The following is a 70849-nucleotide window of genomic DNA, read 5'->3' on the forward strand; positions in this document are numbered from 1 at the left end:
GATGTGCTTCGGGAGATATTGATGATCGTTTTCTTGTATTGGACTTTGCTGATATTTCACAGACATGAAGCTAAGTTGGTAAAGATAATTGTCAGGAAGGTTTTGGGCGATTTAAAGGAAGCTTTTGAGTTGGACGTCACAGAGAACTTGGTCGGGACTAGTGCTCATGTAGAGGAAATTATGAGAATTTTAAGTACTGATAACAGAGATACTCGAATTGTTGAAATCCATGGAATGGTGGTGTTGGTAAGACAACTCTGGCCAAGTTCATCGCAATAAACTCTCCAGTCAATTCGATCACTTTGTAGCTTCTTGGCGGATGTGCGAGAAACAGCAAAAGACAAGGGTGCCCACCATTTGCAGAATGAACTAATCTCCGATATTCTAAAAGGAAAACACAATGACGTCTCCAATGTTGATGAAAGACTTAGAATAATCAAAACTAGATTTAGGCATAAGAAAGTCCTCATTCTTCTTGATGATGTGGATGATGTTTCTCAATTGAACTGTTTGGCTGGAAAACGAGACTGGTTTCGCAAGAAAAGTGAGTTCTTTTTATGAGGCTCGGGTGGACAACTTGTATGCAATTAGTGGATTGGATCCTGACAACTCTTTGCTTCTTTTTAGTAGATGTGTATTTAGAAGGGACTTCCCTTTGCCTGAATTTGGGGATCTGTCGCGCGATATTGTGTTCACTACAGGAGGGCTTCCTTTAGCACTCGAGGTTATAGGTTCATTCTTGTGCGGAAAACGCCTAGTAGTGTGGAAAGATACGCTGAAGAAGTTAAGGCAAATACCAGATAAGGAAATGCAAGAGACTTTTAGGCGTAAGTTATGAAGCATTAGAATATGAGATAAACATATATTTTTGGATATTACCCGTTTTTTCGCTGGAACTGATGGAAGAATTGCATCCTATATGTCAGATGACTCTGAATTTTTCCCAGGGATGGGAATTGAAGCATTGAGTGTGATGCCCTTGATAAAAGTGGGAAATGACCATAGGTTTTTAATGCATGACCAATTGAGAGATTTTGGTAGGGAATTTGTCCAGCAGGAAAACTACATGGAGCCTTGGAAACATAGTCGATTAAGGATTCACAAGGAGGCCTTACGTGTTCTAGAGGAGAATAAGGTGAGAGTTTTCTTTGATTTACTTTTACACACTTAGTAAATGTTTTGTTACCTACCATGAAGAGGAAAAAGAAGTTAGTACATTGAATTAGTCTGGCCCTAGTTGAAGAAGGCCTTTTCATGATATTTTCAACATTTTGGTAGTCATTGCATGATGCAAGTTGGTAATTCATAGGAGTAATATCCTTAGAGGTTGCTCATCTTTGATAATCAGAGGTTCTCAGCTATCTTATGGAGTTTAACTCAATTTAAATTGAAAAGTCAGCAACCTTAGGACATGTTAGCAAACTTAATTGTAGCAGTGTTGAGCATTTTATATATTAGCTTTCTGGTGAATTGTGTATGATAAAATTGTTGAAAGATACCATCCAATGAGTTTAGCAGCAACCATGTTGTAAACTTTTAGTTCAAAGAAGCAGAGCACAGGAATTATTATGAAACAACATTATGAAACAACATATCATAGTTTAGTTTTCATGATTCTTTATTTCTGATCCTTGGCATTCTTACTTTCAGGGAACTAAAAAGATAGAGGTCCTCTGTCTTAACAAGAGTGGCTTAGGCAGGGTGTACAGCAATGTACCATTTGAAAAACTACCAAACTTAAGGTTCCTTGAGATGAATAATTTCATCCTCTCTGGAGATTTTAAGTATGTTCTTTCTGAATTACAATGGCTTTACTGAAAAAATTGTCCATCAAATTTTGTAGCAACTAATTTTCACGTGAAGAAATTAGTCATACTTGACTTATCAAGGAGCAAAGTCACAGTAAGTCACAGAACATTGGGAAGGATGGAAACATATGGATGTAAGATGAAAAGAGTACATTTTCCTTTCGGAAAATGATCACTTACTCTCAGTGGCTCATGTCTCCCAGTTTTCTTTCTTACAGGTGGCAAATAATCTGAAAGTTCTCAACACTACTAATTACTGTGACTTGAAGCCATCTCCTGATCTCACAGCATTTCAAAATCTAGAGATTTTAATTTTTGGAAAATGTGAACATCTAAAAAATTGCACCCTTCTATCGGAAGCATCAGCATCCTAATTTCCTTGGATGTGAGAGATTGTTTCAGACTCAAGGAACTACCAATAGAAGTGGGTCAGCTACAAGAATTAGAGGAGCTTTTTATAGATAGAACTCGGATGGAAGAAATTCCCATATCTAAAGGTTCAATGAAGAAGCTTAGGACTCTTAGTGCCCAGTATTGTGAATCATTGGCTTGAATACCCAGCTCGTGAAGCCATCTAGCGTCTTTGTCAAGCCTTGATTTTACGGGATGCAACAAGCTTGCTGAACTTCCAGAATCCCTAGGGTGCCTTCAGAAACTGCAGTGCTTATCATTAAAGGAATGTAACTCGTTGAGAGGGATCCCCAACTCAATTGGCAAGTTGGAATGTTTAACTGAACTGGACATATCTTGCACAGGATTTACGGAGTTACCCAAATCCATTGGAGACTTGCGTAATTTTGAAGTTCTGCAAATGGTGCGGTCATATGTAACAAGGTTACCCAGGGGTATTGGAATGTTGGAGAAGCTCACCATATTAGATGCCACAAATTGCGAAATCCTGGCAGAAGTTTGTAGTGATATTGGGGAATTGTCTTCATTGAAGGCCCTCCGATTGTTGGGGACAGATTTGTGGCTTGCCAGAAAGCATTTGTAAGCTTTCTTGTCTGCAAGACCTCAATTTACAAGGGTGCAACAAGCTTCAATTGCTGCCAAACCTACCCTCTGGCTTGAGAACTCTAGGTCTCACTTGTCAGAGTCCTACATTGCCAATCCTTTCCAACCTGACACATCCAAAGGAACTCACTGTCCTGAAATGCACTACACTTGAATGCCTCCCAGAGCTTCCCTCCAAACTGTCAAAGCTTTCCTTTATAGGATGCCAAATGTTGAGAAAGTTGTCAGATTTGTCAACCTTGAAGCATCTTTCAGAATTGAGTCTGACGGTTTGCTCTGAACTGAGAGAAGTTAAAGGTCTGGAAGGATTAGTATCACTCACAATGTTGGATGTGTTGAAGTGCCCAAAGTTATCTAGGCTTGGTAAGGTAGAATGTTTGATGTCTCTGAGGTGCTTAAAGATGGGACCGTCGGAAGCATTAGAGAGGTTGATGGATCGTTCGGAACTGAGTAATTTAAAGGTGCTTCCAAGTTGCAAGAATCAAGTTGGAATTGAAGTTCTTAATAGCTTCATTTGCTTGGAAGTTTTGGATCTCACTGATTGCATGTCTATGGAAAGACTGGACCTTTCAACTTTGAAGCTTTTAAGGAAAGCAAGTGTTAGGAAATGCAAGAATCTAGTCGAAATTAGAGGCCTTGACAGCTTGGTATACTTGGAAAGGTTGGATATCTGTGAGTGCACATCCATTAAGAAGCACGTTGTCCATTGGATCCTCGGCGAGTCTTCAAGAACACTTCCTCTTGCAGTAGCAATAATTTATCAATCTGGGCTACAGATGATATAAACTTAACGAAATCTGCTCATTTCTGGCCAATAGGCCAAAATTATATTGACCAGATGATAAAAAAATTCATGGAATTCGTAACTGAGATTTTACATTTTAGAAGGGTTACACAGATAAAGCTTTGGGAAACTACGTTGCACTTTAGTACTGCGCTTAGACCTCTGGAAGATGGTCAATTAGAAAGCACAATCCAAACATTCTAAAGTGATGTTGAATAGCATGAGCGATTGACACGGGTGGACACGGGCCGATATAATTTTCAATTTTAAGCTAAAAAGGCATCTATTCTAATTCAACTTGTAAATTGTGGCCAAAAAATCGTCTGACACATCTGATTTAAAATGTTGCCCTCAACAGAACTAATCTAAATTTTATTAAAATAAATTGCATTTGCCCCCATTAATGTATCTAACTATTAAAAGAAAATTAATCCAAATTAAATATTGTGGAAATATCACAATACATTATTTATAAAATAAAAGATGGTTTAAAATAAAGATGATTATATTAAATCTTAGTAAAACACTACAAACGGCCTCCCTTTTCCTTACGTTTTACTGCTCCAGTTTATTTCATTTTCGCTTAAAAAGAAAAAAAGAAAAGAAAAACTTTCGGCCAATATAATTGTGAAGCATGTTACTCTTATCACGATAATCTTATGCATCAGATTACCTTTGGGGCCAATATTATTTCATATGTTGGATGCATAAAGTCATGGAATTACAATTTATATCTATTGTTAGAGAAAATTTCAAATAAAGGCCAAAGTACCCTCATTTTCTTAAACAAGAAATTGAAGTAGACATTATTTCAAATAGAGGCCTGAAATTGACGTTGTTTCAAATAACGGCCTAAAATGCTTATATCAATCTCAAATAAGGGTCTGAATTCATCAGATGTAAAAGACAATTTTTTAAAAGTTTTTAATTTTTAATTTTTAATTTTCTTCTTTCTTCTTTCTGTTTGTTTCTTTTATTAAAAAAAAAAAAAACACACATACACACAAGTGATAGGGAGTGGCTGTTGCCCCCATGACCAGTGGGGCAGTGGTGATAGGTGAGGGCTGATGACTCTTGTCGGCAAGAGGTGAGGGCCAGCAAGCCCTTGCCTGAAGTGGCAGAGGGCGACAACCATTTTCTAGATCTGGGCACGGGTCACCAAGCCTACACGAGGACCGATGACCCTCACCTAGGATGATGCGAGGGTAGGTAAGGTGACCCTCGCACAAATCTAGGAGGGTGTCAACATCCTCTCTTGCTTTGGGGGGGGGGGCTGCTGGCCCTCACCTGTGACATCCCGATTTTCCAATTCTATTTTCAATAAATTGAGACGGGCATTTCGTTGGCACGCATATAGTTCTTTTCCTTAAGTTGGCCACTCATGTGAAAACTAGTCTATCAGGTGAAGTCGTTAAGAGATTCTAATGCATCAAACTCAAGAATTTGATCAGGAAACGACCTTTCGACCAAGCTAATCTGTAAGGGTCATTACGGCACAATTAAAAATCGATTAGAAACAGGAGATAGGTTGACTCGATTGAGGCATGTGATCAAGTGTGGGTGATTCCACCAAATCGCACATTCTTGTCGATCAGCACTAGACCGACTTTTCTGTCGATTGGGTACCCTGTGTTCATATTTAAAACCTTGAGGTTACTCTGACAACCGAAAGTTGCCAATGTTTCAAAGATGTACATTGTGGCTTGAATTGATCAACTACAGGTCAAATGTATGAAAATTTCTAAAAGCTACCCAGTAGATCATGACGCACTAATATCCTATGTAGCACCGACACGCGACACGCGACACGCGACACGACACGACACGACACGCGACACGACACGACACGACACGCGACACGTCATTTCTCAAAAAGTAGAGAATTTCGACACGTTCCGACACATTAAATATTAAATAAATAAATAAATAAATAAATAAATAAATATATATATATATATATATATATATATAAATGCATAAATAAGTAGGTCTCGTATAATTCAGAATAGGACTATAAATTCTGTTGCTTGCAAGTTTTGAAACTGACTTTGATGGGAAACTTTGAATGGCGTTACTCTTTGATAGAAAACTTAAAATCAATGAGTCAATATAGAGAAAGGACAAAATAAAAGTCTAACAATACTATAAAATAGAGAGAGCTATTTCGAAATCTCACTGCTCATCAAGACATTGACAAATAGCCTAGGTTTGAGAGACTTGTGGGAATTTCAAAAGATGTATGAAAAATAATAAGTCTTGTTTAAATCAATGCAAGGAAAAACTAATATTCATAAGCCCGTATGAATGAAGATTTTAAGTTCTTATGACAAGATTTACCACATACGATCGATAGCATCACCGTCACGCAACAACACCCATTCACACAAGCCACAGAGAAAAAAATTCAAGAAATTTACTAATCCACCTCAAACTCAAGCAAGCCCTCACATGTCCGTGATCAGCCTCCCCTTCGCCACTGCCCCAGGCGACCCAGTCTCTAAGCCGCGACCAAGTCCCACTCCTCTCTCTCTCTCTACCCTGACATTGGGGCGTCTGATTGCAGATCATCAGCCCACTCTACCCACCAGATAGCACTCAAAACATAAATCCTCTGGGTGACGTCACGCCAATTGCACCAAACGCAGTACCCAAAACCCAGAAATCTCCACTCTTGAAGAGCTCTCGAGTAGCCCAATTAAAACAAAATCCCTCTTTCCCAACAAGACGATCACCGCACGAGCCGCATCTCAAGAATTCTACCACAAGATTTCGGATCTCCAAAGAAATCCCCCTTTCCCTGATCTAACTCTAGGATTTGCCGAAAAATCCCAAATCGGATTATAAAGAAATCCAAAATACTAACCTGAGATGAGCAAAAGAATGAAATTGCAAGATGAAGAAGAGCAACAAGGTAACGCTTGTGAGAGGTAGAAGCGAGGCTCAATGCTTGCGAGAGACGAAGGCGGGGTCGGAGGCGACTGTGGCGATGGGTGGGGCTGAGGCGCGGGGGCTACGGTGAGTCGGCGACTAGTGAGCTGGGTTGCGCGGCCGGCAAAGCAACTCCGGCGACACTCACGGCGAAAGAACCGAGTGCTCGCTCGGCGTGTGCGGCGAAGTGAAAACAAGAGAAGAGTCTGAAATCGCGCGCGTGCAAAGTCTAAGTTTCAACTTTTAATTCTTTTAATTTTTTAATTTTTTAATATATTTATATTTAGTCCCCAAAGTTTTGGAAATTTATAAAAATAACCCTGTGCATGTCGGAGTCACGTGTCGGAAATTCCGACTCTCGTGTCGGAGCGTGTCGGAGAGAGTTGACCGCGTGTCGGTTTTCCCGACACGCGTTGACCGCGTGTCGGAGCGTGTCGAAGCGTGTCGGACACAACACGAAGGGTCCCGGAGAGTGTCTGTGCTTCATAGCTAATATCATGCCAGAGTGAAATTAATCCTGAATTGAGATCGAATTCAGAAATTAGAAGTCTGGGTATGTCACAAATCATTTTAAGAACATTGACTCATCTTCGGAAGATTTTTCGTGCAAGTCGAGTTTTTCAGCAAATCAATCAAAGTATGGTTAATTTGGATCGGAAAATTAGTAGGCCCGTTTTTGGTGGTATTTATGAGATCAAGATGGTTCTATGGTCAAGTAAATATGTGAATTGAAGTGTGGTGACATTGGATTAATTTTACGGACTTCAGTTTGGCTCAATTGGAAGTGGATCGAATGGAATTGAAGAATGTGATGTACAAAGTTTAAAAATTGGTATGCCACGGCGGAAATTGAAATTGAACCCATTGGAAGAGGTTGTGGAGGATTGGGTGAGTGGAAAGTGATGTCATCTTAGGTCATGGTGGGCCATTTTTGTTAGATTAAAGAAAGAAAAAGAAAACAAAAATGGTCCCTTCCTCCTTCTCTCTCCTCCTCCCTCTCTCTCGTCGCCTCTTTCCTCCATCCCTGCTGTGCAAAGACCTCTAGAAGAACCAGAGAAGAGCTGCACGTCGCCAGCAAGCTGCCCGGAGTAGCCATCGCTGCCTCAAGCCGCCGTTTGCGCCACCGGGCCGCTCACTGTCCGCTCGCGCTACGACCCGTGCCACCGCCTCCCTCTCTCCTCCATCTCCAGCTGCTGCTCGACGTCCTAGCAGATCTGAGGAGACGTCAGAGCAGCCAACAGCACCGTTGAAGTAGCTGCACGCCTCCGCCCGTCGTCGCTCGCCGTCTCGCACTTTGCCGCTGCTCGTGCTCGCCCGCGCTTGGCCGACGCCCAACTGCGTCTCAGCCTCGGTTCGTGCATTCCAAGAGCCACCGGAGCTCGTCTCCACCGCTGTGAGCCGCCATGCACCCCCGCCTCAGCCCGCCGAGACTCCTTCAGCCCCTCTCGACCCTTACTCGCCCCAACCGACCCCGGATCCGCCCTCTTTCAGCAGCAACCAGCAGTTAATTTTGTGGGTATTCCAACTCGATTTGGCCCGTTTTGGTCGGCTTCCCGATCTCGGATGCTCGACCCACCTTTTTTTGAGAAAAGTCGATCCTCTCGACGTCCTCGTCATTTTGATTCACACAGCACACTAATTTGTTGAGTTTAGCTCACTAAATCTTGATTATAGGGTTAATGATGCTTTAGGTATGCTTAGTTTATGTTAAGTGTTATTAGGTGGTTAGTTTAATTTATTTAAGTGTAGATTATATTAAGGTGCTTAATTAACTTAAAGTGTGTTTAATTTAAGGTTAAGTGAATGTTTATATTAATACAAACCTTGATGTGACTTAAAGGAATTTATTTTTTGATTTATTTAAGTATTCCGAAATTATTAAATAATTTAATAATAAATATTTATTCGAAATTATTAAATAATTTAATAATATATATTTATTCGAAATTATTAAATAATTTAATAATATATATTTATTCGAAATTATTAAAATATTATTGTTTAATTAATTTCGGAATAAATTTAATTATTTATTAAATTCCAAAAATTTCGTTGGGATCTTATTTTCTCAGAATTTCGTGCTTTGATCGTTCTTGTGTATTCGGATTTTGAAATTGATGGTTGGATATTATAAATTGAGAGTGGATTTTGAAAAATATGAATATTATTATTTAATTAATTTTCGGAATAAATTTAATTATTTAATAATTTCCGAAATTTATTTCGGACCTTAAATTCTCATAATTTATTGACATTTGCCGTGTATTCAGATTATGAATTTGATTATTAGATATTGCAAATTAAGTGATGATTTGTGCAATTGATTGTTGAATTGTGAAACCGAATGGTGATTGTGAAAAGTATATAATTTCTTTAGAAAATCCCGAGTGTCGAGTTTGACACCGAAAATTGATTTTAAGTATTATATCAAACAGTGGGGTTTTGAAAAAGGAAGGTATTGGTTTTTTTGGTTTGAAGTGATGTGTGCCCACGCACGACTACTTTCTCAAATGTTTTAATATGAAAGAAAGATGCCAGGACTACTATTTTAATCGAGCATTGAGTGAAATGCAAAGTGTCTCGGGGCCAATATTGAATTTCCGTGTGATGGTTAAAAGACTCGGTCGCAATAATGGGCCAACAGGACCTTTATTCCTTTATAAACGTCGTAAACAAAGTCACATGGCTCGGGTCGCGGTAGAGGCTAGGCCAACTGGACCCATGCTCCTTTGGGAATGCCGTGGATGTAATGACAAAGTTGCGCTCCATGGGGGGGGAGGCGATGCCTGGCATTAATGTCAGTAGATAGCCAAACTGTGAGTAGGCTATGCCCTTGTGTGGCAATGAATAATAATTGAAATGCGTGTTAAGTGCGATTGTAATTTATATAAAAATGATGGCATTCCAATTGTTTGAATTATTATTACTACCTGAGATTGTGTAATACAAATTGTGCTAATCTGCATAAAAGAATTAAGACGAGGTAAGTCTTCTATGTGGTGTGGCTAGGCCACCCTTGGGCGTATTTTCTTTCTAATAAAGGTTTAGGGGGTTGAACTTGCTGAGACAATGTCTCACTCCGTTGTGGGCCAAAATTTCAGGACCGTAGATGGTGGAACCCCCGGAGACTGATCAATCAGAAGTGGGATTGAAGATCGAGTCCGGCTAGTGGTCATAGGACTGATTCCTTTTTGTAGACTGCCCATTTTTGGTATATGTGTAAACCCTAGTGTGGTTACCTTTGAAAGCATGTTTGTTTATGAACGAGTTAGTTTCTTACTTTCTTATCTCGTGAGTTTTTGTTAGGGGTTTTATAATACGTTTCGCTTGCGCAATAATAAATGAATGGGGTCGGCAGCACTACCTGGAAATATTGCATTTGCATGACCATGGCGGGATGTTGACGCACTTGAGGTTCGGGGCATGACATCACCTCTAACCAACGAGGGTTGCTGGCCTTCGCCCAGGCGTCAACCACCCTCTGGCCTTCACCAACTAACGATAGGGTGATGCCCCTCCAGCTTGTTTTTTTTTCCTTCTTTCTTTTATTTTTTTAAAGCTAATTTAATTTTAGTTTAACTTGTGTTTTGACGAAAACATCCTCAATTGGTTGGAATGTTTTGTTAACTAGCAAGATTATGCGCTTATTTGAAATAACCATAACCATTCCAAGCCCTTCTTTGAGACTAATATAGCCACTTCAAGTTTTTATTTAAAACAAGGTTTACTTCAGATTCTTAGTTGAAAAAAGAAGAAGAGAGTATTTCAAACCCTTATTTAGAATTTTCTCTTATTGTTATAACAAGAAATTGTAGCTATCTAATATTTGTTTGAATAACATTAGGCATTAGGACCCCTTTTCAACTAGCAATTTACTTTGACCTAACAATTTTAGCTTGCACTTTACTTTATTCCTCATCGCATCGAAAATTGTTGTCTTTAGATGGTGTGAAATTTTGTGAGACCACTAATAACTATTCTTAAAATGTAAGTTGTTAGATGAAGGTGTGGTTTAATATTTAATTATTCTATCACTCGCCTTCATGTTTAGTATGGTTTTTTGGCCTAGTACTAAGCATATACATAGTTAATTAGGAAGGCAAATGATGTCTCGGGAGATTTGAATTCAAGACCTCTACACGCTTGGTCTAGTTTTTTTTGGCCTAGTACTTTCCATCACTCCCCCTCACGTTAGTATAGTTTTTTTACCTAATACTAAGCGTAGACATATTTAATTAGGAAGAAAAATGAGGCCTCGAGAGATTTGAACTCAAGACCTCCACACACTTACTTTGGTCTTTTTGCATAGTACTAAGAGTAGATATATTTAATTGGAGAGGCAAATACGAATTGGAGAGATTTGAAGTCAGGACATACAGCTCTGATGTCATGTGAGAATTTGGTAGGACTACTGCCAACCGTTCTAAAAACTTAAGATGTTAAATAATAGCATGATTTATTAATTAATTATTCCAACATGAACCCCCTGTGTTTAGTCTAGTCATTTTGATTGGGGAGGCAAATAAAGCCTAGAAGGATTTGAACTCAGGACCTCCAACTTTGATACCATGTGAAATTTTTGTTAGATTACTGCCAACTGTTTTAAAAGGTTAGGCTATTAAACAAATGTAGGATTTAATATTTAATTATATGAACACTCCATCTCATGCTTAATCTGATTTCATATTTAATTGAAGAGGCAAATGGAACTTGGAGAGATTCGAACTTGGGACCTTCACACACTTAGTTTGGTCTTTTTGTCTAGTGCTAAGTATGGACATATTTAATTGAAGGAGGCAAATGGGACCTAGAGAGATTAAAACTTAGGATCTCTAGCTCTAATACCATGTGAAAATTTGGTGGGACCATTGTCAACTATTTTAAAATATTAAGTTGTTATATGATGGCACGGTTTAATAATTAATTACTCAAACATGACCCTCCTCACACTTAATATGGTCCTTTTGTCTAGTACTAAGCATGGAAATTCAATTGGGGAGGCAAATGGGGCCTAAAAGGATTCAAATTTAGGATTTCCAACTTTGATATCATGTAAGATTTTTGTGAGACCATTGCTAATTATTCTAAAAGTTTAAACTATCAAACCAAGATGTGATTTGATATTTAATTATTCCAACAGATAGTTCTACAAAACTACAAAGTGACGTTTCCTCACATGTTTGCATATAAAGAATACAGTAGGCATATATATCACATCCAAAAGTTCAATGTTGAGATCGAAGTCTGCGTGCCTAGAATTGCCGAGGACATCAGTACAGGTGTCCTTTTGAGGATTTACTTAGAGAAATGGAAAAGGGAAAGGACAAGGAGCAGGGAAAGGGTAAGACAACGGGGAGGAAATGGTGGAGAGATTTTGGCTACTTCTTGAAACATGCTTGGGGAGCCTTCAGCATAATTTTTGTAGCGCCCCTCCCTCATGAAAGCAACAAGCTGTGAATTGTGAGAATCACCCATCATTTGCTTCTCCAGGATCTGCACATACTCCCTCCACCATTGCATATAGCTGCTTTTCTCCAAAAATATGTCAGGCGAAACCTTGTACTCCTTGATCAGACCCATAACATATTCCTCAAACTCCATTAGATTCGCTATTTTGGACCTATTTGACGTTCCTCCGCTTTCCAGCAATCTGCTCAACCGGATGGCCTCCTCCACGCGTGCCCAAAAGCACGAATCCTTCGTCACAATTGACTCAATGTTTTTCAATTTCGAATCCGAAAGACCAGCCTCGTCCTTGGGATTATTTTTCAGACTATTTTTCAGATGATCGCCCAGCCAATCCTCTAGCAGCTTGTAGTGTTTTGATCTTCCTCGATTAATGTAATCCTTTCGGCCCCTTTTGTAATATTCCCCTATGTCCAGTGGTTCCACTATCCTGCAGTAATTTGTCCCTCCAAAGAGGTAACGGCGCCGCAGGGGCTTGCCCCATATTTGAGGCTTCTTCTCCGCTTCTTTGACCACACGCTCCCAGTAATCCGAGAGGATTGTCTTGTACTTATCAACTCCATTGTCACGCCTTTCTCGTGCACTTTTAAAGCTGTCATAGTAACCAGGACCCTGGCCGTTTGCTTTGCATACCTTCATGTACCACTCCAAGAGAGTCAGGTACACTTTCATTTGGCCCAACTGCTTGGCAGGATCAAATGCCTCTCTTCGTTGTCTTATGATGTCTCGTTCACACTCTATTATTTCATCTATCAGAGGACCGCCCTCATTCAGCTGCTGTCATTGCAATGAGAATCCGCTCAGTCAAAATTTATAAACATTCATAACATTTAGAAGCTTCCACCTTCAGCAAGTTTTCCTTTTATCCCGCTAAAATTCTGAATTAGTCGATCCGCGTTTTATTTTGGAAAAACGTGGTCAACATGGCAAAAGTGGGATATCTGTGTGGTTCCAAGCAACACAACTACGTGAAATATCTGTGTTGTTCCAAGCAACACAACTATCTGCTAAAAGGCAAACTTGCCCTTGATGGAATGTAACCATGAGAAGAAGGTCAAGTTCAGATACCTGTCTTGCCTCGAGGCTGACTGCTATGACTTGAGTAGTAACCCCAGCTTTATACGAATCTTCTTCTCCATTCAACCATGACCAATCATTGCGAATTAATCTTTGCTCTAGCCGCTGGATGACAGTCTTATAATTGACACTCTGGGACTCTTGGTTTCCAAAAGCAATTTCCGACATGAGCAGCTCCATGATGGACTTAGGGGCTTCAAAACAGGCACCACCTGATTCGGAACACAAAAGGAAGGTACCAAAAGGTTTGTATTGACTTGGGTTAGTGGTGGAAGGGTGAAGGAATAGTCTAGGAAAACAATCATCCTTATGAACTACATGCAAAAAGCAAGAATTCCATTTTAAATATTGCGATACGGCTTGTTGGAAGGCATTGTCCCCGAGGAGTGGTGAACCGAAAGTGATACAGAGGGGGAGTGTTCCCTTTGTTGTGTTGAGTCCCTTTGTTGTATCGAGTGTGTTTAGAAGCCATAACATGAAAAGGGAGGCGATGGATCCACCCAAACAGTGTCCTGTAATAATATAGGGAACAGAGTCCTCAGACTTGGCTGAAGCTACAACCTGCATTGAAGCAGAATAAGCATCAATTTATATTCTCAACTTATAGATGCCATATACCATCTTTCGGATGAGATAAATATGCACAGTTTATAAATGAAATGAAACTCTACGCAATCATATGACTAAGGTCAATGAAAGATTCAATTTAAAGGGATTTTCGCAACTATGCTCAAAACAATGAGAAAAAAATCATTTCCATAGCGGAACAGTGCTTCACTTCTCATCTAATAGGCTTAATGATAAGTGGTAAACAACTTGAAATTCCTCAATTGGAGCAATAATTAGCATGTCTACTTCAGCAACGATTTCTGTAAGCAGCAATTCCTAGATACATGCGTACTTATTATCTCACAGCTGATAATAGTGATAACTAGAATGGATAACTTGAGAGAATATATAAAATTGCCACCTTTTCTATGAGTTGAGAGAGCTCATCTCGATGAGAGTTAAACAGAGAAATTGCAGCTTTGTTTATATTAAAAGTTGGACTGCTTTCGGAGCATAGGAACTTAAAGTTGGGGATCTTGAATGAAGGAACCAAATCTCTTTCCTCTCCAAGACGGCCTGTAGTAACTGGTGAGGTGACAAAGGCAATGATATTGTAGTTCAAGTGGCAAACTTCTTTGATTTTTACACGGTCTTGAAACACACTCTTTACACAACGCAAGGGGCAGTGTTCTTTGATTTTTACACGGTCTTCAAACACACTCTTTACACAACGCAAGGGGCAGTGTTCATTGATTCGCTGCTCAAGTTTGGGTATGGCATCCCATGAATCCTGAAGAAGATTTGATGACACAGCCAAGTTTGCCAGATACAGTCCATTGCTAAATCTGCAAGAACGTGGATTAGCAGTAAAGTCTATGCAAAATGCAATGTCTCTTCACCGATTGCCGAACCTAGAATTCTGTTTCAGAAACAAAAGGCAAAAGAAAGAGAATTTCTTTACGCACAGCGAATCTTTATCTCGGTCCATTCTCAGAGCTTCGTTGGGTCTGCACAGACACGGCAATTTACCATCGTGCCTCCATTTTTAATCTCATTCCAGAGACAAATAATGCGAGTGCCCGTTTGCTTGATAAATCTCCCAAATCACCCTGCTGGCTTGGCTGAGATTTAGATGTGATGAAAACTTCCTGTAAGAATCATATGTTCCTTTATTTAGTGATCATCCATTGGGGAAAAACCAAAATGAAAAGTCATTTATTTTCCATTTCTTCTCTAGGGCCCTAACCCCTAGATACGAAGGACCAACAGGCAATAAACAATTAGAGCGGGCCTATGGATGAGCATAGTTTGGGTGAGGGGGTTCACACTTTAGAACTAGGAACTGCCCACTAAGGATTAGTTCTGAAAAATTGGAATCAGGAATCGCTTATTGTTTCCATGGATCCACCCAAAAATCGGACCAAACTAGCGGTCTAGTGGGTCCATTGAATTGGTTCCCAATTCCTTCAAATTGCATTCATCAATTTATATTCTGGCGCACCTAGTTTCTATTTATGCTCTTAAAATGAGCCGCTGGCTCTTAATCTTATACATGACAACAAAGCGTTGCAATATTTATGGACATGTCTAATTGGTCCTCTTTTTCCTCCACATTCGTTTATTTTGTTGTGGTTGAAAAAGCAAGTACATGGTTATTAGAATGGAAAAAAAAAGTAGAGGGTTAATCCTATTAACAAGAGATGAAATTAGTTAATAATATCCAATAACTAGAAAATAATTAAGTAATTGAGATGAAATTTATATATATATATATATCAGTCAAGGCTGAGTGGGTGAGTGGACGGTTCCACGCCTATAATTGGGAACTAGACCGAGCACCATGGGAATCGCCGGTTCTAGTCTAGTCCAATCTAGTCCTATTCCAGCTGATCTGGGTGGTTCCTCATTAATTTGCATACCCCTAGCGAGAACACATAATGTTTTAAAAGTTAATATCACGGAAAACTCCAAACTATAGATAAATTTACTCCAAACTAATTTTTTGACCACTAAAAACTCTAAACTTGATACATTTGTGATAAATTTATCCCAAATGACCACAAAAAATCATAAGCTAGTATACATGTGACAAATTTACAACTGACTAATTTTTTTACCCTAAAACACCTCGAATTGTACATTTGTAACAAATATACTTTTTGTTAAATTGGATTAATAATACAAAAAATTACAAAACTAGTACAACTGTGACAAACGAAGAATGAATCTCAAACTAGTATACTAGTCAATTGTTACATATCATCCAATTTAGTAATTTGACACTCAAATTTAACGGAAACTAAAATAGGGTAAATTAGTTACGAGTATATCAATTTATGAAAAATTTGTCAAAGGTGTACTAATTTGGAGTTTTTTGTGATTAGTTTTAGGTAAATTTATCACAAGTTAACTAGTTTTGGGTTTTTTCGTGATATTAATACATATTATAAATGTAGCAGATGCCAAAAATAAACTATTCTTTGCATTTCCCCTTGGCATTTTATAGGGGATACAACAAGGCAACCTGAACTACACATGCTTCGACCCAACCCGGCCAATACGAACCATAATGAAATCACCTTAAATTTATTGGTGTAGATCAATTTGATCACTCCAACTAGATCTCTGATTGATGGCTACCTAGGCAAAATTCTAATGTTCGTTTGCCAAAATCTGCACTTGGTCCATTATACAATAAATTCTAATTAGGGAAAAAGCCATGGAAAACCCTGAACTTTGCCCAAAGTGACACATTTATCACAAACTTTTTTTGTGAAGTGCAAAACCCTGAATTTTGTCAACCATGACACATTTACCCCCAAACTTTTTTTTTTGACACAAAAAATCCTGAACTTTTGTTGTGTAACACATTTACCTCAAAATTATAAGGCATTTTGGTCTTTTCATTTTTTAAAATTTATTTCTTTTTTTTTTTCTTCTCTCTAGCCAGCAGAGGGAAGCCGGCGTCCGGTGAAGGCCGCCCTTGCCGGCCGGCGAGGGGCCCTCGGCTAGGTCGGGCAAGGGCCTCCCTTGCGCCCTCGCCGGCGACAGGCGAGGGTGTCCCTGCCCTCGCTAGATCTGGCGAGGGCCGCCCTTGCCTACGTCAGGCGAGGGTGTCCTTGCCCTCGTGTGGCACCCCTCGACAGCCCCCGAACCGTTATGATCGCCACAGTTCGCTTACCTTTCACTTTCCCTAATAACATGTCACTCTGATACCATTTCAATTGCAGCAGGTCCATACAACCTGGGGGTTTACATCTTTTAGATAGGTCTCTTACGTAGTTCATATAACGGAAGTGTATCCAACAACTCCCTTCCCTATATTCAGAAAACGATGCACACCTACTAAACATTTTTAGGTAAAAGCCGAACACTTTTATTTGCTTAAACCAGATGGACATCATTCATCAGTACATCAAACTGCGGTAGTCTTCCATACTCGATTATACTTCAAAAGATGACCGACATCTCCTCCAACAGTCGTATACTTAAAGTCCATTAATCAGTGTCAGCGTCCAAAAGTTCCTTCCTTTGATATCCTCCTCCTCGCGGTCATATCCAACCACTTGATCCATCTACCGGTGGCAATGGCAGCAGAGGTATCTTATCTAATCTAAAATGTTAATCCCCAAACGGGATGAATACAACCACTCAGCAGTAAAAATCCATCAAACTACACAATACAACAAGCAAGACAATCAAGATATCACGAATAAAGCACATATCATCTATGCATTCGAACATACTTCACCATACATCCATGCATATATCACTATACAACGTGCATATACCAGCATGCACTTGTACATATACCATCAAGCAGCCATGCATATATCACAATGCACTTGTACATATATCATTAGGCAGCTATGCATATATCACCATGCAATGTGCATATACCACCATGCACTTCATGCTTGCATTTCCATGAGGTTCATCCCATGCCATATGCACACATCCATGCGCATGATTCAATTCTTAATTTTATCTTTTAATTGGATCACTTCATTTTTCTTTTCATGGACCAATGTTTGCATCCCTCAATTTATCGCTCACACCCAATCTGGCATCGCGAAGAGCCTCCAGCACACACCTCTAGGTATCCAGCACACACCTCTGGGTATCCGGCACACACCTCCGGGCATCTCACATCCTATCTCGGCATCACAAGGAATCTTCGGGGCTCGCCATGAAAATGGTTACCCCTACCTTCCAGGAATGCATCATAATACAACCGGGCATCCCGACACTCTCGGAGAAAACCTCCAGGCATGTATTCATAATACAACCAGGCATCCAAAGGGCATCGCGAAGAGCCTCCAGCACACACCTCTAGGTATCCAGCACACACCTCTGGGTATCCGGCACACACCTCCGGGCATCTCACATCCTATCTGGCATCACAAGGAATCTTCGGGGCTCGCCATGAAAATGGTTACCCCTACCTTCCAGGAATGCATCATAATACAACCGGGCATCCCGACACTCTCGGAGAAAACCTCCAGGCATGTATTCATAATACAACCAGGCATCCAAAGGGTATCGACTCATTCGAACCTCTGGGCATCCCAACTCCTAGGGCATCGTCGGCTCACACCTCCGACGGTATCATCATTATCTCAATTTATATTCACACGTGTATCTCAATTTCAACATGACATTTGATGCATCAATATCAAGAGTCTCAACCAGCTTTTAATGTCATGTAACATTCCATATGTCACCACATATGTAGCATAATCAACCACTCAAGACATTATATTATATGGAGCAATTTCATTTATTTTTGAAAATATAACAAAATTTCGGATAAAAACATATTGCGCTCCCTTTACCCAAAAAAAAAACAAAAAAATAGATTGCGCTCCTTTGGTCATAATTCTTGAAAAATTAGTAAACAGCCTTATTAAATTCTAAAAATTTAACATGTTATATAAAAGATATGGAGGAAAATATTTCGTGAAGAACACCAAATCAAAAGAGCATCACACCAATCAGTACAATTCACGCACCACAGTCCTTAAAATTTCAGAATATTGCCATACACAGTTTTATTCACAAATTCGGTAAAAATCCTAAATCAGCTCCAAAAATTCTGAAATTTTTATATGTTATAGACAAGGTCCGAAGTAAATATTTCATGAAGAACTAGAAATCATATTTGTGATAGATTAAAAACTATAATCACCGTAGTCGTCTCTAACCCTCGGCAAAAATTTCCAGATCTAACCATTTTAAATAAAATCATTTCACCAACCTAAAATCATCCATTTCCTCTAAAATTTTAGTATGTTACTCATTAACATGTCATCACCAACTTTCATTCAGAACACAAGATAAAATTTCAACCGGAGAATTTTATAAAATTCGCAGAATCATACTAGGTCAACATTTCGATTCCAGATCTGACTTCTCCAAAGAAAAATAGTTTCACCGGTCTATACTTGTTCATTTCTTCTGAAATTTTGATATGTTACTCAATAAGAAGTTTTCTACAACTTTCATCAAGAAGTAGAAATGAAATTCCAACTAAAAGTTGCTTTACAATTCACGAAATTACCAACGATCAGCACAACAAATTCCAGATCTAGTTTCTCTAAAGAAAAATCATTTCACTAACCAATACTTGTTCGTTTTACCTAAAATTTTAGTATGTTATTCCTCAAGATGTTCCCTACAACTTTAATTAAGAGATCGAAGCGAGATTCCAACTGGAAAGTCGCATGCAGCTCACAAACTCATGAAGGGTTGGACTGATTTTTCCAAAAAACAGCATGCTAGGCCAACAAATTTCTCCCCAAAGCTTCGAAATTTCATCACTTCCACCACAACCAAAGTTTATCATCCCTTACAACACATATCACAGCAAGCAAAGGGTAGATTTTAGGACTCTACTTGTCTCAAATCCGAGCACAAACACAGCGACGAACGGCGGGCAAGGCAGGACTCGGCAGCTCGGTGGCGACGGCGAACCTCCTCTTCTTCTCTCGCATGCTCGGATGGTCACTCTCTCTCTCTCTCTCTCTCTCTCTCTCTCTCTCTCTCTCTCGACACCTAGTTCCAACCGCCCCCTTCCCCTTTTCCTTTTGGTTGAATAAAGTCCTTGCATGCTTCCATTTTTGCATGGAGGGACACTTGTCCCCAAGAAGGAGACAAGTGTTTTCTTGTTGAAGACACATGGAGAAGGCCCATCCGGCTCCACTCTCCCCCCCTTCGGTCGACAGCCCATGGGGCTTCTTGGGCCGAGCCTCTTGGCCCACTCTAGGCCCAACACTCTTGGGCCAAAAATCCAACTTTTTAAATGGCCCAAAAATAATACTAAATAAGCCCATAGTTGCTCTTAACAATTTACTTTAATCCCCACTTAATTCCATAATCTCAATTACTCACATTGCCATATAAAATTGCAACTATAATCAATGAAAATCCAACTTATAGAGTACACGGCCAATGATAGAAAATTCTCTTGTCAATTTATCCTTTAATATAATCCTTGATCATACTTAGTTATAGGATACATTTTCAAATCAAAACAATAGTCCATTAAATGTCCAGCCTTGATTAATTGAAATCTATTAGTCTAATGGCCATAATAAAATCCGATGGCGCTTCCATCACCTATTCATAGTTCATGGTATATCTAGGGGTTGTCATAAAATTTTGGGATGCCACACCTCGCCAGATTTGGTGACTGGCGAAGGAGGCCCTAGTTGGCGAGGGAGGCCCTCGCCCAACGCCAATGAGGGCCACCCTCGCCTAATGCCGGCGAGGGCGACCCTCACCGGATGCGGGCTTCCCTCCACCATGGCCGGCGGAGGGAAGAAGAAAAAAAAAAAAAGAAAAAGGAAAAAACATAATAAAAAGACAAAAATGCCCTTGATGGGGGTAAATGTGTCACGGTTTGAAAAGTTTTGGGTTTTTCACGTCACAATTTTTTTTGGGTAAATGAGTCACTTTGAGCAAAGTTCAGGGTTTCCGTGGTTTTTTCCCTTCTAATTAATACAGTTAAAATCATGTAACTGGCAACCCGTTGTTCAAGTATGGTGATGGTAATTTACAAACAATGTCATAATTTACAAAATTTAAATGCTGTTAGTAAATTATCAACATCTTAAAAATTTACCTCTAAAACAAGAAATTAGCAATGAAGATAGCAAGTTACAAGTGAAATTAATGTTTTACCAGCAAAGATCCAATTTTATTGTAGTAAGCAAAGCAAGAAAATTGATCAATTCTATGTAAAATATAAGGGAAAAGTACCAACAAAGTAGTAAACCTATTGCATTAATATCAACTCAGTCATGAACATTTTAATTAGACTAAATTAGTCCTAAACATTTTCATGTTTTACCAATTAAGTTCATTTGAGTTGATGTGGATGCATCCAACTTGTGAAAATTTTTAATGATCTTTTTTTAATAAATTTTCTCTTTTCCCTTTTTCCTCGCTTTTTTTTTTCTCTTTTATTTTTGCTAGTGGCTAGTCGCTGGCCACCAGCCACAAGCCATGGCTGGCTCATTGGCGCTTGTCGTCGTAGGCCATAGCCTATGGCTGGTAATTGGCCAATGGCAAAAAGAAAAGGAATTTTAAAAAAAAAGAAAGGAAAAAATAAAAAATTTAAAAAAAATTTCACATAGTGCCGATCACACCATGTAAGATGATTAGCGTTCATGTCAGCAATTTCCAATCTAAATTGATTGAATAACCTTAATTAGTAAAACGTGAATAGATTTAGGGCTAAATTAACCCAATTTAAAAGTATAAGACTGAATTGATATCAATGCAATAGTTTTCAAAAAAATTTGGTACTTTTCCCTTAAAATGTAAGTTATCTATTTAGGAAGAAATTTATCACTCAAAACAAAACGAAATTAATAATTTACCGACAAAGTTATTGACAAAGTATGGAACTTAACAACTTCAATTAGAATGTAAATTGCCAGTTACGTAGAAATTTACCACTCAAAAGAAAACTCGGCAGTGGAATTAGTAGCTTTCCTGCATAGGTCCGCTTACAAGGAATTACCAGTAAAGTAAGTAATTTCCCATTATAAACAAACTGGAATTTATAATTTAAATACCAACATAGTTCCACTACCATCGTAGTAAATATCCAACAACTTGGGACTTTACTCATGTCTAATTCAATAGTACGTTTTTAAGTTGTTCACAAATTAGCCATTAAAAACACATTTTGAACATTAAAGCTAGTATTTGCTCAAAAAAATTAAAAATAAGAACATTAAAGCTAGTAACGAAATAGGGAAAGTAGTAACTTATCTGGGCAAAAGGAATATTGACTAGTCCAGATATTTAGAGAGACATCAGCCCACGTCTAAACTTATCCATGAAAAATTCTGGTGATGTCCATCTAGGTAACCCATTAATCAGAAGACTGACGAGAGAAATCATGGCCCTTCTTAATACACAAGCCATATTTCTCCGTCTGCCATCTTATTCAAATTGAAAAGTTCTAGCACAAAAAGTGAGAGGAAATAACACAACGGCAAGAATTAATATCAGCCCAAACGATATAGACAACAGGTGTTATGCCCTTTCCTTTTATTTTTCACTCACAGAATGCTTTGCTGTAGAATTAGAATGTCGTCTTGCTATACTCGTTTTTGAGAACGTTGACTTGGTGTCTTCCAATTCAAGCGACGCGTCTCTGTCAGTCTTGCAACGAAGCAACGGCTAAGTAGGCCCTCTCTCCTTAAATAAGAAATCATCGATATTTCTTGGCTGTAACTAACGAATGAGTATTTTACTTGTGCCAAGCATCATCTTCATATACATAGACAAGACATGGTATTTTAAAATGTTATAGCACTCAAGTAAGGGAGGCAAGACATAGGTTTAGGAGTATTATCTAAAATGTGGGCCTATTGCTCTTGTTTAGGTGCAGACTCTCCATAGCTTGCATGACATTAGGTATTCAAATTGGAGAAAATATTAGGTGCGCCGGGCGCTCCACGTCACCGTGCGCCCCGCCCAATCAGGATACGACACGTGTCGACACGTGGATCTGGGTCCCACTTTTATTTTTAGTCGAATTTTTGCCGCGTCCTTCTCTCTCTTCATTAATGGCCGCGTCCTTCTCCCGCCTTTCGCATTTGAAGTGCCCTTTCTCTTCTGTCTTCTCCCGCACGAAGTCTCTCTCACAAAAATCTTCCTCTGCCTCCTTCGACACCGACGATCAGCACCGGCCGAGCGCCCTCCTCGTCCGGCGGTACTCGATCTCCGCCGCCGCCACCGCCACCGCCACCGCCGCCTCCTCGCCGCCCTCGCAGCTCCCGCTGGCCTCCAAGATCCAGAGCGGCTTCGAGCCGCGGAAGTCGTTGCCGACCTCCGCCTCCTTCGACGCCAACGACCAGCACCGGCCGAGCGCCCCCTCATCCGGCGTTACTCGATCTCCGCCCCCGCCGCCGCCACCGCCGCCGCCTCCTCGCTGCCCTTGCAGCTCTCGCTGGCCTCCAAGGTCCAGAGCGGCTTCAAGCCGCGTAAGTCGTCGTCGACCTCTGCCTCCTTCGACGCCGACGACCAGCACCGGCCAAGGGCCCCCTCGTCCGGCGGTACTCGATCTCCGCCGCCGCCGCCGCCGCCTCCTCGCCGCCCTTGCAGCTCCCGCTGGCCTCCAAGGTCCAGAGCGGCTTCGAGCCGCGGAAGTCGTCGTCGACCTCCGCCTCCTTCGACGCCGACGACCAGCACCGGCCGAGCGCCCCCTCGTGCGGCAGTACTCGATCTCCGCCGCCGCTGCCTCCTTGCCGCCCTCGCAGCTCCGCTGGCCTCCAAGGTCCAGCGGCTCGCGGACAATGTCCAGGTTTTTCCAAAACGCTCCGATCGTCTCGCGCTCTGTTTTGGCTCCCGATTGAGTTGGGGGATTTGGCTGTTTCGAATTTTTGCTTCTTGCTTCTTGCTTCGGTCCATTCCTTCTCTGTTGTCGAGCTCTGAGAAGAGCGATTTCCGGATGCAGCTTGCGAGGCAGGATTTCTTGGAGCTGAGACAAGAGGCGAGCGAACTGCAGGAGTATTCCAACGCGAAGCTCGATCGAGTCACGCACTACCTCGGCGTTCTCGCCGACAAGACGCGGAAACTAGGTGAGGCGGTGCGGCATCTGTTGTGCGGGCGGTGCGGCGTCAGTTGTGCGTTTGACTATCTTTACCTGGGACTATTTTCTTGGGTTTTGGTAGTTTGTGATGGACTCATGATCATCATCAACATAATTTCCGTGTTTGCCTCTTTCATTAGTTTGATGGGAAGGATTGATAATTGCTGTTTCCTTTTGATAACAGTTGTTTTTCTAAAGTTAAGTTTTGCTTACTAGGAGGTCTTTCCATATTACAGAAATGTCCCTAATTGCCTTCTTGTGCAATATGCAGAGTAATTATGATAGAAAAGAATCACCTTTTCTGGCGAAAGAATTACTTAGAATTTATACAAAGGAGAAAAGTTGGAGGGAGCGACTCTTGAAAAATGGCATTGTAAAATCATCTCCAATGCCACCACGGACACGTCCTGAATGCGTGGGGACTGAGGAGGTACTTGACCTTTCATGTTTAACTCTTGCTTTCTGATGACTTTGTCAATACGATGCTAGTTGATGAATTGGTTTTTTTGTAGGATCCTAAGTGCATTATATGTCAGCAATATCAGTTTTATGTGATTGTAGGCCATCTGCTTTTGTTTGTCTTGAGGTATGTGGAAACTGTGTTCTGGTTTATTATCCTGTCAAATTAGTTGATTTGTAGTGCAAATACAAGCCTAGTACATGTGCCATGCAATGTCAAAACATTTGCCCCTGAAGGGGGATCTTGAACTCATGGAACTTGGATTATTCCACCTAGCCGGGCACAATGAGTGAAAGCATTCATGACAAGGGCCTCTGTCTTAATGAAATACATCCTTAAAGTCATAATGTTAAAAAGCATATGATACGATTGAATTTGCAAGGAAAAATCTGATTACTGGTTCTAATTTTGATTTGTCACATTATTGCTGGTGACATATACTTTCCTGTCTTTGATCCAACATGGCACTGTAAATAACATCTTCTTTGGTTGGGTTCATATTCAAAGAAATGGATCACCCAATCATATGAAGTGTTTCTTCTTCATCATCATTTTTGGGCTTAAAGCCAGAATTGGTAATTCTCGATCTCATCATCAGACCCCTTTTGTGCAGCATTGGCAACACATCTGTGAATGCAAACCCAGCAAACATTGCCTCCTTGACCGTCATACATTAGCAGAGTTAAGTGACTTGCTGCTCACTGTCGATAAATACAATGGTGAGGAGACTCAAAGGAGTAAGGTGCTCCAGCAAAGATCTTTCCCCAGCAAAACAAGTTCTTCAGCGAAAAAGGTATTGTCAGATACAAGACTTGCTTAGTCAATTAACAAAGAGACTGGATGAGGTATCAAATAAAGCATGTAGAAAACAAATTGCAGCAATTAAAACAACTTCAGCCTTGGTGTTCATTCTATAAATTTATGACTGGATGAGGTGTCAATCTTAAGCAAGGTGGATTGTCTCATTTTTATACTTACTAGGTATTATATGATCTTTGTTGTATGGAAGAGTCTAGCTGAAGTTGGTTTTATTGCTTTGGTCTTAGTTGCCAATGTTTTTTACTGGTTGACTGGCAAACTATGTACATTCTAGGAAATTCTTTTCTACCAAGGTCACTGCATAATTGTTTGGTGTTGGAATAAATGTCAATGAAGAACAAAGTGAAATTTAGTGGTGTTTAGTGAGGTTTGGAATCTGTGCTAATCTCCTCTTGTTCTTTAATATTGTGCTGGAGTTGATTGTCCTTGTCAAGATTGTTATTTTAGTTTGCCTTTTGTTCTTCAGTAAGAGAGAATGTTCTTCTGGATTATATGTTCTTGTAGGTAAAAGGTGGCCATGCTACTTTGGCTCATCTTGCAGATCAATGGCTGTTGCAGTCAACCGATGCTCTTAAAAATCCTTTCTCTAAGGATATTTATCAAAAACTGTTGAAAGAAGGTGAACAATTTCTTTGGGCTGGTTTTGACATGGATCCTGTTAGTTCAAAGCCTTTTAGCTACATGAAATTCTTCTCAGATTATGTGCATATGATTCGACTATGTATGAATGTGTACTTCAATCACATGCAGGTACGTACCATGGCAAAGAAGTTAGTCGACGTGCAGAGGTGGGCAGAAGGTGTAAGAAGTTGCCTCACAAAAATTGAAAATCATTCTCTGGGCTCTACTAATGCTTTGGAGAGGGCAGATTTAGAATATGTCACTGAATTGTTGAGTTTTGATACCATGCCGTGTAACGAGCCTGGACATCTTAAATTGAAGGTTCTGAAGAAGATTGTGAAGTTGTGGCATTTGATATACCTGCACTCTGTCTAGTCGAGTGACTTACAGTAATTTGCTTAAAATCTGTACAGGAGTATGCTGAAGAGGCAAAGAAGTTGGCCCGAGAGATTGAATCAACTCTTTCGTCATCTTCAAAGGTATATACCGTGAATTTATTTGACCTTTTGATTAAGATAAGAGTTCATTTTGTCCACTTCTCTTTGCATAATTTATATTGTCATTATTAATGTACTTTTGTTCCAGTTATTGGAGTTGGAAAACCTTTACGATAGAAGCCGTCGCTTAGGAATCCTTGTCAAAGGAAGCGAGAAACTGGCACAGAAAATTTCTTCAATGGAGGTATTCTTTATCAGGATTGATTTTGTGGGTCAAGATACATTAAGCCATATCCCTACAGTTACCTAAATTGTCTCTTTTACGTGGTGAGAAAAATGTCATAGGTTTGGTCTCTACTCATCTAGAAGACCTATTTGCTTCTTGTTCTACAGTTTAGTGTTACCCTTGCTGGTTTGTCTAGATTAAAAAGCCATTTCTCTTAATCTGGTTTCTGCATGGTTCTCCGATTAACAACTGTTAAATTTTGTTCTCTTTTTTCCACCCAAGTGGTTGAAGTTGAATTGGGTTTTGTCCATGTTTGTGAGTGTGCACTCTGCAGTGTGATAATGGTGAACTTCTTAAAATATATCATAGTTTCTGTAGATAATGGTGAACTTCTTAAAATATATCATAGTTAATTGCCAATATTATGGTAGTGCAGGTTTTGGCTGCTGTCATCAAGGCAAGTGCTTCCAGAGAGCATGAGATTCTTGCGGAAATTAGAGATGCTGTTTTTACGTTTATTCGTAAAATGGAATCGAAGAGAGTTATGGATACCATGCTCGTCTCACGTGTCAAGATATTGTATATTCGGTCTTTGCTCGCTAGATCACCAGAGCTGTAGTTTATCAATGTAACAATTTTGGATATCTCCTCTAGGCTTCAAAATTTGCAAGAGCTAGCTTATGGGGCAAATGAACCGCACACTAAAGAACAAGATTGATGTTTTCGTAGGTTATTTGAGTTTTACCATTTTTAGTTCAGGGGTTGTTCAATTTGAGGTCACTTTAGGGACCATTATCAAAGAAGTTTTGACAATTTGAATGAGAGAATTCAAAGGTGAGGATTTGAATATTGATGCTTGTGAGATTTCTTGGCCATCTCCAAGAGCTACTTCTCTCTTTTAAATTCTCTTGAATTGAATAAGTTCCTCTTTTTTGACATCCAACATGAAAGTTGTGGAAGATGACTTGGCCAAAGGTTTGTGTAGTTCGGAATGAGCTTTTGCACCAGAAGACTGCCCAACTTGTTCCATACGATTTATAACGGTTTCGACCACGTCCTAACGAACGGTCCTCACACCAAAAACAATCACAAAGGTTAGAGTCGGTGAAGGGCTAGTTTGTTTGCAAATCGCAAGCTCCTCCTATCATAGAGGAACAATTGCCTATTCACATGCATCCGAAGCAGAAAATATTGTATAGACCATTTTTATACATGAGCCACAGATAAACCACATATAAACATCTTGTTTTAAAGCACCACATAGATAAAGAAAATGGTTGGCTGATGATTTTACAAAACTCTCTAGCCTTTGAACATGAAGGGGGGAAGAGAACTTAGTGGACACTGCAACATCATTGCTAAGAGGAGTCACCTTCATTACTCATAATGACCTTGTGTATATGTACAACAAGATAATAGTGAGCACACAACCATCTAACATCAAATTTGTGCCCATCAAATTTGAGCACACAACCATCTAACAATCTCTAAAGCTACATGCATGTGTCACAGGCCGATCGATTGGGATCGTGATCGCATAGCGACTCAGGCTATTTTGATTCACCCAAGCCAAGCCTTGCTCGATCAAACGCTCACTCGCTCGCACACTCGAATCATAGAAAGAGAAAGCTTCTAGAGAGAGGAGCTCTGAAAAGAAATGAGCTTTTATAAACTGAAATAGCTGGATGGATACAAATGAGGGAAAATGCACCATTCTTATACTTGAGGTCCTCTAATTACATCCATTGATATAGATTTGATCTAGTAAACGAGATCATACCGCCTCAACTACCAACACTAATGGCGGCTACTCACCACCGACATAAATGATAGCCATCAACTACTGACATAAATGCTAACTACCGTCTTCCAACATAAATAACAGAAGAGACTTTTAGAATCAAGCGTAATGACGGTGTCGCTTGCCCTTAGAAACTTCGGGGAGAAGACTTGGTGGGAATCCGAGTGGAAGTAGGAGATCCAAGGGTGAGTCGCGATCGTCCTCCAAGAACCTCTGGGATGGGCTCACTTTCGACCCGTGACACATGTACACACTATTAGGGTCTAGTCTACAGATATGCACCTATGTCGAAGAGATTCCTGCACCATTTCCAAGCAGCCATCGATCCGGAGTTCAATTGGCGAACTTCAGATCACCTAATTACCAACTGTCATCTTGCAAACGGTTCAGATCAGTTATACAAAAAAATACTTGAAGTGGTTTTAAACCAATATGCCACTCTTAGGGAAATCAATGAAAATTCAACTCCAGCAGGTGACCTTAGCTTCTTTATGTATATGCTCCCGTGACAAGACACCTGAGAAATCCAAAAATGTGCAAGAAATCAACAGAAGGTGTCCGAAGAAAATCCCTTTGGTTTCACATGAGATATATCAGCGAATTTCAATTGCATCTATCAAAAGGAAATCCAACTGCTCTAAAAGCAAGAGAATCAAGAAATGTGTAGCTAAGGAGAGGCCAGAGAAAACTCACTCTTGTTAAAGAATTCGAAAGTTCACCGGTAAGGCTGCCAAAGTGCCTAAACAACCAAGACTTCTGCCCACCAAAACAATTAGCCATCTATGGTGGCCTCTCTACAAGTTTCGATTCAGTGATGACCAGGAAAAGGAGCGAAACTTCTCTAAAAAGTTGTTCCGCTTCAAAGGGCTTTGAAACATATCCATCCATTCCATACTTTGTGCATTCTTCATGAGTAGCGTGAATCACATCTGCAGTCATGGCCAAGATCAGTAGGTGGAAATTCGAGATATTTTCACGTGGCTCTGAGGATGACTGTCCCGGTAGGAATTCCTTGCTCGGACTTTGTTCCATCTGTCATTCTTTTTGTAGCTTCAAATATGATCAAAGGAATTATAGAACCATTAGATGCACGTATCCATTATCACCACCTAGTTGACATAGAAAAGTTTATCAAAATCCATTACATAAGACACATACAAACCTCTGAAAAAATACACTTTCTATACAACATTTGATGAAAAAAATAAGTGCCTGAGCAGGAAAACGCCATACCCATCCATTCCTGGCATCCGGATATCCATGAAGCAGGCATCAAAATCATGCAGTGGTCTGAGCAAAGCAATTGCTTTTTCCCCACTGTCCGTACAAACCACATCAGCTCCATATTTCCTCAAAGCTCCCTCGGCCACTCTGAGATTTACTTTGTTGTCATCCACGACTAGGATTTTTCTGCCACAGAGAAGGTTGCGGAGAGACAGACTCGGAGACTCCCCATTGGAGCAACTTATTCGGTTTCCAGCTCCCATGACGCGCTGTAAAGACACCACCAGCATACTAGCCCTTAGAGGCTTCATGATCACAGATGGACCAGTAGCATCTGTAGTCGCACCACTCATCCCACTAGAGCTGATAGAATTAGATAGAAGAAACAACCGTGGAGACACCCGTGGCTTCATGTCCCTCAATTTATCCAGAAAGATTGCTGACAAACCAGAGTCCTTGTCCCAAATTTCCCATTCCAAGAGCACCATATCTATTCTGCAATTCCCACTTTGTATGGTGTGGAAGCACTGGTTCAAGTCTGCAACTACCTCAACATGAATACCAAGCCTCTGGATATGATACTTTCATACATTGGCACGGACAGGTCTTGTGTCAACTACCACTGCTTTCATACCATGAAATTCTGAGGTGCCAGAGTCACCTTGTCCTTTCACTTGCTGGCCCTTGCACTCTTTTGAGGTAGAACAGGCATCATTGAAAACTGCAGTAAAGGTAAACGTGGATCCCACCTGGGGTATGCTTACAAATCAATCTCCCCATTCATGAGGCCAACCAGACATTTGCTTATGCTTAGCCCAATACCTGTGCCCCCATGTGTTCGAAAAATTGATGGGCGCACTTGCATGAAAGGAGTGAAAACACGGGATTGCGCCTCTGGAGGAATACCTATCCCTGTATCCTCCACTGAAATAATGAGATTGATTGGATTAGAGAAGAGCTGTTGAAACAAATTATTATAGTAAGAGAAGAGAGCACACAAAGAACAGAGGAATTCCCTATCTTGATCGATTTCTGTGCTTCCATTAGAGAGTAACCAATCGAACTATAGTCCCTCAGCAACTAACTAACAAATAGCCCAACTTCTAAACCAAACAGTTAATTAACATAAAACATGTATGGATGTGAGACTAGAGATTTAGGTGTTAGCAATAACCTTCAATTTATCGACTTCAAGCAACAAACTTGGTGATCCCCTGTTCATGTGAGCAGACCCCAAAAATGGTTCCGAATTCTTCAACCAAGACTTAGACATTGTAATTGTCGAGATGATATGAGGTAAAGAAGGCAAGATCACATGAATGTCCTCCGAACTCCTGGCATATAAGAAGTCAAAAATCACTTTCAACAAAAATTATTGCTAGCACCTTATATGCATTTATATTAATATTTAATAGCCTGCATCCATTCCCACCACCTGGTCTCACAAACGGGTCCACATGATGCACACGCATAACAGCGAGCGAGCGAGCGAGAGAGAGAGAGAGAGAGAGAGAGAGAGAGAGAGAGAGAAGAGAGACCTCAGAACTTCCTCATATTCAGGCAGCTGAGCCTCCAGAGCTAGAATCTGCACTGCTCTTTCTTCCTAACGTGTAGCAGCATCAACAAGCCCAGAAATATAGACAAACAAGTTTTCGCCTTCAATCTGTAGTCTGGCAACATAGAGTCCAACTGAACTTTAAAAGAGGTAGAAGTAGTGTATATCAAGTAGTTTTGACAATAAAATTTGAGAACCACAACCGAGAATACATTTACCCGACAGCTTCAATCAATAGTTGCTGAAGGAAGTTCAAGGTCCTTTAATCTTAACGGGCCTGAAATATATTCAGGATTAAGGGCATTCAGCATTCAAAGAATTGATAAAGCACAAACCTAAAAAAAGCCTCATTGAGGATTAAATACTATCAGCTATAGTAAAAAATACTGGAGGATAGAACAGAAGAACACAGAGAAGCACGACATTTGGCGAACCAGCAGAGTTCATTACATCACCTGTAGAGCCTTTGCCCTGCAACAAGCCTTCTTCAGCTCAAGCTCAACAAGAGGCAATTCTCTAACTGGAAATGAAAACAAACACTAAGGAACATGATGTATTAAGCATATTGCCATCACAACAGCAGTAATGATAACTTTCCCCTCCCCCCAAACAAGCAAAACTGCAAGGAAATTCAGACCTTGAATTTTCAGAGACACTGCATCTTTTAGTATGTTGGTCAACTCCTCTACGACATTGTCTTGATCAACTCTTTCGCCAATGTTCACCCACAAACGGTTGAAGGGGATATCCAAGAACTAGCTTGCATATGATATTCCCTCAGAAGTTTGAACTCTGGGAAAATGATAGTGAAACTGTCCATTTCTTGAAGAACCATCTCAATACTCTGTTGGGGTCAGGATTTTCCAAAATTAAGAGATCCAGATAAATAGATAGTCCCATTCATTCAGCACAGGAAAACAGAAGACAATTAAATATTAGACAACTGCTGAGCTAACCTCTAAACATATGGGACCTTTCAGAATTTCAGCACATTGATCTCGGTACGTTTCAGTTTTTCCTAGTAGCTCCAGTAGCATTTCAGTCCCCACGCCATCAGAGAAAAATGCATTGCAAGGTTTTGTTTAACTGTTTATCCCCACACCCAAGATGTGAAAGTGTCATGACACATCAGTGATGTACAAGATTTTGCCCTAGCTATCTAACATGTCTTGGCTCTTGAGGTGCAGATGTGATCAAGCTAAAAATGCATTGCAATACATGATAGAAAATGTTGCAAGCTTCTTCTTTTTTTCTTTTTTTTTTTTTTTTTATAAATGAACCACACGCACAATTGTGTAAACTCGCCTACCTGCCTTGTAGCTCGGAGGCCACTGGACTGGTGGGCTTTCGGGTGTCTGCACTTGCTGAAGAAGGCAAGGCGAAGACGATTACAGCTTGGGACCTAGCCAAGACCCGCGGGGCTCTTGGGAGAAAGTGGCAACGGCGCGGCCGAGCTCGGACGCGCCCGGTGAGCTTTTGGGTGTCCGCGATCACCGAGGAGGCACAGGCGGAGAAGGTCAGAACTTGGGATGCAGCCACGACCGGCGGGGCTCTTCGGAGCGAGTAGCTCCTGGCGGTGACAGCGGAGGCGATCGAGCTTGGAGGCAAGCAGCGGGCTTTTTGGTGTCCACGCTCGATGAAAAGGCCAAGGCGGACATGGTCGGGACCCAACCACGACCGGCGGGGTTCTTGGGAGCGAGTGGCTCTTGACGGCAACGGCAGAGGTGGCCAAGCTTCGAGGCGACCGGCAGAGGTGGCCAAGCTCGAAGGCGACCGGCTGGATTTTGAGCGTACGCGATCGTCGAAGAGGCCGAGGCAGAAATGGTCAAAGCTTGGGACCAACCACGACCGGCGAGGCTCTTCGGAGCGAGTGGCTCCTGGCGACGACGGCGGAGGCGGCCGAGCTCGGAGGCGACCAGCGGGCTTTTTTTGTGTCCGCGCTCACCTTAGAGGCCGAGGCGAAGATGGTTAGAGTTCGTGACCCAGTCACGACCGGAAGGGTTCTTCAGAGCGAGTGGCTCCCGACGGCGACGGTAGAGGCAGCCAAGCTTGGAGGCAACCGGCGAGCGTTTGGTTGAGAGAGATGGCGTTGCAGCTCTCACGGAGAAAATGCAGAGACAAAAAATTTTGAAAGAGAAACGGGAGGGGAAGGGACGCACGCTTGCGTGCAAATGGGAGAAAAGGACGCGGCCATTAATGAAGAGAGAGAAGGACGCGGCAAAAATTTGGCTAAAAACAAAAGCGGGACCCGGCTCCAGGTGGAGCCACGTGGCGACACGTGTCGCATCCTGATTGGGCGGGCGCACGGTGACGTGGTGCGCCGGGCGCACCTAATATTTTCTCATTCAAATTGACACTATAAGAATTTTTTTAATGAGGAGTCGCCATTAACTTATTTGAGTCACTTAGAAATCAAGTGAGGCATGTGAGTATATTTTAGTTCCCACACAACTAGAGAATCTATCGAGCACTTGGTTATACTAATTAGTGTTCTTTTAGTACTTAATCCTGTTCATTTAAAAAAAATCAAACAATCCCGATTAATTTTAAATTTATCTACTAACATGTGAGGTAATTATACAGGTGCATAATTGGTAACCAATGAAAGCTTTAAAAACGTTGCGAGGCAAAGCGAGGTCTAACGCTAAGAAAAATACCCATTCTAACTAGGCTGATGGGAAAATATAATTGATATAATAAAAGTGCTCAACCAATTGATAGTTCGTCTAACCATTGGGATTCGCCCTAGCAGCCACCCTTCCAACATGAAAGGGGAAGGGTGAGGGGTTCAAATCCCTACCTTCTCAGAGGGAGATGAGGTGGGAACGCGTAAGTTTCAGGAGTGGGTTTCAACTTCCACGCCCTGTAGAAGCGGGATAAAAGTCCTGAGAGTGTAAAGTAGGAATGAGAGTAAGATTGACAAAAAAAAAATAATTTGATAGTTCGTCTTAAAAGAGGAAGCATTAGAACCTTATGGCAAAACTCTAAGAATTTGTTCAATTTTTTTAGCATGATTTTTTAACAAAGATTTTCACATATTCTAAGAGAGAACTACTTTAAAAAATTAATTTTTAATATTTTTTAATAGATTTCTGATTTTTCTGAATTTTTGCTGAATTTTCCATTTTTTTGAAAATTTTCTATTTTTATAATTTTTCATAAGTTTTCTGAATTTTCAAAACATTTTAATGTTCTAATGCCCTTAATAGTCGGGAAAAGGGGTTCGGACCGAGCCCGATCCGACCTGCTAATCCGGATCCGACCCGCTTCAGATTAAAACCTAATTTTTAAAATCTTTTTCTTTTTTTCTTCTTTTTTTTTTTAAAAAAATTTCTTTTATTTCTTCTTCTCTGCGACACCCCTCCTTCCCCTCCCAGCAACTCCCTCACCGAAACAGCAATCCCCTTTTTAGACGAGCCTTCGCCGGCGCTCAGGCCACCACCGAGTCACCAACCGGCGTCGTCCACTCCGAACACCACTCGTAGGCCGACCTCCCCGCCGCCGGCCGAGAGCCATACCACGGCCAAACACCGAACAAACTACGGTGATGATGGGAACGTGGCGAACGGCTACACGGCCGACGCCTAAGGTCGCCCAACCCCACTGGAACATCCCAATAGAACACGACGCGCACGGACGACTCGATTTCGGTGAAAAGTGGGAGGACGAAAACCAGATCTCACTTAAGCATTCTATCGAACAGGTGGAATACGCTAGAGGAACGAGAGATTTCGGCTCGACCGAGACTCAAATCCGGACCGGAACTTTCGACAAGCAAACCACAGCACATAGCAGCTCAACGTAGAACCGGCGGGGCCGGACTCGCGGCGTGCCCAAGACAGGGTCCGAACAGGGCAGACAAAGGGGCTTACCGGTTCAGCCTGAGGACTTCGACCGGAAGAGCTCGTCGGACTGGGGTTCACGCGTGGCCAAGGCTCCTCTCTCTCTCTCGGCGAGTCCGTCTTCAGTCTCTCTCTGGATTCCCAATTTTCTTGCGGTTAAGGCCTAAATAAATAGGCAAAATTTCCTTACCAAAAAAAAAAAAAAAATGACAAAATTTAGGTGTCGGTCGACTCTCGGCAACAAAATAAGAGTGCCACCATTACAAATGTCTCAAGTAGCGGTTGACTGTCAACATGGTATTTTTATATGATCTATCCACTTTAGCTAGTCCAATTTCATGTGAAAACGTGAAATTCTCAAACACGAGTTTTATAAGTTCTAAGACAAAATTTTCAGCACTAGTTGGATGCATTTAACTGCCGCAGCTACTGCATGCGTACTTATCATCAGTCAAGAATTAAAAAAAAAAAAAATTGCGACGGCATCTTGGAAGAAAATGATTCGAGATAATTGTATTCTTAACAGAAATGGTCATCAACTAAAGTCCATATAATTTTTGATAATATTGTTCTCGAGATAAATGGTCATTCGGAAAAATTGTGGTGGCTTCTTGACCACTGAACAAGGCCACGATGGCACGGCACAATGGGAAAGGGCCGTCGACGGCTAGGGATCTCCCCCATCTTGAGGTTGATCTTTGGAAGGGACAAGGAGATCAAGTGTTGGATTGGGGAGGACCTTCATAGACTTGTTGCATTGATGGGGCGCGTAGAAAGACGTGCCCAGCCCTTTGTGGAAGGTTGAAATGAATCATAGGTGGATGCACGTATGCATAATTGAAGATGCGAGTGAAATTAGGACTTCGCCTGTTAATATAATTTATTCTAATTATAGAGATCAAGCCTTTGAGTTGAAAGAAGGCCAAATGGGTAGTGACTTTCAATGAGGGATAATTATCTAAAGTTCTGAATATATTGTACGGATACCAATTTAGTTATAATATTTTCAATTTGGCTAATTTAATTCTAAACTTTTTAACAATTTGCCAAGATAATCTATTTTAACTTATTTTATTTGGAAATTGCTTACATGAAGCTAGGTTAAACAAATGGCCCCCCAACTAACATCTATTAGTGTTGGGGATTAGTTAACTCAAGAAAGAATTTCATGAAGCTAGGTTCTCAATTTTTTTTTTCTATTTTTCTTTTCTTTTTCTTATTTCAAAAGAAATTTAAAATAAGCAAAAAATAGTCCTGTCGTACAACTGGATCGCCTTTTGTCATAATTATAGAAATTAACTGGTACGTATGGTCATTGTCAGGGATGACTTTTTCGCCCGATTCCTTTTACCCATTTCCATAGATCATATGTGAAGGTTAGATAGATGTAGCCAATGAGAGAACTAATGCCATGGAATATGTGGATGAACAACTTAATAAGCTAACAATATTTTCCGACTATTTTGGCTGCAAGATTATCTGCTCCTATGGTTTGGTCATTAACTTTAAGCGGGGAATTACAAAAAAATCATAAACCTTTTTGCAGTTGTGTTAATTTAGTCATAAACATATATTTTTGATTAATTGAGTCATAAACCTTTATAACTGTGCCACTTCAATTCTTCCCGCCAAAATTAGCTAGCCGACGCTGGCGACTAATTTTAATATTATATTATTTTTTGAATTATTTTTTGAATTTTTTAATCTTTTACCTCTCTTTCTCTCTCTCTCTTCTTCCTTCCTCCTCCTCCCTCCTTCTTCCTTTGGCTTCGACGACACGCTAGTCCTCACTAGTCATCGGATTGAGGCAGTCGGGCGAGGTCGACCTCGCTCGTGACGACGAGGGAGTCCTTGCCCCTTACCTAGCGATGGTGAGGCGAGCCCTTGCCATATCCAATGGGGCTCGCCTACCTGTTGCTAGGCGAGGAGTCCTTGCCCCTTGCCGTCCCTAGGTTTGGTGAGGTGAACCCTCACTAGATCCAGCAAGGGTTCGCGAGCCGCCTCAGTCCGGTGGCCGACGAGGTTTGGGTGGTCGTCTAAGCCAAAGGAAGGAGGGAAGAGGAGGGAGGAAAAAAAAAAAGAGAAGAAAAGGTAAAAATGATTAAAAATTTAATAAAATAATTCGAAAAAATAAAATACAATTAAAAATTTTGTGATTGGCGTCGACCGGCGGCTACATCAACACTAGCTGGTCAATTTTGGCCATAAGACTAAACTAGCACAACTGTAAAATATTTAGGATTCAATTAACTAAAAAAAAAGTTTATGACTGAATTAACACAATTATAAAAGGTTTATGATTTTTTTGGTAATTCTCCGACTTTAAGCAATAGTGACTCTTCTTTAAAGTATTTAGTGTTGAGTCGAATACAAGTGAGAGCAACTTGTGGCCATGATCGAATGACTAGCTCTGATGAAGGAAAAAAAATAGGCTCAAAGGAGGTCTTGATCTTTTTATATTAGTTTTTCACCTAGCTGCACATGCAAATTGCAAAAAGAGTCTTTTCATATTATTTCTTCATTGGTACATTGCACGGTCTAGAGGCTAGTATAATGGTAATATTATTATGGTGACAATATAGTTATTACGTTTTCTTTCTTTCTTTTTTTTTTTTTTTTTGCTCATTAAAGTTCATAGGTTAATAAGGAGTAGATTGTTGATGTGGTTGTACAAAAAAAAAAAAAGCAAAATTTTTAGATCTTAGAATTAAGCTTATAAAATAAAATATGTCTCATGCATAGATATTAAATAGATACAGTAAATCTCTTTTCAAATATATGTAAAGTGGGCGGCTGATATGCGACACCCAGCATGAGATATGTTTATCTACTCGAATGGTTTTGTCATCGACTTCTTTCAGCACTAGCGAGTCTTTTTTAAAGAACTTGTGTTAGATTGAATATAGATGAGAGCTACTTATGGCGACGGTGGGATGGCAAACTCCGATGCATAAAACAAAGAAAATTAGGCTCAAAGATGGTCTTGGTCTTTTTATATTATTTCTTCACACGTCCAAAAGGACAACGACAGAAACGTTAAACAATCCTCCCGTGCATATTGACTCCATTCGGCGCCAAGATGGAACCATCACGGGATAATCCCTGAAAGGCAACCATCAAGCACGTGGAGAGGAAGACTACTAGAAGTGAAACGGAGGGGCCCATTAGGAAGGATCATTCAAAGGATAACAGCTAATAAGACAACGACCCATAGACTTTGCCAAGTCGAGGTCAATCGATTAGTTTATTTTTCTAATTACGTCAATTATGTTACCAACGACTGAGGAATGTTTTAGTCAATTGACCAGTTTTTTTTTTCTAATTACGTCAATATGCATTTCTCTTAAGATTGTGCATTATTTCTCCTAGGCTTAATTTATTTCACAGAAGATAAATTATTTGAAATTCTTTTTCCTAAAACTGATCGCTTTTTCATTTTCAACAATAATTGATGTTTATATATTTTCGTAGACAAGGAAATTTTTCCCAATAATTCATTTTTGTAAACGATATAAGTAATATTTTTAGGAAATGTCTTTTCAAATCATTATTTTTCACGAAACAAACGAAATTTTCATTAATCCCGATTAATTGTGATTGATATTGCAATATTCTGTTACTACAAATAGTCATTTTTTAAAGTTTATAAACATGCCTATGTACTCTTCTTTATTGAATATATAGAAATTGCTCAATTTTTTTCCGCATTATTCTTTTCTTAAGTAACTCTTCAATTGGAATTGGTTTTCTCATTAGCAATAGTGCCTGGAAAAGACAAAAATTTGATATAATCCTCGATTTCTCTAATTCCGGGATAAAATCATTATAGGAACTAAAACTAGAATATGGCTTAAAAAAAAAAAAGAGAGGAAGGAACGATACAATTTGGACGAAACAGTAACAATCTCCAACAGTGATTTTACAAAGTATTTCTGTCTTTAAAGAGTGATTTTAAACTTTTAAGGCACTGATCAATTAACCAAATCATGAATGGCTTACAATTTCTAACGAACCGACTTCTTTTATGTATAGTCAATGCATTTGACAAGGGATCAATTCCTTATTAAATACTTTTAGCAGGAAATTCCATAGCATCGATATTCTTCATGCACTGTTAATGGAATGTCCCAGTTCGTAGGTTCTGGATGTTCTCATTCTATATTGTTTTTTTCTTCTGGACGGAACTTATGCTAAAGTGTCTAAGTGTGAACTTTGATATACCGCAAATTTTGGTCTCTTTATTAAGTTTTTCACTGGCCGAGTTTCATTGATGGCAGAATATTCATCACATCCAGTTACGAAACTTCATCGTTAGCAAACTATTCATCAAACTGATCCAGTTTACAATTACCGCTTTCCCTTCCCAATATCAGTTTCGTTCGAATGATTACCATGACTTCGGCGGTCACAAGAAAACAATTAGCAAACACAGGAACATAACAGCTCAGTATAAATTACAGAGACATGACAAATAAAGATCATCTCTAGATGCAACTGCACTCCAATCAAAGTGAATTTCGTGGGACAATAATCAAATTCATTATGTCTAGAAAAATCATGTTCCAGCTCGATACAATAATTGGTTTAAAATACGAAAAACATTCATGAGTTTGACATCCATAGCATCTAGTATGATACATGTGATCCTGGATAGAAGTCCCACGTTAGAGAATTAATGTGGCATGAAACAGTTAATATATCTTAATTGGCATATAACTCATTAATTTAAGCTTTTAAATGAATGTAGATTCAACTGAATATATTAACCGGCTTAGGCTTAGGCTCCCTCTTGAAAATCTCCCTAGGTGAAGGTATTGGATTTCTACTGTGCTCTTAACAAATGATATTAGAGTTGATGGTTATGGTTTTTGCACAGGTGGGCATTATGGTGTAGCAATGCAATAAAGTTGGTCAGAAGGATATTTGAATTAATAAGGAGCAAACCTAACACATGAGGGGGAGATTGTTAGAATATGTTAAAAAGTCTCATATCGGAGAATTGGAGTGGTGTGAAGCGGTTAATATATCTTACTTGAGTGAATGTAAGTCCAACTAGATATATTGACAAGCTCAAGCTTAGGCCCCCTCCTGAAAATCTTCCTAGATGAATGCATCGGACTTCTACTATGTACTCTTAATAACTCATATGTGTCTTGCCACTTCCCTATCTTTGAGCCATGAGCATTGCAAAAAATAATGCCATGTCTTCAAAATTTTAATTTAAAAAAAAAAAGAGGTCATTTAGGGTTTGGTTGCAAAATCATCTGGAGGTAACTTGGAAGTGAAATTCATTTGGCAACTAGATATTATTCAACGTTCATTATTCTTGGGTATGGAAGCACAGTAGTAGAAACATAAGAAAATTGTAATGAGCAACTCAGGTCGGGACATAATTAAGTGAAAATACAGTATGAATACAACACAAACAACAAAAATATCTGTCACACTTATCAAACACATAATTTATGATTAGTGAAAGTTTACACTTATTATTACAATTATTTTTCTCACATGGCATGCAAAAACTCTAAGAGCGAACTCTTTTATTTCCTTCCGCACGGATGAGCCAACTCTTTCTTTTCCTCCTCAGTTTGGAGCCCGCAAACTTTGAAAGAACCTGAGCTTTCGCAGATGAGTTCGAGAGCACCTCATCTTCATTTTCTCGCAAAAGCATCCATCATGGGTCTGCCAAATAGCTCCCTCCTATTACCCTCACTATTTCCTACATTGTGGCCTCGACAAGTAGACGTTGATTTCTGACAATTGTTTTCGTCGAAGACAAGAATTGCGGAAACTCTTTTCATTTTCTCGATTCGACGCGTGCTGTACAGAACTTGAATAAGAGTGAATAAAGGCTACTCAGACAAAACTTCAGGCGGAGAATTCGGGGAACGTATTGATCGATGTGAGTGCTTTAAGCCTCTTTTCCTTTTTAGTGCAGAATCTCTTTTCATGTTCTCGATTCCACGCGTGCTGTACAGAACTTGAATAAGAGTGAATAAAGGCTACTCAGACAAAACTTCAGGTGGAGAATTCGGGGAACGTATTGATCGATGTGAGTGCTTTAAGCCTCTTTTCCTTTTTAGTGCAGAATCTCTTTTCATGTTCTCGATTCCATGAGTGCTGTACAGAACTTGAATAAGAGTGAATAAAGGCTACTCAGACAAAACTTCAGGCGGAGAATTCAGGGAACGTATTGATCGATGTGAGTGCTTTAAGCCTCTTTTCCTTTTTAGTGCGGAATCTCTTTTCATTTTCTTGATTCGACTCGTGTTGTACAGAACTCAGACAAAACTTCAGGCAGAGAATTCGGGGAACGTACTGATCGATGTGAGTGCTTTAAGCCTCTTTTCCTTTTTAGTGTGGAATCTCTTTTCATTTTCTCGATTTGACACGTGCTGTACAGAACTTGAATAAGAGTGAATAAAGGCTACTCAGACAAAACTTCAGGCGGAGAATTCGGGGAACGTATTGATCGATGTGAGTGCTTTAAGCCTCTTTTCCTTTTAGTGCGGAATCTCTTTTCATTTTCTCGATTCGACGCGTGCTGTACAGAACTTGAATAAGAGTGAATAAAGGCTACTCAGACAAAACTTCAGGCGGAGAATTCGGGAACGTATTGATCGATGTGAGTGCTTTAAGCCTCTTTTCCTTTTTAGTGCGGAATCTCTTTTCATCTTCTCGATTCGACGCGTGCTGTACAGAACTTGAATAAGAGTGAATAAAGGCTACTCAGACAAAACTTCAGGCGGAGAATTCGGGAACGTATTGATCGATGTGAGTGCTTTAAGCCTCTTTTCCTTTTTAGTGCGGAATCTCTTTTCATTTTCTCAATTCGACTCGTGCTGTACAGAACTTGAATAAGAGTGAATAAAGGCTACTCAGACAAAACTTCAGGCGGAGAATTCGGGAACGTACTGATCGATGTGAGTGCTTTAAGCCTCTTTTCCTTTTTAGCTTTTGAACAGCTGGAGGCAACCAGCATGTTCCACATTGATGCCAAAAAGAAGAGGTTTGTGGCTTTGTAGACTCAAAAAGAAAAGCGGCCGGGACAGATGAGGAAAGCGACAAAGGTCCTTGATTCATGAGATAGAAAGACCGACTTTTTCATTTGCGAAATGCAATACTATGCAGTGTGGGGTGTAATCACATGTCGTGATGCAGTTCTTGGTAACCTTGAATGAAGGGGTTCTAATTGAGATAGGACATCACTTTTGATTTGTAAGGTGTAATATGTGGGGAGAATTACCAAAAAATCCTAAACTTATTACAATTGTGCAAATTCGAGTCATAAACTTTTTTTAGCCAATTTAATCCTAAACCTTTTACAATTGTGTCGGTTTAGTCCATCCGGCCAAAATTGGATGGCCGGTGCTGACGTGGACACCAGTCATCTGGCGAAAGCTGACATGGCAATTTTTTTTTTTTTTTTTCTTTTTTCGAATTTTTAAATATTTTTTTGAATTTTTGATTTTTTTTCAGCTTCTCCTTCCTCTGGCCGGCGGGCGAGGACCGGCGAGGTCGACCGTCACCTTGGCCGGGCGGGCCGACCTTCGCTAGATCCAAGGCGAGGGTCGGCCTCGCCCGGCCATGGCGAGGGTTGATCTTGCCGCCTTGGGCGAGCTCGGCCCTCGCCATGGCCGGCGAGGCCAAGCCTCGCCGGATCTAGCGGGGCCTTGCCCGACCGGCGGCGAGGCTGGCCTCGCCAGCGACTTTCGTGAGCGACCAGCACCCCGTTTGTTGCCTCCATTGTCGGAGCTTGCCGAGGACCCAAGGGTTTTTGGCTCGTTGTGCGAGAGGGTGGATTGGAGAAGACGACGACCCAACTCGGCTTCCGCAAAGCAACGAATCTGGGCCGGGCCACCGGAAACAAGAAGCAGCGGGCGGGACAGGTCGCCTTGGCTAGGCGAGGACGACCCTCGCCTTAGATCTAGCTAGGCTTGGCCTCGCCCACCATGGCGAGGGTCTATCTCACCAGTCCGGCGAGCTCGGCCCTCGCCATGGTTGGGCGAGGCCGACCTCGCCAGATCTGTGGGGCCTCGCCATTAGCCGGCGAGGTCGGCCTCACCGACCCTCGCCTCGGCCGCGCCGGCCGGCCGAGGAAGGAGAAGCTGAATTAAAAAAAAAAGAATTCAAAAATTCAAAAAAATATTTAAAAATTCGAAAAAATAAATAAAAAATAAAAAAATTGTCATATTAGCTTTCGTCCAGATGGCCGGTGTCCACGCCAACGCCGGCCGGCAAATTTGACCGAATGGATTAAATTGGCACAATTGTAAAAGGTTTAGGACTAAATTGGCTAAAAAAAAAGTTTATGACTGAATTGGCACAATTACAATAAGTTTAGGACTTTTTTGGTAATTCTCCCGTAATATGTGGCCATCCCCACCACACACCCCTGGCATAAAGTTAAGCACATCATTCCCATTCACATCAAACTATCAAGATAAGTACAGTAGAAGCGCTAAAAGTTGTGTATGAAGTTCCTTGTGGATCACTAAAGTGTCACTAAAAATAAAAATTAAAAATAAAACGATTTTTTAAGTACCAACTCCGGTCAAGCTTGCCAAAAATCCAATGTGACCATATTTTATTAATTTCTCAATGCTACGTGACTTGCCGGCATATCTAGTAAGCATATAACACCTAAATTATGCCGTGTAGATAAGCTGACAATTGATCATTTGAGAACCAAAATTGATTTTCTTAAAAGTGATTACTTAAGTGCTAGTTGTTAGTAAAAATGATCACTTTAGTGTCAATGATTGTAAAAAAGTAATTACTTTAGCGCCGATTTCATTTAAAAGATGATCATTGTGTGACGTCGTTTTGACGTTCACGTGGATTGTTTTTTTTTAAATGTGTCAAATCATATTTAATTACAAATGCCACATAATCAATTTGTCTGAAATATCTTGCTATAGGCACTCAAGTAATTGTTTTTCTCTGATTTGGCACTTAAGTGAGCTGACAAAAATTTTTAGCATAAAAGTGGCCATTGTACATAACTTTTAGCACTTCTAGTGTACTTATCCACTATCCCCGTTCACACCTCATCTTTATATCCTTCCCTTCTTTCTTATTTTCCTCTCTCTCTCTCTCTCTCTCTCTCTCTCTCTCTCTCTTTAATTTTTTTCTTGCCGAAGTTCTTCCGCACCCAAACATAACCTTTTTATTTCTACAAGAAAATATATAGTTACTCTCTCTCTCTCTCTAGCGATAGGAACAAGAGTTTCTTTCGGTAGGAAAGAAAAGGATATTTAATGAAAATAAATTGAAGGAAAAGGAAAGGGGGGGGGAGGAAAAGAGAGCATCCGAAAGTAGATATTTTGCATATATGTTTATTACAATGCTAAAAAAAGCCAACAAGGTACTCGTTTAACTTAGCGTGAAGATATATTTTTAATTCACTATTGTCACGCCATTACCCACTTTGAGCGCACGGCACCCCTCGCTTACCTACTTTGGCCATTCGATGGCAATGTCCCAAGAGGTGTTGTCAACCCATTCATATTATCATTTTTATACACAAGCAGAAGCAGAAACAAATCTCTTAGCCATTCACAACAAAACAATGATAGTTTCAAACACACTTATATTTACATATATGCATCCATAACGTCATTACAACAAATTGGTTATTTATATCCAAACTTCAACGTCACTCGTTACACCATTTCATGTTCAATCAAAATGCGTGGTCATTCGTACTTCCAAAAGGTTTCAAGATTAGCTTAGCTCCTCTATGCTATGAAGCGACTTGAAAATGGTGGTATCCTCCACACGCTTAGTACGCATGCAACTCAAAATACCATAGCTTGGGCTTGGCTAATCATGATTAGGGCCTAAAAAAAGATCAAACAACGAGGAGTGAGATAAACTTAATGAGTGAACTCCCTAGACCTCATGCAGGGAAGTCATTCACCTTAGAAACACCCTAAACGTGCAAGTTATCTATCGATGGCAGATCAATAGCAAAGCAACCTCTACTTTGCCTTAACTATAATATGAATGGTTATTCCACTTCCTTAAAGCCATAAATATGAGCATATAAACAATTCTTGAAACACCTCTTACACTCAGAAGCCAAATGTAAAAACGTGCAATATAACATAGTCATGCGCCCATGCCATGCAATAATCCAGACCTGCTCATATATCAATCTCAAATCACACGTGTGTTGACTATAGCATCACTTTTCAAAATATGCATTCATGCACTCATGCACTTTTCACACAACTGTGTCTAGATTATTATGGCCACTTAAGACCCAAGGCCAACCCGAAGGTTCGCAATCATTCAGCGTAACCAGACATCGTCCCGCCCCATCGGGCACGACATCATCCCGCATAATCATACGCATCAAGACGAAACCATCTCCCTGCATAATTATACGCATCGGGATATTTAAGTGATCACAAGAGCACATATCACTCAAACTCATTTCATATCTTTCTCATTAATTGATGGAAGAGTGTGTAATGCTCATACAATATTCGACAGCACTAATTACATATAACCATATCATGTTGTCATGCAATGTGATCACATCTCAATCATGTATTTGTCAAATTAATCATACTTTTTATTTCATAGCATATTATCTCATAACAGCACTTTTTTTTTAACCGAGGAACCACCGGAGTCATAATAGCACTTTAAACACTTCATCATACTATCTTTTCACATATTCATACGTATGTGCTAATTAGTCACTTGAACACTTCAGCATGCCATCTTTCTACATACCTCACATGCTTATTAATTGGCTAGAATCAACAAATACCATAACCTTTATTATTTTCCTATTCTAACAAGTACATAAGCATGCACTGTATTCAACTTTAGCAATCAACAATACATCAATCAAAATAGGACTCATAGTATATAAAACTTTCATCAAGGTAAGATAAATTATTACAATTGTGTATAAGTTATTAGAATAATCTATCACATGCGGTCATAACCTATAGAATGACTTATTTCAAATTATTATAACATGTCATCATAACTTAACACTTATCACATATCACAACATAATAACTTATCGCATCTCTACTTATCACATTTCAATAGCTTATCGGATATTAGAAAGGCTCATCACAATAACCTATCGGCAAAGTATGATAACCTATCCCAATAACCTATCAGCAAAGCATGATAACCTATCTCGGTAACCTACCAATAAAGCATGATAACCTATCAGAACCTTACGATCACTTATCATGCAAAACCCACTTATCACATAACCAAGACATCATTTAACCTTAATCTAGCCTTAAACTAACTCCAAAATACAATAACAACCCTATTCAAGGGCTAAAAAGCCACTCACCTCCCGATTTCAAGCTTGGCAAGTGACGGCGAAGGTGCGACAAGGATTGGATGGCTACTGTAGTGCTCGGCGGTGGCTGGTCACCTTCCAAATAGATCACGTCAAGGTTGGGGTCGGCGGCACAGCTCACGATGAGGCTCATCAAGGCTTGACAATGGCTAGTTGGTGCTTGGTAGCCCACGACAAGGCCAAAATAGCCAAGGGGCAATGGCGTGAGGTGGTGAGGACAATGGTTTAGCCACGGCGACTGTAAGAGCGCGCGGCTTCCGGTGGTTCATAGTGGCTGCAACCAAGAGGAAAATAGAGGGATATGGGTGTGAGATGAGAGATGGGGAGGATGAGAGGATTCAGCTGGCTAAGTAGCATTGACACTGACACGTGACATGCGATATAACATGACACGACATGCCAACAGGTCGTTCTTTAAAAAACAGATAATTTTGACATGTTCAGACACGTTGTATACATAATAAATTATCATTTTTATGATTATTTAAATCAAATTAATTTAAATCAAATTCATAAATAATTAAATAATTAAAAAGCCTAGAATGAATATACACTAAAAACCTTAATCTACTATTTATTAATATCATTCATTATTTCAATTTAACAAATTCAACTCTTTTCAATAATTCATAAAACTTGGAGAAAAAACAAGCAATCCATATTCTGAACTCATATGTTAGATATGTTGGAAGAGGAGAAAAAAAAAAAACTTAGGGGGTGAATTGTGTGATGGCCCGGGCGGTGCGCGAGGAGGAGGGATGGCGGTGCGTCCACACCTTGATCTCCGGATGTGCGCAGGGAGGGGGCGTGTCTCCTGTCCTACATCGCTTAGGGGGAGAGTTATCGGCTAGTTTATAAGACTTGGGTTCTTTAAATCTATATAACGCGTTTTAAAGCCGTGGGAGCCGAACGCCCAAAGCGGACAATATTACACAGTGGGAGGTTCGGGTCTTTACAAATGGTATCAGAGCCGACTCCCGACCGCGTGTGGGGCCACAGTAAGGGTGTTGTGCTCCCAAGGGGGGGGAGAGTGTGATGGCTTAGGCGGTGCTGTTCGGGGAGGAGGGATGGCAGTGCATCTGCACCTCGGTCCCCGGCGTGCACGGGAGGGGGCACATCTCCTGTCCCACATTACTTAGGGGGGAGTCTTGAGCTAGTTTATAAGGCTTGGGTTCTCTAAACCTTTGTAACGCGTTTTAAAGCTGCGAGGGCCGAAAGCCCAAAGCGGACAATATTACACAGTGGGAGGCCTAGGTACTTACAAATTGTATATCACGAGAAGTGGGAGTCAGAAGGGAAGAGAAGACTATGTTTTTCTTCTTTCTCAATTTATTACTTTTATATTGTGTTTTATTTTTTCATATATCTATATTTTGACCTCCCATTTATTGAATTTTTAAAATAGACTTCAATATCGAAATCACGTGTCAGAAACTCATATGTTAGAACTCCGACTCGAGTGTTGGAAAGTGTCAAGAAAGTTGATCAGGTGTCAGATTTTTCGACACGTGTTGACTGGGTGTTGGAGAGTGTTTGACTCGACACGAAGGCTCTTGGAGAGTGTCGGTGCTTCATAGTCAGCTGGTGCAAGGAAATGGAGAGAGAGAGTGAGTAAAATTTCGTCCAAAGGGCTGGAGAGAAAGAGAGAGAGAGAGAGAGAGAGAGAGAGAGAGAGAAAGTGAAAGAAATGAGAGAGAAAAGGGGTGATTGAATGAGTTAGGGTGTAGAGAGAAATATTGCTGCCCAAGTCTAGTCCATTGGATGGCCAAGGTGCATCATTGCTCCTCAACACAAGAATGGAGGGCCAAGATTATTTCTTGCTTTACTCCCCCCCAAGTTCTATTAATGCCGTTTAATGCACATCAAATGAACTCATCATACATTGGCTAGAAAATAGGATAGGTAGGCTTAGTTAGGTCAGGTAGGCTAGGCATGCCATCATCTTCACTCTCTTCTCCTCATTGGGCACCCATTTTTTATGTTATTAGGCAGAATGGCAAAAATGGTATTTCACAAGCCCTGGTACTATTCACACACACCTGGCATTAATGAGAGAGTTAAAATGACTAAAAAGGGCTTCGGTAGCCCATGGGCACCTTTGGGCCACCCATTTTAGGCGTGAGGCCCATTGGGCCCACGTGGGTCCTCATCCGTGACCCATTTCCATATTTCCTAATTTTTACGTCATGTTCATGAAAAATCGAGTTTTTGTCCTAAAGTGGCCATTTCGGCATTTCCGTGGCTTATCGATCCCCATTATATCAATGAGGTTGTCATTCTGGATTTGTTCAACAATCTACTGGAGGTATTGTTGGCTTGGCCAATCTCGTATTCTCTCAATCTTGTACTTTCCATTGTCGTGAAAAGTATGGAAAGCATGCCTCATGACGTACATGTTGACTTTTGCTGGTGCCTTTAGTCTGGACAACAAGTCAGCAAGCACGTTCTTCTTTCCATCAATGTGTTTGGTTTCAAAAGAGTATTTTGAAAACCATGTAGCCCATCGAAGCAATTGAGAATGTGGAATTTGCTTCTGTTTGAATTTGGTCATTTGGAGAAGAGATGCCATGTCTAATTCTACCATGAAGTGATGGCCGATAAGATGGAATTTGAACTTATTTATCCCAATTTTCACCGCCAAGATTTTTTTTGAAAGTGGAATGATAATGCATTTTAGCCTAGGAGAATTTTCCACTTTTGTAAGCACACAAGTGCCTCTTACCATTAATTTCTTTGAAGAGGATGGCTGCCCAATAATCATTACTATCGTCGGTTTAGAGAATTCTCTTTCTTGTTGATGGGATTTGTTATGGAGGAAGAGTCTACATGATCTCCTTAAGGTCAACAACTTTTTTAGTTTGAGATTTTCCCCAAGGTGGGGGATTCTTCTTCAGCATTGATTGTAGTAGAATTAGTAGTTTTGCAATGTTTGAAACAAAATCTCTAAGATAATTGATTATCCCAAGAAATTGCTGAACTAGCTTTGTCGTGAAATTTTCTTAAGGGAATTTTACCAATTCCTGATCAATGTGCGGCCCTGTATATTATGTTCCTTTACAAAGGTGCATACGAAGAAATTCGATTTCTCTCTAGGCAATATTCATGTTTCTTTGACAAAGCATAATCCCATGTTTTTTAACAATGTCTGCAAACTGCCTAAGCAGTTGGCAGTGGGATTCCTCATCAGGGTTTTAGAGTGGGATGTCATTAATGTATACTGTTGCGTTTGTCGGGATTGGTTGGAAAATTCGACAAATGACCTTTTGGAATAAAGATTGAGCTACCTTTAATCCAAAAGGATGAACTTTCCATTGGAAATGTTAGTTTGAAATACAGAACCATGTTTTGGGTCTGTCATACCCAATTGCTAAAATCCAGCTTTAAGATCAAATTTGGAATATATATGGGCCTTGGATAATCCGGTAAAAAGGGAATTTGTGGAAGGTATGGGAAATTTGTCATCTTGAAGGAAAATATTAAGAGGTTGATAGTTTATTACCAGTTGCATCTTTCCTCTGTTTTATTCGGCACGCTTATTGACATAAAAGGCTTCACAAGCCCATTGAGAATCTGAAATTACAATAAGGCCTTATTGCAATAGCTCTGAGTATTCCTTCTAAGTAGAAACCGGGTGTTTTGGCTTCATTCCCATATGACTCGCCTTAGTTGGATTGATATCTTAATTTTTTTTAAAAGGGAAGGTGGACAAATAATTTTGATTTTTCCATAAAGGATGTGAACATTTTTTAGAGAATTCATAATGAAATTCTGAAAAGGATTCTAACAACTTATGTATGATCAGATTTAACAAATTCCTTTGGATGGAAAAAAAGTCTTTGGATATTGACGAGTTTAGAGAACTAGTCCTTATACTTTAGACATTTTCTAGGGATGATACAAAGCTGAAAAATCTAAGTCATGATGTCCCAGCCAATGTTCAAATCTTTATTGGGAAGACTGGATTCGAAGATTTTTGTGGTTATGGAACATTGGGGGAAAAATTGGACAGTTACTGGAGTGGTTCTTACATATGTAGAAAAAGTATCTCCTAAGGCAAAATTAAAATATCAAACACAGGAAGTTAAATATTCTTTAGGGAGAACTTTAGTGTCTAAAATTGAAAAAACTTGCGCCGGTGTCTATGGAAGCAATGATAGTGGTGGATTTAGCAAACTTCGAAGTGAAGATTTTCCCAGAAAAATGGGGACAATGGATTTTTGCTTGAAAATATGTCAGGTTTTGTTCCAAAGAAGTGAGGTATATATGAAAAAGGTTTTCAGAGTCTGAATATGAATCAGTTTTACTTGGAGTTTGGTAACAAGGAATGATACAAAGAGTTTGTTCATATGGTTTTTCAGCCACAAAGAATAGAGATTCGATGTCATAATTTTCGAGTGAAATACTAGTTTCAATCCCGATGTGGTGTATCAGATGATTCTGGCATTTTCTTGCCTTGTAGCAGTTTTTGGTGAAATGACCCTTTTGGTTGCAGGTGAAGCATCGAGTTTATTTCTTGTGGCTTGAGTGATCTTTCCTTTTGCATAGCAATCACCACTTCTTCTTCTTTTCGGAAGTGTTTAGATCTATGCTTGGATTACTTTATCTAGAATTTCTTCAAGTGCTTCTTTTTTCTAGAAATTCAAGTCAATAGCATGGTTTTGTACTCGATAAACCATTTGGTAGTGCAGTGTTGTTGTAATAGAGTCAGTGGTCTGAGGGGCTCCAGTGAGCTGAATCTGAACTTTTAGAAAGGAGAGTAGCCGGGGGTCTAAAAGAGCGATATTGAAATTTGGATATAAGGTTATAAAGACTATTCAAACATTCAAAGTGGTTTGGACAGTACTAATACAAGCATGTTGGTATTCTAAGAATCGAGTATCCAATAAGGCTATTCTGGCCACAAATGGCAAGCCTTTCCAACCATGAAAGGTGAGAGCAAAACGGACAGCTCCATAATGGACATCAGAGTATCCTTGTTCAGTCCACAGCTTAGGAAATTTTGATGGAATTTGAAGAGTAAGAAAATACTACTTTTCAGTGGCAGGAATGAGATGTAGATCGAACTTTGAGGACTAGACATGCTCTTTTACTTCCTTAGGAGTTTGGCAGATAAGTTGTCAGATGGAGCGGATGGGAGAAAATGATGAAGTAGGCTTAGCAAAAGCAGAATAGGGGTTCATAAGAGGAAGTTGAGTTTGAGAGATTTTGGTTTTATCACTAATAGAGACTTCATAAAAATAGTCAATCTTAGAAGCATTTGACACACGAAAATCTGAAAGAGTTGAGGAAGATGGGGATGAGGTGAGAGTAACCGATGCTTCTAGTATTTCGGGTTTAGTCATAATATAAAGAGATCTTCTCAACACAAGATTCATCTATTGAGCGAACGGATCTTGTTATAAATGGAACCATTGGCTTTAATACCAATGGATGGACCTAGGCTTAGAACTAAGGAAGATGGAGTCAGTTTCTTGCAAGTATGCCTTCCCACAATAGGCAAACCTCTTATTCAAGCCCTTCAGGGACAACATTTAAGCAGAAAACTACTCAAACTTTTAGTTCAGGACCTAGAGACATTCAGAGATGCTAGGATAGTAACATTTCTAATTATTCAAGCTATATTTCTTAGAGGATCCTATCAAGCTGAAGAAGAATAATGTTTACAAAGGACATTGAGATTTTTCGAACAAACACTCACTTTACATCAAGGGACTTTGCCTAACACAATATATCCTCCTTGCCTTTTATAGATATTAAGAGGTCACAAATAAATAAGGACCAGGCTCATAGGTCCTAAAACAAATAAAGGCTCCAGAAAATCCGGTTGGGAATTATTCTTGGCGATATGGATAGTGACAATGAACAATGGTTTCCCTAGCCTACTGCTATAATGACTTGCTACAGTGATCTGCTATAGTCAGCGATCTCTTCTGTCATGGGCATTGTAGTCGTAGTCTAAGTCATTAGAACTATGCATTTTGCTAGAAGATGTTCTTCATATTTTTGCTCCAGTCCAAAAAGTGGATCTTCAGAGGGAGTTTGAGTATTCCACATGTTTGCCTCATTTGATGAAGATGCTTATTCATGATTCCTATAGGACCCTATAGTGTCGACAGGCATGTTTGGCTGAGGCCAATTGGATAGTTGAGCATAGTAAGATGTGTCTATCCCTAGAGATAAGGACAAATGTCCTTGATCATAGGGGTCTTGAGAAAGAGGACTCCCCATTGTGCATAAGGGACTTGGATGATTGTGCTGGGTCATCTATGTCTGTAATTTCTTGCTCATGTGATGATGGGGTTGCCCTTGTAGCATATCTAAATTGTTCAAGTGCTTCTTTGGCTTTTGGTGCAAGGCTGTAATGATCCCATGCGGTGGGTACATTATAATTCCATACATCTTCATGAATGGTCTTGATTTCCTGGCACAAGATTCTTTGGAGTTCTCGGTACTGGTGTTCACAACAACCAACAGGTCTTGGAAAAGATTTGTAAATTCGAGCTTCCTTGAGGTGTGGCTGAGGTTTATAGGATGTGGTTCCTATACTTTGTGGAGCATTGGTGATGATGCAATTATTTTTTACAAAAGCCCATGGTCGTCAAAAGAACAGAAGAGTGTGGACCTTAGGGTCTGATTGGATAGTTCTCAGTTCTTACTATAGAAGGTGCCTCCAGTGAGTAGGAGGATGAGCCAATTGAGGAAGGCTAAGAGGTTTTTGTCACTTTCCCTTTTAGTGTTTTGATCAAGCCCAATTATCCTGGTTAGGTTGGCAATGAACATTTTGGTTGGAATTTCAATAGCTATTAATGTTTATTGGTTAAGTACCATAATAACCATCGGATTTGATCAAGGAAGTAATCTTCCTTCTAGATGAGACGGTGTATGAACGGATAGCTGAAATTTGATCCAAAAGGATTGATCCTCCATGGAGTCTGAATAGATTTGTGTGGCATTGCCACATAAGGTTTTCTAGGTTTTTAGTGAGGTTGTTATATTTGATTTGTTCAACAATCTCCTGGGAGTATCGCTGGCTTGGCCAATCTCGTATTCTCTCAATCTTGTACTTTTCATTATGGTGAAAAGTATGGAAAGCATGCCTCATGATGTACATGTTGACTTCTGTTGGTGTCTTTAATTTGGACAAGAAGTCAGCAAGCATGTTCTTCATCTCAGCAATGTGTTTGGTTTCAAAAGAGTATTTTGAAAACCATTCAGCCCATCGAAGCAATTGAGAATGTGGAATTTGCTTCTATTTGAATTTGGTTATTTAGGGGAAAGATGCCATGTCTAGTTTTAGCATGAAGTGATAGTCGATGAGACGTAATTCAAACTTTTTTAACCCATTTTTCATCGCCAAGATTTCTTTGAAAGTTGAATGATAATGCATTTCAGTCTGGGAGAATTTTCCACTTTTGTAAGCACACAAGTGCTTCTTACCATCAATTACTTCGAAGAGGATGGCTACCCATTATTCATCACTAGCGTCAGTTTGGAGAATTCTCTTTCCTGTTGATGGGATTTGTAATGGAGGAAGAGTCTACATAATCTCCTTAAATTCAGCGACTGCTTTAGTTTGAGATTTTTCCCAAGGTGGGGGATTTTTCTTCAGTATTGATTGTAGTGGAATTCGCAGTTTTGCAATGTTTGGAACAAAATCTCTGAGATAACTAATTATCCCAAGAAATTGTTTAACTTGCTTTGTCGTGAAATTTTCTTCAAGGAATTTTAGCAATTCCTAATCGATGTGCGGCCTCATCTAGTATGTTCCTTTGTTAAGGTGCATACCAAGAAATTCAATTTATGTCTAGGCAACATTCATGTTTCTTTCAAAAAGCATAATCCCATATTTTTTTTACAATGTTTGCAAACTGCCAAAGAAGTTGGCAGTGGGATTCCTCGTCAGAGTTGTAAAGTAGGATATCATCAATGTATAGTACAACACTTGTCAAGATTGGTTGGAAAATTCTACACATGGCATTTTGGAATAAAGATCGAGCTACCTTTAATCCAAAAGGAAGAACTTTCCATCGGAAATTTTGGTTTGGAATACAGAACCCAGTTTTGGATCTGTCTTTAGGATAAATACCCAATTGCCAAAATCCTACTTATTGGTCTTGGATAATTTGGTAAAACGGGAATTTATAGAAGGTAGGGGAAATTTGTCATCTTGAAGGAAAAGATTAAGAGGTTGATAGTTTATTACCAGTTGCATCTTTGCTCTATCTTGCTTGACACGCTTATTGACATAAAAGGCTTCACAATCCCATTGAAAATCTGAAATTTCAATAATGCCTTATTGCAACAGCTTTGAGCATTCATTCTAAGTAGAAACCAGGTGTTCTAGCTTCATTCCCATATGACTCACCTTGATTGGATTGATATCTTCATTTTTTTTTAAAGGAAGGTGGACAAAGAATTTTGGATTTTTCCATAAAGGATGAGAATATTTTTAAGAGAATTCAGAATGAGATTTTGAATAGGATTCTAACAACTTTTGCATTATCGGATTAAACGGATCCATTGGTCCTTATACTTTTAGACCTTTTCCAAGGATGATACGAAGCTAAGAAATCTGAGTCATGATGTCCCAGCCAATGATCAAATCTTTGTTGGGAAGACTGGATCCGAAGATTTTTGTGGTTATGGAACATTGGGGAAAAAACTGGACAATTAGTGGAGTGGTTTTTACATTTGTAGAAAAAGTATCTCCTAAGGTAGAATTAAAATATGAAACACAAGAAGTCCAATATTCTTCAGGGAGAACTTTAGTGTCTACAATTGAAGAACTTGCACTAATATCTATGAGAGCAATGACAGTGATGGGTTTAGCAAACTTGAAAGTGAAGATTTTCACACGAAAGTGGGGATAATTGATTTGGCTTGAAAATATGTTTTTGTTCGGAAGAAGTGAGAGATATATGAAAAAGGTCTTCAGAGTCTGAATTTGAATCAGTTTCACTGGGAGTTTGGTAACAAAGAATGACACAAAGAGTTTGTTCATATGGTTCTTCATCCGCAGAGAATAGAGATTCCATATCATCATTTTTGAGTGAAATACCAATTTCAATCTTCATGTAATGTATCAGATGATTCTGACATTTTCTTGCTTGGGGGCAGTTTTTGGCGAAATGACCCTTTTGATTATAGATCAAGCATTGAGTTGATTTATTATGGCCTGAGCGATCTATCCTTTTGCGTAGGAATCGTCACTTCTTCTTTTTCCAGAAGTGCTTAGATCCATGCTTGAATTTCTTTATCCAGAATTTCTAAAAGTGCTTTTTTCTAGAAGATTTTCTACAAGAACTGTCGTAGTCTCATTTAGAGCCTTTGATCTTCAGCTTCTGGTGAGAACATGCTCCATCAAGTTCTCTGTTGTCCCTGAGATAAGTCTAAACCATTTGGAGCTTTAGACACATATCATCAAAACAAAAATGGATTTTTGTTATATTTCTCCCAAAGGAATGTCCACAATTCTTCTTTGTCTATTGAGAAAAGATTTCTCAACCTACTGGGATATTTCTTTGGGGATGGACGTTAGAAAAACTTGCTTTAGGTTTGAATTAGCTCCAATACCATAGAAAAGCTTGAGCATTTCCCGATAATGTTTATCGAGATGCTTTTTCTGGGGAGAACAACATTTTCTTTCAAAAAATTCTCTCCTTTTGAGCTCATGAAGGTCAGAAGGTTTTCCAATTAAAAAAATGGTATACGAGGTTGATGGCATGGCTAAAGTCAGGTGAAAGCAAGAATTGAACTTGATCTTGTTCTGTGTTCGATTGCCACCAATGTTTGAAACTACCTGTAAACCTCGTGACAAAACCAAAACTGACATCATATTTATCATGATTGGTAAGAGCCTGGGCATTTAACCAAATATGGAATTCTTCAAATCTTTTTGGCCATTTTGAGTAGGGAATATCATTGACAGTGAAAAGTATTTGGAGGAGGTAGTCATATTTTGAGATGGATTGTTTGGTTGAACAACGTCTAGTTCAGAAGGGTTGGTTTCCATATCTTGGTCCGGAGGGTTGGTCATGAATATTGATGAAGTTATCACTACAATAGCGAAAGAATCAATGGCAAGGATTGAGAAAGATGAAGAGGAAGAGAGGGAAACCAAATCTGATCCAGTGTCAAAGTTGCTTGAAAAAACCGGTTCTAATGGAATCTGGTCTTTCAAAGTAATAGGATCAGCCTGCTCTGCTTGGTTGTCTAGATCTCTCAAGAATTATTCTAACAGATTAGATAGCATCATTTGCTTTGGCTTTTCTCTTATAGCTATCGAGGATTCTTCAGGCATCTTCCCTTTTCCTTTCTCTTTCCTTATTCAATCCAGTTCTTTGAGGCGATTTCGCATTTCTACGACATAGGTCTTGTCTTGTTTGGTGGGAGCTTCTGCGAGAGCAGCAAAGATAGATGTATTCTAAGTTGGTAGAGGAAGCGAATGCTTAGTCCACAATGTGGTTAGAAATGGATTGAAAGGATTGAATATTCCTTCTCCAAGGTGTTGGATTTGCCTTTTGAGTTTTTGTATTTCCGCCTTGGGGCTCTCAAGATGATAATATCTCAAATGTTGTTTGGATTCCAACGCATGGAACCTTTTCTGAAAATCTGAAAGCATTTTTTTTTGTGGTTTCATCATATCTTCAAAGATCTCGTTGCACATCCACAATTTTGGAATCAATTGCTTTGAACGCATTGTTGTGTGCTAAAAAAGTCTCTTAGTGCCATTTTAAGACGACTTCAATAACATGAGTCATTTTTTGTCTTCTATGTTCATCCACATCAGTGGAAGCAGGTATTTTGAGAGCATGCCGATATTTGTCTTGTGGGTCGATAAAATCTACTAGGGCAGGAAATGAAATTTTTGAACTTTCATGGACAAGAGGAGGAAAATCTACTTCTTGGAATATAGCGATGAAAGAATTAGGTGATGCCTCTTCTAGAGCCTTGGTGGGTAGGAATGTTTTTTTACCCACTTTAGGATTGACTTATAAAATAGGGAAATAGCCGGTATTTTATGAGGAGGAGGTGATGGTGGTGGAGTTGGTGAAATGGAGGGTGGAGTAGCAAACTCTGGTGGTGGAGTTGGTACATAAGAAATCATAAATTGGAAATTATCACACTCACCGAGAGTATCAATAGAGGAGTCTTCGTTCAAGTACCTTTGGTACATAGTATCCTTTGACTTCTTGTGTCTCCTTCAAGGTCTTGTATTAGGGTCTACCTTGTTAGGAGAATTTGTACAATAGAGCATTGACAAAAAGGGTCCCAGAAACAGTGACCATATTGTGACATCCTGATATTTGGCCCCTGTTTCGAATATATAAAATAGTTATTTCATCAACGCGTTTATGGTTATTTTACTCGGAACTGATCATTCACGAGTTAACTAATCTATTAAGTGAGGTTGTAAAGGGTTATAAACGTGGCAGACTAGAGAATTCGATCAGAAATTAACCACTTGACCATAATAATCGGCGAGGGTTAATACGACACTGCTATAAATTGATTAGCGAATGGATATAAGCCAATTCAATGGAAGTACGTAGTCAAATTGCGGGTGGTTCCGCATGATTGCAATATTCGCGTTGAACGGTAATAAACTGATTTTCTACCGATATTATATTCAGGATATGAAATTGAACCCTTGCGATTATATGACAATTGAGGGTCGTCTATGATTTGAAACTGCACAAATGTGGATAAAAAATTTTCGACTACGGGTCAAACGTGCTAAAACCCCTAAAAGCTACCCAGTAGATTAGGTCGTACTAAAGTTGCATTCGATCGATTTTAACCACGAAATTTAATTCGGTTTCAGGAATCAAACGTTTGACCTTGTCACAATTTATTTTTTTGGATGTCATCTCATCTTTCGTCAAATTTTCAACAAGTCCAAAATTTTGCAAAAAAATGATTTTCGGACAAAAAGAAAAAGGAAATGAAATTCGGATGGGGATGAAATTGGAGTTTTTCTACCCCAAAAAGGCTTTAATTTTGGGAAATTAGAGTTAATTTGTGATTGGGTGACCAAGGATGAGCATTGAAGACTTTGAGGTATGTATGAAGCTTCCCCTCCTTCTGCAGACAGCCCATTTCTTCTCTTTTACTCCCATTCTTCCTCAACCTTCTTCACTTTTTCATCCTAGCTCCACGCCAGCCTTCTTCCTTTTTATTCTGCTGCCACACCACCCGCCCGTATTCCAGCACCTCATGTCGGCCACCATCACCTCATGCCGGCCACCATCACCAGCCTAGCAGCTCCACCCTAGTGCCACCATTGCCGCAACTCATCACCGCTCCACCCACCGTTCACGCCAACTCCACCATCAAACTGCTAGCAGCTCCATCGTCACCCCAGCCACCACCCCTCACGTCCAGCCACCACTCCTTATGCCCATCTCCATCACAGCTCCACCTGCCCAACATCTAGCTCCACGCCCAGCAGCACCACCGTTGGCCATTAGCACCAGCAGCCGAGCCTTTCCCCCTTGGCCGAGAGTTTGTAGGGCTATCACTGCCGTTGTTGAGCCTCGTTCAATCCGTGAGTGGCACGTCCTCGACGCCGTCACGTCGCCGTTATCGCGAGCCTGCCGCCATCAAAAACCTGTGAGTTAGCTCCTAATATTTGATTATGCCGTTAATTGCATTTAGGGATGATTAGATTAGCACTAATGGTGATTAGTCTTAATTAAGCTTGGTTTAGTTTAATTAAGATTTACAATGGTTTAGTTAATTTTAATTGTGATTAGTTTAAATAATTACAATTAGGTTAATTAATCACGGTTAGATTAATTAATTGAAATGAGTTTAATTAATCGTAATTTACTTAATATAATCGTCATTTATTTAATTAATCACAATTAGCGTAATTAGTGACGGATTAGTTGTTATGGAGAATTTTATGATTGTTTTCTTGGATGAAATTATACGTGATTTTGATTTTTGCACGTTCGGTATTATGTGATTGATTGCTTGATGATAGATACCAATTATTATTATAAAACTCGATTTTTTTATAGACAAATAAATGGAAAAATGTGAGGTGTCGGGTTTGGACGCCAAATCTTACATCCGAGATAAAACCGTGGAGTTAAAATGGGTGTACTAAGTTTGACGGTTCAATTTTGAGTACGTGACCACGTACGAATATTTTACCAGGATTTTCGAATAAGGAAAATTGGCCAAGCTTATTATTTGAAAACAAAGTATGGTGTCATTGGCTTAATGTGTATTTGAGTGGTTATTTAATTGAACCAATCACCCAACGGGAGTTTGGGGACGATGCCCGAGTTTATCGGATGCCTGGCGCGGTTTGGATGTTGAGTCGTGGTTGAGGTCGGACCGAAGCTCCTTTATGGAATTCCGTTTGGACAGAAGTCCTAGACGATGCCATGCCCGACGAGGTGGGACAATGCACGATTACGCTGAAAGACAGCCGACACTTGTGTTGGCCATGGCTCGAGGGGTCGTAATAATTGGAACACGTGTGTCAACAATGCGTGTGAAATTCTCATGTGTGTTCTGATTATTATTTGTGCACGTTATACTATAATTGTTATGCGAGACGTGCTAATATGCAAGGATGTGCTGAGGCGAGGTGATTTTTTGTTTGGTACGTGCTTAGGCTGCCTTCAAGGTGAATTCGTGTTCTAATTGAGGCTTAGGGATTTTAACTCGCTAAGATTTTTATCTCACCCCATCGTTGTCAAAATATTTTCAGGTCCGTAGTATAGAGATTCACTCGGTCTGTTTCGAGGTTCCCTAGGACATGGAGGTAGAGACTACTCTCTATCCTATCCTCGGGACCAACCGATTTCGCGAGTTGGTAGTCACAATGGTTTGGGTAGATGAAGATTGCATGAATGTGGTGCCCCACCGTTTCAAGGCGTGATTTATTACGGAGTCGAATAGTGGTCGAGAGGGTCCCCTGCACGGTTTTGATGGGCCGCTCGTAGGAAATGAGGTTGAGCAAGACATCCCTAACGGTGTCATAATGGATCCAGATTCCGAGTCGGAAGGGCCTAGGGAGCCGTGCTCACCTGACGTCATGGCCGAATTCTTGGTTGGGCCTGGGTATGGGTACTAGAGCAGATGTTGTAGTTTGTGTAGTTGGAAGTTAACCCCGACCTTGACCCTTTTTGTTAGTAGGTCACGTAGGAGTCCCTTTTGTAGTAGGCTTGTATATATTAAACTCCTCAAGTTAACCTGTTGGTATGTAAATCGTAGTTTGTGAGAACTCGTAGTTGTATTTTTACTATCCCTATTATTGTTGATTGACTAGGTGTTTAATTAAATTCATTTCCGCATGCGTTTAATCAAAAGATAAAAAGAATGGGTCGGCAACGCGTGTTGAGATATCGCATTTTTAATCGACCACCGAGGGATGTGCACATACTCGGGGTTCGGGGTGTAACATCCCCGTTTAAATGGTATTAGAGCTTGGTTAATATCTAGAGTGATAAGATGTGATGGGTAATTGGATAGTTAGTTAGGAAAAACATTTTCTTGACGCTTATGCTTGTGATTGATTGATTGTTTTATGTAGGTTGCTCAGATTTCTAATTCCATGTTAGAATTGGAAAGCAGGTTTCTGTAAGAACCTTGCAAGATGAGCAATCCTAAGCAAAGAGCCCCTCGGCGAAGGGCCGTGGTAGCTTTGACAAGTGCCAAGGCAAGAGCACCGAGACGAGTGGGTACTAAAGGGAGAGCATCAGCTTAAACTAGTACCAAGGGAAGAGTATCGCCTTAGGCTGGTGCTGGAAGAGGAGCACCAAACAATCCTAGGCTGGATGGGATCGTGCAAGCGCTAGAAACTCTAGGGAAAATTATCGGTCGGTAGGCTCATAACCAAGCTGCTGCTACTACTGCCGCCACTATTGCCGCCAATGCCGTTGCTACTGTTGCTGCCGCACCTGTTGAAGTCCCATCAGAAAATGGGAATAGTGAATGGCTTATGCATAAACTAGTGGAGCAGTTCCTAAAACTAAAGCCGCCAAGGTTCACTAGAGCGAGCGATCCGAAAGCTATAACCTTCTGGATCCAAGAATTAGAAAAGGTCTTCACATTGCTAAGGCGCTCTGAAGAGGACAAGGTAGCTATGGCTATCTACCAGTTGTAAGGTAACGCGAGTACTAGGTGGGAAGCCACCAAAGGAAGAGTTTCCTGAAGGTACGGTCCTGGAGTGGGAACAATACAAGACAAAGTTTGCTGAGTTGTCCAAGTATGCACCGAGGCTAATTGGAGACCTGGTGGACAAGGTAAGGAGGTTTAGAGATGGTCTGAGAGCAAAGATCAAGGACCTATTAGTACTGCTGAATCTCAAGGACTATGATGAGTTGTATGAGAGGGTCCAATTGATTGAGAGGAATCTGAATGAACGGACCGCCGAATCTGGGTCGCGATTCGTGCATAATAGGGATAGCAACCGGTTTAGGAAGAGGCCAATAACGGGAGGAAAGTATTCCATTCCTCTCAACCGAAAAGGTGTAATTGGAAAGCCGACACCCAACGTGAATGGTGTGTGCCGATTCTATGGAAGAAAACATGGACCAAACCAATGTCCTGCTAGAACAAAAGCGGGCTACTGATGTGGCTAGCATGGCCACCGGGCGAAGAATTGTCCGTGCAGGCCCATGGGAGCATAGACACCACTGCCGTAGATAGGGAAATTAGGAGGGAGTGTGTCACAGAACGCACAGCAGGGCATTCTAAGTAGGCCTACAATGCAGGGAAGGGTGTATGCTGTCACCCAAAGGGAGGTGGAGGACTCGTGGAACGTGATTTCAAGTATGGCCTCGTTGAACGACCATGCTGTTTATGCTTTATTTGATCCTAGAGCTACACATTCATTTATTGCTGAGCAATTCATTAAGTTAGTAGGATTAAGTTCAGAACCGTTGGAAGCAGTCATTAGTATATCCACCCCGTCAAAGGATAAAGTGTCGTCTGCGATAGGGTGTCCTGGTTGACAGTTAGTAATTGGTGAGCAAGAGGAAATGATAGATTTGATTGTGCTGGCAATGTTTGATTTTGATGTGATTATTGGTATGGATTGACTCACTAAGCAACGAGCTACTGTAGATTGTTACCGTAAATCGATTCAATTTAACTCGTTAGCGGGTGAAAGTTTTGAGTTTATTGGAAGTCGATGAGGACCCTCGATTACCTTAATCTCATCACTTGAGACAACTCGATTGTTAGAGGTGGGTTGCCAAGAATATTTGACAACCATAGTTGACATGTCAGTTGAGGAACCAAGAATGGAGGACATCGGCGTAGTGCAAGAATTTTCCGACATGTTTCTTGAGGAATTGCCTGGTTTGACCTTGGAAAAGGAGATCGAGTCCGTGATTAAGTTGGCCCCTAGGGTGGAGCCAATTTCTAAGGTTCATTACCGCATGGCACTATTAGAGTTAAAGGAACTAGAGGTGCGGATGCAAGAGATGTTGGACAAAAGATTTATACATCCTAGTGCATCACCTTGGGGAGCGTCAGTTTTGTTTGTAAGGAAGAAGGATGGTCCGTTGCATCTTTGCATCGACTATTGGCAACTCAATCAAGTGACGATCAAGAACAAATATTTGTTACCAATGATTGATGACTTGTTTGATCAACTACAAGGAGCTTCGATATTTTCCAAGATTAACCTGAGGACAAATTATCATCAACTGAGGATTAAGAAGGAGGATATAGCGAAGACGGCTTTTCGTATGCGTTACGGCCATTATGAATTCACTGTAATTCTGTTCGGTCTGACCAATGCCCTAGCTACTTTCATGTATATGATGACTCGAGTGTTCAAGGAGTATTTGGACCAGTTTGTGATTGTGTTTATCGACGACATTGTGGTATATTCAAGAAATCCATAAGAGCATGAAAGACACTTAAGGACGGTGCTTCAAACCCCGCGAGAACACGAGCTGTACGCCAAGTTTATTAAGTGTGACTTTTGGCTAACTCGTGTAACTTTCTTAGGTCATGTGATTTCTGGCGAAGGGATTTCCGTGGACCCGACCAAGATTAAAGCTGTCTAAATTGGCCGAGGCCAACAACGATGATAGAGATCCGAAGTTTCTTGGGATTGGCAGGTTATTATAGACGGCACATGGAAATATTTTCTGCAATAGCCATGCCCTTGACACGATTGGCTGAAGAAGGAAGAGAAGTTCGAATGGATGAATAAGTGCGAGTGTAGTTTCCAAGAGCTTAGGCAAAAGTTGACTACCGCACCCATGTTGACAATTTCGTCTAGACCTGGAGGATCTGAGATTTATAGCGATGCGTCGTATAGAGGATTTGGCTGCGTTTTAATGCAACATGGGAGAGTTCTTGTATGTGCGTCTCATTAGCTGAGGCCTCATGAGTTGAACTATCCGACGCATGACTTGAAACTCGCGGCAATCATCTTTGCTCTGAAGATTTAGAGACATTACTTATGCAAATAAAAGTTCCAATTTTTTATGGACCATCAAAGCCTAAAGTATTTGTTCCCTCAGAAGGAGCTGAACATGAGGCAACGTCGTTGGATGAAGCTTCTCAAGGACTATGACTGTGTATAGTATCATCCTGGAAGGGCCAATAAGGTCGCGGACGCGTTAAGTCGGAAGTCGTTGATTGCACGGATGATGGTTCAAGAGTGGATCCTACTCGAAGGAGTTCAAGATTTAGATTTCAAGTTTGAGGTAGGCCACCTTTCAAGAATCATGGCTACCCTCAGAATTGAATTAGAAGTGCAAGGGAAGATTAAAATGTTACAGTTAACAGACCTTGAAATCTAGAAAGTTCTGCAGGAGGATACGGAAAAGTGGAAAGCTGACTTTCAAGTTACTGAGGACAGAATATTAAAGTTTCGTGGGTGATTATGTGTACCCAACGATGTGGAGCTTAAGGAGGAAATCGTAATAGAAGTCCATCGTAGTAGTTACAGCATTCATCCGGGCAGTACAAAGATGTATCATAATCTATGCCAACACTATTGGTGGAACAGTATGAAGGCGGATATCACCAAACATGTTGCCAAGTGTTTGACGTGCCAGCAAGTGAAAGCACAACATTGCAAGGCTGGAGGACTCTTGCAACCTCTCGAGATTCTGAGTGGAAGTGAGAACATATCACAGTGGATTTTGTGATGGGATTACAGAGGAGTCGCGGGTGTGGGCGGCGGGACGGGCGGCGAGTGGCGGCTTCGCTCGAGCTTCCTCTTCTGGTTCGCTTCTTCGGATGCACGGGGAGGAAGAAGAACAAAAAGAGAGAGAGAGAGAGAGAGAGAGAGAGAGAGAGAGAGAGAGAGAGAGGAGAGATAGGGTTGGACCGGTCAAAGAGGGAAAAGAAAGAGAGAGAGAGATGGCAGGCGGTGGGGTTCGCACGAAGGGGAGGGAAAGGGGAGAGAGGAGAGAGAAAGAAAAAAGAGAAAAAGAGAGGAAAGAAGAGAGAGGGAGAGAGGGAAAAATAAAGTAAAAATTAATACAATTATTCTTACTTTATTTTCTTTTCTTTTCCCTTTTATTTCCTTTCGGGCTCCAATTTTTCTTCCGATAATTTCTTTATTGAAATTTCGGACTCATCAACAATTTGACGGACAATGAGACAGGATCCTAAAAATAAGAATTATGACGCACTTAAAATTCGATTCCCGAAATCGAGTTCAATTTCGTGGTTAAAAAATCGATCGACGTGATTTTAGTCCAATCCAACCAATTAGGTAGCTTTTAGGGATTTTACAGCTGATACATTCCTTAACGGCTTTACCCAATAGGTTAGTTAACTCGTGAGTGATCAGCTCATAGAAAAATGGCCATAAGCACGTCGACGAAATACCTAATTCACTTTATCGAAATGGGATCGAATTTCAGGATGTCACATTTTAGGCTAACGTGGTAAAAAATAAAAATAAAAATAATTAAATTTTGAAATTAAATTTAGTTAAAATATTTAAAATTAAATTTATTTAAAACATTAAAAATTAAATAAAATTAATAATTTTAAAATTAAAAAAAACTATTTAAAAAAAAAGGAACGGGGGAGGCGGGCGAGGCATCAACCCTCGGCCCCCCGCCGCCGGGAAGGGCCGGCGACGGCGGGGAAGGGTCGGCCGGGTGGCCGGGCCCTAGCCGGGGCATGGCAACCCCGACCGACCGGCGGTGAGGGCCGCGACCTTCCCCGCATCTGTGGCCGGTGGCAGGGCTCACGGCCCTCACCGCAGATGGGGTGACCCCTCCCCCACGCCATTGCCGACCCTTCTCGGCGGCGGCGCGACCGAGGGCTGATCCTCAACCGCCTCCCCCGGTTCCTTTTTTTTTGTTAATTTTTTAAATTTTTTAAATTTTTTAATTGTTTAATTAATTATTTATTTTTAAAATATTTTAACTAAATTTTATTTTTTAATATTTTAACTAAATTTAATTTTATTATTTTTATTATTATTTTTTTACCACGTCAACCAAAAAACGACGCCGTTTTTGCATTATTTGGCCACATCGGCATACAAAACGGCGTCATTTTGGGCGGGGTTCGCCGGAAAAATGCCACGTCGGCGTTTTGGCCGGACTTTGCTGGATTGGCACTCAAGTGATCAATTTTACTCCGATTTTGGCACTTAAGTGTACATTTCGTAAGTTATGGCACTTAAGGGTGCGTTTGTTTGCACCGTGTTTTGTTCCCAAGAACAGAAACGCGTTTGCGTGCGTTTCTGTTCATTTTTTGTTCTTTTGTTCCCAGGAACAAAAAAGAAACATAAATAAGAAACAACAAATTTGTGTTTCTTATTTCTGAAACACATTTGAGAAACAAAAAAGGAACAAAAAGGGAACAGTTCTCCTGCGAGCCTCTCCTCACAAGCGTCTCCACCATCGTCTTCTCCGCGCCGACAGCCCGCCTCGTCTCGAGACCGTCCGCTTCTCCACCGTCGTCCTCTCCGCGCCGACAGCCCGCGAGCGTCTCCACCTGCGAGCGAGTGACGGAGCCGGGTCGCGGACGCTAGGCAGCGGCGGCTGCGGTGCGGGGCTCGGCCGTGGGGTCTCAAGCGGCGGACATCTAGAAGCAGAGCGGCGAGGACGGCCGGTCGAGTCGTGGGCCGGCGCGGGGTCGACAATCAAGCGAATCTCGAAGTCGTGGGTCACGGCGCAATGAGATCTGATGCGGCGGTGGCGAACGGAGGCTCGAGACCTGCAGATGCGTCGATCGGGCGTGAGGCGGAGGGGCGATCGCCGATGCAATGGCGGCGGAGGCGTCGAGCGCGGTCGCCGATGCGGTGGAGGGAGACGACGGTGTGGCTCTAGGTCACCATCAGCCCGGCGCGGCGAGGCCGACCTCACGCCTGGCTGGGCGAGCTCGATCTCGCCCAGATCCGGCGAGGCCGAGCTCGCCCGGCGGCGGCGAGCCTCGCCGTGGCCGGGCGGGGCCACTAACCCTCGTCGGCCGGTCGCCGGCCATGGCCGAGGCCGGCGACCGGCCAAAAGTAGAAAAAGGAAAAAGGAAAAAGAAAAAGAAAAAGGAAAATAAGAAAGAAAATAGAAAATAAAATTAAAAAATTAAAAGAAATAAAAAATTATACAAACTTACCAAACGTGTTTCTATTCTTTTTATATTTCTGGAAACAGTTACAAACGCTTTTTTTTTGTTCAAAATTGTTCCACTGGAACAGAAACACTTTTTTATTTCTGTTCCCATAAACAATTTTTAAACAGAAACGTTACCAAACGCACCCTAAGTGTCCCTTTGTGCAAAATTATAGCACTCCAGGGGTCCGCACGTCCTTGACTAGGTGTTTAATTAAATTCGTTTCCGCATGCATTTAATCGAAAGATAAAAAAAAAAAAAAAAAAAAAAAAAGGTTGGTAACGTGTCATGGGACGTCGCATTTTTAATTGACTACCGAGGGATGTGCGCGTACTCAAGATTCATGACGTAACACATATTGATCCTTGTAATAATGGACATGGTTTCCATTACTCTTAAATTATTGGACAAGTCTTTTGAGATATGGCTTTGAAATTGACTCAAGAACACAATGTTCAATCATGAAGAGAGTCTGGAAGATAGAATAATTTTCTTCATTTTCCTTGCCAAATTTGATGGAAACAATGCTATCTTTTGTCTTGATGAATTCGAAGTCTGAGGACTGGAGAGGCTTGTTGTTCTAATGTAGCTTTTCATAGTTGGTAATCCAGGTTTCTAGAAGGAGCTTGGCCAAAGGAAGCTTGGATTTATAAATCTTTTCCAAGACTTGTTGGTTGTTGTGAACACCAGTACCAAGAACTCCAAAGAATCTCGTGCCAGGAGAACAAGACCATTTCTGGAGATGTATGGAATTATAATGTACCCACTGCATGGGATCATTACAGCCTTGCATCAAAAGCCAAAGAAGCACTTGAATAATTTAGATATACTACAAGGACAACCCCGTCATCACATGAGCAAAAAATTGACACACATATGACCTTGCACGGTCATCCCAAGACCTTTACGCATAATGGGGAGGTCCCTATTTCTCAAGAATCGTATGATCAAGGACCCATGTCCTTATCTCTAGGGATAAACACATCTTACTATGCTCAACCATCCAATTGGCCTCGATCAAATATGCCTGCCAACACTACAGGGGTTCTCTAGGAATCATGAAGAAGCATCTTCATCAAATGAGGCAAACATGTGGAATACTCAAACTCTCTCTAAAGATCCACTTGTAGGACTTGAGAAAAAATATGAAGAACATCTTTTGGTATAAATGCATAGTTCTAATGACTTAGACTACAACTACAATACCCATGATGGAAAAGATCATTGACTATAGCAGATCACTGTAGTAAGTCACTGTAGTAATCACTATAATAGTAGGTTAGGGAAATCACTATTCATTGTCATTGTTCATATCACCAAGAATAATTCATAAGGAGGATGTATTGTGTTGAGTAGAGTCCCTTGAAATAAAGTAAGTATTTGTTCAAAAATGTTCAATGTCCTTCTAAACATTTCTTCTTCTCTAGCCTGGTAGGATCCTCGAAGAAATGCAGCTCGGATAGTTAGAAATGTTACCATCCCGACATCTATAAGTGTCTCTAGGCCCTGAATTAAAAGTTTGAGTAGTTTTATGCTAAAAGACTGTCCTTGAATGGCTTGAACAAGAGGTTCGCCTATTGTGAGAAGGCATACTTGCGAATTGACTCCGTCTTCCCTGGTTCTAAGCCTAGGTCCATCCGTTTACTAATTTTTTTTTTTTTTTTTTTAGCAAACATCCATTTACTAATTAAAAACAAAAGAATATGCTTGTTTTTTATCCATTGACCACTATCCAAGACAGGTCAACAATAATTCGAGTCACCTAGCGCGCTCAATTGCCCACAACGCCCATCACCGGCATCACTCCTTATTCCACCAATCACAGCCGCTCGATGTTAAGACTCATTGGAGATCCACGTGATCGACGATCGTGATCATTTAGGCTTGTATTCCATTGCCCCCACCGAGCGGTCATCGAAGGGATATTTGAGTAAACTTAGACCAACTCCATTTGGCCTATATCTACCCTTTCCCATCCAAACCGTCAACAAGTGCATTTTGCCGAGAGTGCGCATAGAAGAACGTCCGCATTTACACACAGACCACGATGGAAAGCAATTTCGGCATCATAAAGGAAGTGATAAAGGACGCCTTGTCTGTATCCATCGAAGCTCGTGAGAAACCAAAAGAGCTAAATATTCGGAGCAGCCCTTCGCAGGTTATCGTGGCCTTCCCTGAATCATGGTCTCCGGAGGACTGGTCCTGTAAAGACAGCAAAGCCAAGCCTTTCGGAGAGACCCAGATCAACCCTGAGAAGTTCCCTTCTCTCAGGAGGATCGGCAGCGATGAGGTCGCCACAGTCAACGGAGCATTCATGGCACGATTCGTTCGGATTCTGGAAGACAGTAGTCGAACTTTACAAAATGAGGTATTCTTGAATCTCGAATGCTCTGTTTCCTCAGTTGTTTACATGTGTCGAAGAGTCATAGTATTTCTCAGAGCATTTTTATGTTTCGTGTTGAAGCTCAGAATACTTAAGTAGTGCCTTCAAGGCGTGCCTTCCTATGTCCAGTTCAGTCCACACAAACTCTCACTGGAACACAATGGGTCGGCAACTAGAGCTTGCGCACTCATTTGCTCACAGCCACACCCTCTACCATTGAAACTCTCATCAAGTTCTCTAATTTCCTCAAGTCATAGTATGTGATGAAGATTTAGGCATGTAGATCGCATAACAAGCGCGTTTGGGTTTGCTTCAGTTTGCAATTCAGCGTACGTGGTCATCAGCTTTTACATTGTAAAAGTTAATCTCCCGTCGGTAATCATATATGATTATGTGGGGTTTGTGCAGACTTTTTTATAATTAATTGGAATTTGAGGAACACTCTATCCAAGTCTATAAGACAATAACTATAATATAGAATGTTGAGTTTAAATCTCTCTCAGCCTATCATTAGTAGTAAAGATGTACATCATTTACCGAGCATCATTGAAGCAAAAACTAAACAGTCAGAAATAAGCCCGAATTTTTCTTTGATATTCAGGTAGAAAAGGCAAAGAACGAGAATAAGCAGATGATATTTACAGGCCATTCATCCGGCGGTCCAATCGCGATTTTTGCAACTGTTTGGTTCCTTGAGGAGCACAAAAGATCACTGAAAAGGGAGATTCCCCGTGTTTTCTGTTTAACATTTGCATCCCCACTAACCACTGACCGCACCTTTTGCCATGCCATCGGGCGTGAGGTTGGTCTGATTACTTTGTCCACTTCGTTATGAAACTCGACATCATTCCCAGGATTCTACTCGCTCCTTCCTCCTCTGTGGAGGGGTTGCTAAAAGAAATTCACAATTTCAAGAACCCGCATCACAAACCCATTTTAGAAGACTTGATTCCTTCTTTTGTGAATGTGAGGAAGAACGCATCATGCGTTGCAAACCATGAAGCTTGTGCACTAATGGGAAGCAAACATACGTTGTTTGACACCATGTCTAGATTCATCAAGCTAAGCCCTTACAGACCGTGTGGGAAGTATGTCTTTTGCACCGAGACCCACGTGTTGGTGGTTGTGGAAAACCCGGATGCTGTTCTTCAACTGTTGTTTTACTCTTTACACATCAAGTCTGATGCAGAGCTTAAGAAGATAGCAGAGGAAAGCTTAAAGGCATGTTGGAGATATAAAGATGCATTAGATAAAAGCTTGGCTCAGCCCTCTGTAGTTTCGTTGGACCTTCAAGAATTACCTCTCAGCTCAAATGATGACACACTAAACGACCTTAACCTGGTAAAGTCGATATTTCATCTGGACCCAGGATTTTATATGAAGAATGAACTCTAGTTCCCTGATAATCTCTTAACTTTTTAAGAAAAGATGATTGAATATTTCACAAATATATGATTTTCTGATTATAGGGCACATCGGCAAGGCTGTGCCTCCGTGCTGCTGGAGAGTCGGAGAAGAAGAAACTGGATAACATGCAAAAAATAAAAGACAAGATGGGTACCAAAAATAAAGCCCTAGATGCATTAGAAATTTACAGCAAGGGAGGATATTACGATGCTTTCAAATTGCAAAAGGAGGAGGAAGACTTCAGGGTTAACGTAAAGAGACTTGAACTGGCAGATATTTGGGACGAGATTATTGAAATGCTAAGACAAGAGGAGCTCCCAGATATATTTGAGGCAGCAGAAGAATGGGAGGCTCTCGGCACGAGGTTTCGCAGACTTGTGGAGCCAATAGACATAGCCAACTTCTATCGACACTCTAAAGATGATGTGTCAGGT

General features: G+C 40.6%; 6 protein-coding genes and 1 long non-coding RNA gene across 9 annotated transcripts in view; 4 read left to right on the forward strand and 3 right to left on the reverse strand.

The window, feature by feature from the left end:
- The window catches only part of LOC104438811 (disease resistance protein RPV1-like), a 13139-nt gene extending 10337 nt beyond the window's left edge, over positions 1-2802 (forward strand). Inside the window, exons 4-8 of the mRNA XM_039309228.1 lie at positions 63-242; positions 631-827; positions 948-1135; positions 1651-1713; positions 2425-2802. Coding sequence (XP_039165162.1) covers positions 63-242; positions 631-827; positions 948-1135; positions 1651-1713; positions 2425-2802 — 1006 coding nt within the window. The remainder of the gene's footprint in view (positions 1-62; positions 243-630; positions 828-947; positions 1136-1650; positions 1714-2424) is intronic.
- A 9027-nt stretch (positions 2803-11829) lies between these two features.
- Positions 11830-13257, reverse strand: LOC120291576 (senescence-associated carboxylesterase 101-like). Its single transcript, XM_039309229.1, has 2 exons — positions 13069-13257; positions 11830-12777 (listed from the first exon to the last, which is right to left on the reverse strand). Exons 1-2 carry the CDS (start codon positions 13255-13257, stop codon positions 11830-11832), a joined length of 1137 nt encoding a protein of 378 aa, XP_039165163.1.
- A 1120-nt stretch (positions 13258-14377) lies between these two features.
- LOC120292229 lies at positions 14378-34834 on the reverse strand. Its single transcript, XR_005550004.1, has 3 exons — positions 34750-34834; positions 14592-14774; positions 14378-14471 (listed from the first exon to the last, which is right to left on the reverse strand). It is a non-coding gene; the product is annotated as an uncharacterized LOC120292229 (long non-coding RNA).
- On the forward strand, positions 22571-24395 carry LOC120292228 (formin-like protein 14). Its single transcript, XM_039310450.1, has 4 exons — positions 22571-23446; positions 23600-23723; positions 24006-24164; positions 24247-24395. Exons 1-2 carry the CDS (start codon positions 22710-22712, stop codon positions 23625-23627), a joined length of 765 nt encoding a protein of 254 aa, XP_039166384.1. The 5' UTR covers positions 22571-22709; the 3' UTR covers positions 23628-23723; positions 24006-24164; positions 24247-24395.
- On the forward strand, positions 24673-27132 carry LOC104421478 (kinesin-like protein KIN-14A). Its single transcript, XM_039310451.1, has 6 exons — positions 24673-24987; positions 25518-25632; positions 25764-25955; positions 26048-26113; positions 26220-26315; positions 26734-27132. Exons 3-6 carry the CDS (start codon positions 25773-25775, stop codon positions 26914-26916), a joined length of 528 nt encoding a protein of 175 aa, XP_039166385.1. The 5' UTR covers positions 24673-24987; positions 25518-25632; positions 25764-25772; the 3' UTR covers positions 26917-27132.
- LOC104421664 (histidine kinase 3-like) lies at positions 27994-31615 on the reverse strand. Of its 3 annotated transcripts, XR_005550002.1 has the most exons (8): positions 31515-31615; positions 31333-31397; positions 31096-31154; positions 30861-30992; positions 30497-30656; positions 29332-30246; positions 28792-29207; positions 27994-28615 (listed from the first exon to the last, which is right to left on the reverse strand). XR_005550002.1 is itself a non-coding variant. In XM_018868185.2 (3 exons), exons 1-2 carry the CDS (start codon positions 29808-29810, stop codon positions 29201-29203), a joined length of 486 nt encoding a protein of 161 aa, XP_018723730.2. In that variant the 5' UTR covers positions 29811-30448; the 3' UTR covers positions 27994-28615; positions 28792-29200. The 3 variants fall into 3 exon arrangements, 1 of the variants encoding a protein (XP_018723730.2); XR_005550003.1 differs by lacking the exons at positions 30861-30992; positions 31096-31154; positions 31333-31397; positions 31515-31615 and adding an exon at positions 30758-30833; XM_018868185.2 differs by lacking the exons at positions 30497-30656; positions 30861-30992; positions 31096-31154; positions 31333-31397; positions 31515-31615 and having other exon boundaries at positions 29332-30448.
- A 34992-nt stretch (positions 34835-69826) lies between the features above and the next one.
- LOC120291115 (protein EDS1L-like) overlaps positions 69827-70849 on the forward strand; it is a 1427-nt gene continuing 404 nt past the window's right edge. The window contains exons 1-2 of the mRNA XM_039308074.1: positions 69827-70349; positions 70478-70849. The exon at positions 70478-70849 is cut by the window's right edge and continues 404 nt beyond it. Coding sequence (XP_039164008.1) covers positions 69840-70349; positions 70478-70849 — 882 coding nt within the window. The 5' untranslated portion in view covers positions 69827-69839. The remainder of the gene's footprint in view (positions 70350-70477) is intronic.

This window comes from Eucalyptus grandis, chromosome 3 (genome assembly GCF_016545825.1).
Source record: "Eucalyptus grandis isolate ANBG69807.140 chromosome 3, ASM1654582v1, whole genome shotgun sequence".
Classification (NCBI taxonomy): domain Eukaryota; kingdom Viridiplantae; phylum Streptophyta; class Magnoliopsida; order Myrtales; family Myrtaceae; genus Eucalyptus; species Eucalyptus grandis.

Bases quoted from the DNA above. Each gene is read 5' to 3' on its own strand.
- LOC120291576 (XM_039309229.1), bottom strand. From the start codon at position 13,257: ATGGAGCTGCTCATGTCGGAAATTGCTTTTGGAAACCAAGAGTCCCAG. The intron at 12,778-13,068 runs GTATCTGAACTT...TTGCAATGACAG, and splicing joins TCAGCCTCGAGGCAAGACAG to CAGCTGAATGAGGGCGGTCC.
- LOC120292228 (XM_039310450.1), top strand. From the start codon at position 22,710: ATGGCCGCGTCCTTCTCCCGCCTTTCGCATTTGAAGTGCCCTTTCTCT. The intron at 23,447-23,599 runs GTTTTTCCAAAA...TTCCGGATGCAG, and splicing joins GGCTCGCGGACAATGTCCAG to CTTGCGAGGCAGGATTTCTT.
- LOC104421478 (XM_039310451.1), top strand. From the start codon at position 25,773: ATGGCAAAGAAGTTAGTCGACGTGCAGAGGTGGGCAGAAGGTGTAAGA. The intron at 25,956-26,047 runs GTTCTGAAGAAG...AAATCTGTACAG, and splicing joins CTGGACATCTTAAATTGAAG to GAGTATGCTGAAGAGGCAAA. The intron at 26,316-26,733 runs GTATTCTTTATC...ATGGTAGTGCAG, and splicing joins AGAAAATTTCTTCAATGGAG to GTTTTGGCTGCTGTCATCAA.
- LOC104421664 (XM_018868185.2), bottom strand. From the start codon at position 29,810: ATGGTGCTCTTGGAATGGGAAATTTGGGACAAGGACTCTGGTTTGTCA.